The 53,474-nt window shown below is 50.7% G+C and overlaps 2 protein-coding genes across 3 annotated transcripts; both read right to left on the bottom strand.

Moving 5' to 3' along the window:
* Positions 1–7,012: 7,012 nt before the first annotated feature.
* Positions 7,013–25,259, bottom strand: UEVLD (UEV and lactate/malate dehyrogenase domains). The gene is made up of 12 exons (XM_066583624.1): positions 25,120–25,259; positions 19,482–19,566; positions 18,525–18,590; positions 17,007–17,170; positions 14,210–14,345; positions 14,030–14,130; positions 13,196–13,304; positions 12,688–12,858; positions 11,930–12,103; positions 11,449–11,536; positions 11,058–11,181; positions 7,013–8,484 (listed from the first exon to the last, which is right to left on the bottom strand). Exons 1-12 carry the CDS (start codon positions 25,159–25,161, stop codon positions 8,317–8,319), a joined length of 1,428 nt encoding a protein of 475 aa, XP_066439721.1. The 5' UTR covers positions 25,162–25,259; the 3' UTR covers positions 7,013–8,316.
* Positions 25,260–30,736: 5,477 nt separating this feature from the next.
* Positions 30,737–41,577, bottom strand: SPTY2D1 (SPT2 chromatin protein domain containing 1). 2 transcript variants are annotated; one of them, XM_066583621.1, is made up of 6 exons: positions 41,372–41,577; positions 37,302–37,416; positions 34,172–35,764; positions 32,136–32,289; positions 31,637–31,714; positions 30,737–31,436 (listed from the first exon to the last, which is right to left on the bottom strand). In XM_066583621.1, the coding sequence occupies exons 1-6, from the start codon at positions 41,426–41,428 to the stop codon at positions 31,328–31,330; spliced, it is 2,106 nt and encodes a 701-aa protein (XP_066439718.1). In that variant the 5' UTR covers positions 41,429–41,577; the 3' UTR covers positions 30,737–31,327. The 2 variants fall into 2 exon arrangements, with proteins under 2 accessions (XP_066439718.1, XP_066439719.1); XM_066583622.1 differs by lacking the exon at positions 37,302–37,416 and having other exon boundaries at positions 41,372–41,572.
* Positions 41,578–53,474: the final 11,897 nt, after the last annotated feature.

Below are 53,474 nucleotides of genomic sequence, written 5' to 3'. Positions count from 1 at the left end.
ATGGACCTGCATTCTGTGGCCCCCATAATATATAGACCTACATTCTGTGGCCCCCCATAATATATGGACCTGCATTCTGTGGGCCCCCCATAATATATAGACCTGCATTCTGTGGGCCCCCCATAATATATGGACCTGCATTCTGTGCCCCCCCCATAATATATGGACCTGCATTCTGTGGCCCCCCATTATATATGGACCTGCATTCTGTGGCCCCCATAATATATGGACCTGCATTCTGTGCCCCCCATAATATATAGACCTGCATTCAGTGGCCCCCATAATATATGGACCTGCATTCTGTGGCCCCATAATATATGGACCAGCATTCTGTGGCCCCCCATAATATATAGACCTGCGTTCTGTGGCCCCCCATTATATATGGACCTGCATTCTGTGGCCCCCATAATATATGGACCTGCATTCTGTTGCCCCCCCCCCCCCCATAATATATAGACCTGTATTCTGTGGCCCCCCATAACATATGGACCTGCATTCTGTGGCCCCCCCATAACATATGGACCTGCATTCTGTGGCCCCCTATAATATATAGACCCGCATTCTGTGCCCCCCCCACCTCCCCCCCATAATATATAGACCTGCATTCTTTGGCCCCCTATAATACATGGACCTGCATTCTGTGGCCCCCATAATGTATGGACCTGCATTCTGTGGCCCCCATAATATAGAGACCTACATTCTGTGGCCTCCCATTATATATGGACCTGCATTCTGTGGCCCCCATAATATATGGACCTGCATTCTGTGGCCCCCATAATATATGGACCTGCATTCTGTGCCCCCCCCATAATATATGGACCTGCATTCTGTTGCCCCCCCCCATAATATATAGACCTGCATTCTGTGGCCCGCATAATATATAGACATGCATTCTGTGGCCCCCCATAATATATGGACCTGCATTCTGTGGCCCCCATAATATATAGACCTGCATTCTGTGCCCCCCCCCCATAATATATAGACCTGCATTCTGTGGCCCCCCCATAATATATGGACCTGCATTCTGTGCCCCCCCCATAATATATGGACCTGCATTCGGTGGCCCCCATAATATATAGACGTGCATTCTGTGGCCCCCCATAATATATGGACCTGCATTCTGTGGGCCCCCCATAATATATGGACCTGCATTCTGTGGCCCCCATAATATATAGACCTACATTCTGTGGCCCCCATAATATATGGACCTGCATTCTGTGGCCCCCATTATATATAGACCTACATTCTGTGGCCCCCATTATATATAGACCTGCATTCTGTGGCCCCCATAATATATGGACCTGCATTCTGTGCCCCCCCCCCCCATAATATATAGACCTGCATTCTGTGGCCCCCATAATATATGGACCTGCATTCTGTGGCCCCCCATAATATATGGACCTGCATTCTGTGGCCCCCATAATATATAGACCTGCATTCTGTGGGCCCCCCATAATATATGGACCTGCATTCTGTGGGCCCCCCATAATATATAGACCTGCATTCTGTGGGCCCCCCATAATATATGGACCTGCATTCTGTGCCCCTCCCATAATATATGGACCTGCATTCTGTGGCCCCCCATTATATATGGACCTGCATTCTGTGGCCCCCATAATATATGGACCTGCATTCTGTGGCCCCCATAATATATGGACCTGCATTCTGTGCCCCCCATAATATATAGACCTGCATTCCGTGGCCCCCATAATATATGGACCTGCATTCTGTGGCCCCATAATATATGGACCAGCATTCTGTGGCCCCCCATAATATATAGACCTGCGTTCTGTGGCCCCCCATTATATATGGACCTGCATTCTGTGGCCCCCATAATATATGGACCTGCATTCTGTGGCCCCCATAATATATAGACCTACATTCTGTGGCCCCCCATAATATATGGACCTGCATTCTGTGGGCCCCCCATAATATATAGACCTGCATTCTGTGGGCCCCCCATAATATATGGACCTGCATTCTGTGCCCCCCCCATAATATATGGACCTGCATTCTGTGGCCCCCCATTATATATGGACCTGCATTCTGTGGCCCCCATAATATATGGACCTGCATTCTGTGCCCCCCATAATATATAGACCTGCATTCAGTGGCCCCCATAATATATGGACCTGCATTCTGTGGCCCCATAATATATGGACCAGCATTCTGTGGCCCCCCATAATATATAGACCTGCGTTCTGTGGCCCCCCATTATATATGGACCTGCATTCTGTGGCCCCCATAATATATGGACCTGCATTCTGTGGCCCCCATAATATATAGACCTACATTCTGTGGCCCCCATAATATATAGACCTACATTCTGTGGCCCCCCATAATATATGGACCTGCATTCTGTGGCCCCCATAATATATGGACCTGCATTCTGTGGCCCCCATAATATATAGACCTACATTCTGTGGCCCCCCATAATATATGGACCTGCATTCTGTGCCCCCCCCCCCATAATATATGGACCTGCATTCTGTGGCCCCCCTATAATATATAGACCTACATTCTGTGGCCCCCCATAAGATATGGACCTGCATTCTGTGGCCCCCCCTATAATATATAGACCTACATTCTGTGCCCCCCCATAATATATGGACCTGCATTCTGTGGCCCCCATAATATATGGACCTGCATTCTGTGGGCCCCCATAATATATGGACCTGCATTCTGTGGCCCCCATAATATATAGACCTACATTCTGTGGCCCCCCATAATATATGGACCTGCATTCTGTGGCCCCCATAATATATAGACCTACATTCTGTGGCCCCTCATAATATATGGACCTGCATTCTGTGCCCCCCCCCATAATATATGGACCTGCATTCTGTGGCCCCCCTATAATATATAGACCTACATTCTGTGGCCCCCCATAAGATATGGACCTGCATTCTGTGGCCCCCCATAATATATGGACCTGCATTCTGTGGGCCCCCCTATAATATATAGACCTACATTCTGTGGCCCCCCATAATATATGGACCTGCATTCTGTGGCCCCATAATATATGGACCTGCATTCTGTGGGCCCCCATAATATATGGACCTGCATTCTGTGGGCCCCCCTATAATATATAGACCTACATTCTGTGGCCCCCCATAATATATGGACCTGCATTCTGTGGCCCCATAATATATGGACCTGCATTCTGTGGGCCCCCATAATATATGGACCTGCATTCTGTGGCCCCCATAATATATGGACCTGCATTCTTTGGCCCCATAATATATAGACCTACATTCTGTGGCCCCCCATAATATATGGACCTGCATTCTGTGGCCCCATAATATACGGACCTGCATTCTGTGGGCCCCCATAATATATGGACCTGCATTCTTTGGCCCCATAATATATAGACCTACATTCTCCTCACAAACTATTAGAACAAGGTGTTTTAATGATCATAGATGGTGTACATTCTTGGCAGGCCGCTCGGTCACCAGGAACGCACCGGACCGTTTCATCTGCCGCGTAACCATGAATAATCCGCCAGCTGGACCGTTCACATCCTTGTTATCACTGAAACGCGTCGATGATAACACGCCATTCCTGAAGTATTTTTTAATATCCTTAAATGGAAAAGCTGAAGACCAATAATGTCCCCAGTTACATCTTGGGATGAGGCTGTGCCAGTTGCCGTAGCGATGCGCAGCGCCCCCCCAGTTACATCTTGGGATGAGGCTGTGCCAGTTGCCGTAGCGATGCGCAGCGCCCCCCCCCCAGTTACATCTTGGGATGAGGCTGTGCCAGTTGCCGTAGCGATGCGCAGCGCCCCCCCCAGTTACATCTTGGGATGAGGCTGTGCCGGTTGCCGTAGCGATGCGCAGTGCCCCCCAGTTACATCTTGGGATGAGGCTGTTCCGGTTGCCGTAGCGATGCGCAGCGCCCCCCAGTTACATCTTGGGATGAGGCTGTGCCAGTTGCCGTAGCGATGCGCAGCGCCCCCCAGTTACATCTTGGGATGAGGCTGTGCCGGTTGCCATAGCGATGCGCAGCGCCCCCCAGTTACATCTTGGGATGAGGCTGTGCCGGTTGCCATAGCGATGCGCAGCGCCCCCCAGTTACATCTTGGGATGAGGCTGTGCCGGTTGCCATAGCGAGGCGCAGCGGCCCTTCGGCAACTTATACTGCCGGTATTCCAGCTAATTCAGACAATCGTAAAGACATTTTTAGCGCCACTTTTACTGATGCAGCTCTGAGGACGACGCCAGCAGTGACGTCTCTCCTCGAGAACAGAACCACAATGGCCCGGACTCCTCCGTCGGCCGTCTACATGGAGATCTAAGGCTTCTTTTCCACAGGCCAACAGGCGCTCAAAAGAACGATTACGGACAATTGTTGGCCCCGACAGGACGAGTGAGCGAAAATCGCTTGGTGTCACTCGGTTTTCCACTTGCCTAAAGACCAAGTAACTCTCGGTCCATGTAAGCAGGCGGTCAGTCATCTATGGACAACGGCCTGTTTACACCGAATGAGGACGAGCAACCGCAGCAATCCTGCCATGTGATCATCCTCAACTGTGTAAAAGCACAGCAGAAATAATTGCTGGGACGGCTGTTGGTGCGTAAGGACCTGACAGTTGTCCCGTGTAGGAGGACCCTGAGAGTGCGTTCACACGTCGCTGATTTGCTGCGGATTGTGTCCCAGATTTTGGTTTGGATCTGCGGCAGATTCCGCGCCTTGAATTCAAGTGAAACATCAAAATCTGCTGCGGAGCCGGACAAAAAACAGACAGAATCCACCGCAAATCAGTGAGGTGCGAACGCGCCCCAAGGCCGGATTCACACGTTTTTGCACAGCGGGTGTTGCGTTTCTGGGTGCACAAATCATGCTCAAAAATCTGCACAACCATGCGCTCAGTCGTTGGAACGGCCAATAAGGGCGTCTTCATGCTGGCGCATTTGCGCCCATATTTTGTGCACACATTTAGGTCGCAAATTAAGAAAACCGAACATGCTCTATCATTCTGCGTATTTGTGCACCAAAGGTCCCCGTAGAAGTCAATAGGTGGTGGGAGGGGATGGGGTGGGGGGGGGTGCAGCGATACGCAAGGAGATGCGTGAAACACTGCGCAATTCTGTTGAAAAATGATCCCACCTGGAACTAATGAGCCCCATCAATCGGGGCGTTTGTTTGTTGCGCACAAATGAGCTTGTCCTGTGGACAGAAAAGGCGCACAAAAATCCACTGATATGCACAGAAAAAGACCTCATTCGGTACACAAAAACGCAGCGCTGGGGCGCGAACAATAGTTTCAGGACTTCGAAATGTTCTCTTTCCTTGCGCAAATGTGCTGAAAAAGAAGACATGCTGGGTAGTTATGTCCGCTAAGGAAACGATCATGCAAAATACGCACTTGTGAACAAACCCATTGAAATCACAGGGTTCCATTCACTGCATATTGCGTGCGCCCAAATTTGTACGAGAAAATACGGACATGTGAATCTGGCCTAAGAGTGGAGTCCAGCGCAGAGCAGCGACGAGCCCAGGAGCCGCAGTCTCTCAGGAACGGCGCAGAAGCTTTAAGGGCCCATTCACATGGGTATATGTTTGGTCGGTGTGTATTTCCCGGATGCACCCATGTTGGAAGTTGTCAGCCATTTGCATTGGCGACTGGGAGGATAAATCTGATTTCACGAAGCGCGCAGTCCGCGCCGCCTCCACGTTTAGTTTACTTTCCCAAATTATTCCATTCACTGAATTAAATGATTTTGCGCCTCATTCATCGCCTGCCGCTTCTGGATTCGCAGTGATGAAGTGAATATAAAAATCAGCGTTATCAGAACACAAGATGAGAAAATACATCTGTGAACATTAGCGCTGCGGCGTTCGTGGGGTTGGCGGTTCACAACTGCGTCTGTCAGTCGGAGGACCAGAAAAAACAAAGTGATGGCGGCGCACAGATGTGTCACATGACAGAGCGCAGATTGGATCGGCGTATGTGGGTGCCATTTTACTGGAAAAAAGTGCTGCGCTATTTTTCACAGCATTTACCACAGAATCCATGAGAACGCAGACGTGGATCGGGCCGTGTATATATATAATGTATCAGCAGTGGGAAGACGGCGCTGCAGACGTCCGCATGAATGGAAGCGCGAGCCCGCAGGGTGGAAGTCCGGTTACATCACAAGGAATGAAATCTGTGGTGAAAACCTGTAGTTTTTCCGTGACAGAGCGACTTTGAAAACCCGTGACGCGACGGACTGGAATACGACGCGCCGCGAGTTCATGGAAACCATCCGTTCACGTGGAACACATCCCTGTGGATATATAGCCTCATGGGTTATAATGGAGCCGTGTGCTGCCGGGGGAATTACACGGTCAGCACGCGGCACCACAATTCGTCGCTGCGTCCGCGGCCCGATGTTCTGTAAATTAAAGGGGTTTTGCCGCTTCAGATATTTACTTCCTACAAACAGGACAGGGGATAAATGTGTGAGCGCTGAGGAGTCCGACTGATGGGACCCCAGTAGTACGAGATCTGCGCCCCCCGAATTGCCCTTGTGAAGGGAGCAGCAGCTGCATGTATGACCATGGCTACATTCACTTCCATGGGAGAAAGGGAAAGCAATATTCCTCTGTCCCATAGAAGTGAATGCAGCCATGGTCATACATGCAGCCGCTGCTCCCTTCACACGGGGCATTAAGGGTGCGCAAATCTTGGATTACTGGGAGTCCCAGCAGTTCAACCCCCGGTGATCAGAATGTCTGTAGTGGGAAAACGGATTTAAGATCTATAAAATAAAAATAAATGAATCCCGTTATTTGTACAGCGCCGACTTATTCCGCAGCGCCTTCAGGTCATTTATTACCCCCACCGAGCTGCGTGCTCATTTTACCGACCTTGGAAGGCTGAGTCAGCTACCTGAACCAAGCGGGAATTGAACCTGCAACCTTCAGGTCGTAAGTGTTGTAGAATGAAACATTGTGCTACTTTGTAATATGATGAAAGCCGACACTTGTGGAAATCCGAGAGGAACGAGAAACACAAAGAATATTCAAATGTCTGAAACCCTTTTATTACAGAAAATGTTAGACAGTTAAAGGGGTCCTCTGGGGTTTACAGACAAGGCGTAATCCAGCACGTACATCAGCCGACTGCTGGGGGCGCCAGCAGAGGGACCGAGCACAAAGCTCTTCACCCCAGGCCCCGCCTTCTGGGCGGAGTTGTGTATCTTGGCATAGCCCCTCTAAAAAGGTTTTAATATACTGTACCCCATATGAGATCTCTGGTGCCTGCTGGAGCCCATACTGCGCCAACACTGCGGACTGTGCTGTCACATATGGCGAAAAAAATCTGCCACGGACAAATCTGCGCCAAAATCTGCACGTCTTGCATGCAGATTTTGTGCTTTAAAAATGTAAAATATGCAGATTTTGGCGCAGGTTTGTCCACGGTGGATTTTCCTGCCACGTGTGACGACGCCCTTAGGTCATTTTATGACTCCGTGGATTTGGCACTAAGCTTTGGCGCAGATTCTCACGAGAGCGAGGCTTTACGGAACCCCGTCCACACGTAGCGGAGGACATCTGCAGAGCTGCTGCTGGTTTGACCATTTGCAGTGATATAGTAACAAATCTGCAAGCGACACATTCGTACCAAAGCCTGCGGCGCTAAAACTGCCGGATTTGAGCGCCCGGCGCGTTTCAGAGTAATGCAAGTCCGTAGACGCGGGAGCTGCAGTTATATAATGTAGTGACTCATACGGACACAACTCCATTTATAATGCACCCTGTAAGGCTAACTTCACACGGCGAGCACGATATCGGGCCGCGAATCACGGAATAATACCGCGCCCGCCACCATGTGAATTCCCAGCAGATACACGGCACTATTTATGTCGAACCTCGCATCACTTCGAGGATTTAGCGATCCTCCGCCGCGGCCCAAGAATGTTGCAGCTTCATAATCCGTCTACTGCTGGAATCGCTGATCATGGCGGCGCGGTAGTAAGTCACGCTTTTTTTTTAACCACAGATGTGAATGCCAAATCCTGTACGATTGTCACGGTTGCGACCAACTTCCGTCTACAGACTCCAAATTTTGGCACGAACTCGCAGTCAGATACGTTGCATAAGTCAGGATGGCGCAGAGCGTCCCGCCGCGGCGCAGCTCATCGTCCGCCTCTAGCATTAGTGTCCATGTAAAGACCAAAGTATTCCACTTCTCTCAGGAAGGTCAAGCAGAAAATCAAAATAGTGGAGATGGGCCATAACAGCAGATTAACCCCGTCCCGCCCTCACGTGCCCAGAGCATTCCAGAGAGCGACTCTGCGCTGCAGAGATTACGCCCGGCGCCGCTCACAGGCTCAGCTGCTGCTGCAGGTTGTAGATGGAGGCGGCACTTTTATGGAGCGCGTCGGAGACGTGTTCTTCATCTTGTAGGAGCTGGGGGTTCCCCAGCACCCCGCTGTCGCCCAGCACGCACGGCACGCTCAGGAACACCTCCTTCTGGATGTTGAAGAATCCCTGAAGAAAGAACGCAGAAGACGGGGAGTTACTGGAGGCGTCCGGCCGGTCGCTGACTGCTGCAGACAACATGGCTGTATAGGGGTTCATTGTATTACGGCGGGCGCCGGCGGAGGAGCAGGTCTGCAACTTCACATCTACTTTGTTTTTTTTTTACATTTTTATGATCTGATTGCTGTCAGTGAACGGGAGCTTGTTACATCCGAAGGCTGAAAACCTTTCCTAAGCAGACAAAGCTGCGGGACTCCTTCCAAGCAAATCTGATACACTGAGGCCTGCGTCACACGAACGTATCTGAGCAGCGTTTTGTGCGCACTACGCAGCGAGTAGAACCCATTGATCTCAATGGGTTCGTTTACATAAGCCTATTTTGCGCGTGCAAAAAAAAAAATACACAGAATGCCCTATTTTCCTGCACATTTGCGCACGAAAATAGCACATATTGCGCAAAAAGTACAGCGGATACGTGAAAATAGGCAGTGCCCGTTGCGTGAATAGACAGCGCAAATGTGCATATGCCTATGTGAAATTAGCTTTAAAGTGACCCTCCGGGCCTGGACAAACAAAGATGGCGGCACCGCTTCTCTGAGAGCTTGGTGCACACTGTGTATTTGTATACATCGGTAGTCTAAGACACTCCACATGGATCTGATTGGCAAGCACTAGTCATGTGGGTGGCACTGGCCAATGAAAGCAGGAGTGTCTTAGACTAACAATGTATATTATGCACAGTGTACATCAGATAGTCAGAAGAGCGGTGCCGCCATCTTTGTTTGCCCAGGCCCAGAGGGTCGCTTTAAAGGGGTTGTCCAGGGAGGGGAAATATACAGACCAGTGATGTCAGCATCTCCATTTCCAACTGGACCCACGTGGTATGGACCGTCTCCGTGCCGGTGAGGTCACTGGAGGAGGCCGGCGTTCCGTTCATTTTAATAACTAAGCCGGCCCTCTTTTTTGCCATGGCCGACGTGGAGAGGGAAGGGGGCCGGCTTAGCTATAGAAATAAACAGAACAGCCAGCCTCCTCCAATGACATTACAGGCATGGAGCCGGCCGTACCATGTGACCCGGGCTCGGGACTCCGCAAGAAGTGGAGGTATCAACCCCGCAGGACCTTGCAAGGGGTGAACAACGGATAAGAGCATCGGGTCTCTTTCCTGTAACAAATCTTGTATTTGGCCAATTCTGGGTCAGGACAGCTATTTAGCCTTTGGGTTCACATTCACTGACAGCTAGCAGAGAGCATGAAAACTGGGAGGAGCTTTTCATTATACATTGATTAAATTACATCCTTGAAGCTACTAATTCCTGCAGAGTACAAGGGGTTAATCTCCTGCTGAGGTTTTCCACATTTGGCTAAGGGGCTGGGCATTGTCAAGGGGTGTGGCTTAACATTATTTTTCTCATACTGCAGATAAGGCAAAGGGGGAGAGGCTCCTGCTGCAGCCAGAACAGTGCGGAGGGGGACGTGGCGGGGCTCCTGCTGCAGCCAGGACAGTGCGGAGGGGGACGTGGCGGGGCTCCTGCTGCAGCCAGGACAGTGCGGAGGGGGACGTGGCGGGGCTCCTGCTGCAGCCAGGACAGTGCGGAGGGAGACGTGGCGGGGCTCCGGCTGCAGCCAGGACAGTGCGGAGGGGGACGTGGCGGGGCTCCGGCTGCAGCCAGGACAGTGCGGAGGGGGACGTGGCGGGGCTCCGGCTGCAGCCAGGACAGTGCGGAGGGGGACGTGGCGGGGCTCCGGCTGCAGCCAGGACAGTGCGGAGGGGGACGTGGTGGGGTTCTTGGCTGCAGCTAGGACAGTGCGGAGGGGGGACGTGGCGGGGTTCTTGCTGCAGCCAGGACAGTGCGGAGGGGGGATGTGGCGGGGCTCCTTCTGCAGCCAGGACAGTGCGGAGGGGGAATGTGGCGGGGCTCCTACTGCAGCCAGGACAGTGCGGAGGGGGGAATGTGGCGGGGCTCCTACTGCAGCCAGGACAGTGCGGAGGGGGGAATGTGGCGGGGCTCCTGCTGCAGCCAGGACAGTGCGGAGGAGGGATGTGGCGGGGCTCCTGCTGCAGCCAGGACAGCGCTGACGCTCAAAAATAGTGGGTAGAATGACGCGATTTGGCCGTGTGGAACTAACCTTATACTTCTCAGTTTGAAATTGTAATATGAGACCAAATAGGATCAACGGAAAGGCGGAGACTAAAAAGGCTCGGTGATTGGATGGATCCTCTTACAGCCCTGCTGACTTTATCCCCATTTTTTTGCATACTTCCTAGCAACGCTGTCAGGCGCGCGGTCGCCACCGCTCACTCTGCATGGGTGACATCAGACTTAATCGGCAGTCCGACGTCACCTACTGACAGCGAGCGATGGGGACCGCCCACCCGACAGCGCAGGGAACTGAATCTAACGAGCACAACTGGGCGCAATATGGAGACAAAGTCAGCGGGGCGGCGGCAGAGCCACACAACCATGACGGGACCTCCTCTGGAAGAGATGGGGTATCACCTATTTGGTCCCCTTTATATTCTGCTCCATACGGTTTGCATTGACGTTGCGTTTCCGTGTTCTCCGGCGGGAAGTCCGTACCTGAGCAAGGGAGGAAACGGAGTGAATCTTCCTCTTATTCTGTACGATGGTGTCTGTGAGGTCGGCTACAGACAGACCGATAGACCACGACCTCTGACCTTTACCCTTCATGACCTCCAGAGCTCTGCAAGGTTAATGAATGTAAATAAGTACAGTAACACACACATAATGCCCCCATAACAGTGCAGCCACAGGGCCCCAGAACAGTGCAGCCACAGGGCCCCAGAACAGTGCAGCCACAGGGCCCCATGTATGATGTCAAACACCGCGTTCACATGCCCAGCAGGAGTTTCGCCTCTTTCTTATTCGCTCAGTAATGTCTTGCACCTCTAACTGCGAGAGGCTAATTCTGTAGGACAGCACTGTAAACTCTGCTATGGAGACCCCTCACCTGTTTGTCAGCTGTTCCTGGAAAAGTTTGGGATATAATTTAGCAGAAGATTTGTGATTTGCAGAATTGGGATCACTCCAGGCCGCCACTGCAATAAAAAAGTTCACAATATTCAACACACGGGTCCTCCTTATTACATGCTGACATATTTGTTGGAAAACTTAGGGACTGCCTTGCTTTGCACGCTAAAGAAAAGAAAAAAATATCCTTAGGAAAATGCTTGATTTTGTTTTTAAATGTAGTCAGATTGCCCCATTCTACAGTGGTTCATTCCATAATGATGCAGTCAGTGTACTGTGGAATAGACCACTGCAGAAAAATAATAGGGGGTTCTGACTACACTAAAAACAGTTGGGAATGTTAGTCACCTACGTTTTTCTTCTTCCTTGTTTCTACTATTTAGAAATGCAATCTGAGAAACCTCTAATCACCTGATGTTGTTATAAAGCCGAGGGTGACATTGCTAGGCTTCCATCCTCACCTTTATCTGCTCCTTGCTCCCCGATGACCCAACCTGACTGCGGCTCTTCAGACGAATTGGTCAATGTCTGAACAACGTGCTGAAACCTTGCAGAGTCCAAGTTACATCCGATCCCAATGACTTGTCTGTAGGGAAGTCCACTCAGCTTCCAAGCCACGTAGGTCATTATCTCCACTGCAAGCCAAGTAGAAATGTCACCGATACATTATATATGGAGGGAACGATGGGCAAATACACGGGATACTGCAGGAATACCACGACAGGTAGGGCTCCTGCTCACGGACGGATATATGCTGCAGAGTCCACAGCACATACTGCCCATTACTTCCTACGGAGTTCCGCGGCTTCCTACCCACGAGCGGAAATTAATTGCGATTTTTGCTCGTGGAGAAAAAAAAAAGTAACAGCATGCTCTATTTTCGTGCGGATGGCTTCCATTGAAGTCAATAGAAATCGTCCGACCCACGGCCCCTCCGCAATGAATATTGTGGAAAGGTCGCGGATTCCGCGCCATCGCCTAGTGAGGGCGAGGGCAAAAAACTTTTTGGGGAAAAAAAAAAAATCTGTACTTTGCATGCACGATGGCGAGCCGCGGGGTCAATCTGTCGTGCAGAATAGATGACTGAATAACAGATAAGCACGGACACCGCTGCCGTGTGCAGGCGGCCCTACAATGAAATTAAACTGACGTACCTCCTGCAGATGAACCCCCCCCCCCCCCATGAACCAGATCACTCATTATACCATCTCCCGCTTACCAGGCTGGGAGGCGATGACCAACACGCTGTCCGCGCAATGATACGACACAACTGGTATAAATCCGCGCAGCAGATCCACGTTGCTCTGTAGGACCTCCAGATAGGACTTGGCGCTGCTCCACGCATTCACAGTTATGATTACGACCTTGGAGCCAGCAATAGAGGACAGATCTGGAATGAAGGAGACGGGGGGTGATGTGACATCGAAAAACACACCAGAAAACCGTCTTAGACGCGGGGGTGGCGCTCGTAGCGAGGCGCACGGTTTACTCAAACCAATGTGCAAAATGCCGGTCTAAGTAAATTGGCCCCGCTATTAGTCAATCGGCCCCCTCGTGCGTTCCCTCAAGTCACATTATTATGTCTGCATTAAAGGGGTTGCATTATGCAAATACTTAAAGGGGTTTTCAGACCACTGGGACCCCACTGACTCCAAGAAGGGGCGGTCTCTATTCTCAGTGGTGGTCTCAGCACCCTGCCAATCACACTTTCTTACTCCTTCACCCACCTTTACTGACTTCCACATTTGGAATGGAGAAGAGCTCCAGGTCTGTGGCTCCGCCCCCTTTCGATCCTCCATCGCTGATGTCAAGAAGAACCAACTTGTCCGCAGCCCTCTGGAGAAAAAATGCATCATGTCACAAAATTCTGCTGCAGATCTGGGTTCAAAGTGCATCAACGTCCCGACCATCTCTCCATATCATCACGATGTGTGCGGCCATTACAGCCATATCCGACCGGTGACAGAAGAGATCCAAAGCCGTAAAGTTTTCAAAGCAATGGCTGTGATTGGTTTTTCGACTGCTGCTCAGCCAATCAATGCAGCGCTCGATGAACCAATCACAGCTATCACATTGGTTGATCGAGTACTGCATTGATTGGCTGAGCAGTGCTCGAGAACCAATCAGAGCCATCGCTTCCTGGAGGTGGGATTAATGAATCCTGTAACCAGGAAGTGAACTTCGGTGGGTGGCCGAGGACTGCAAGAAGCGCATCGGAGCTCCAGAAAGCAGCGGGAGGACATGGACCGATTCTCCTAGGTAATGTAATCCTTTTTTTTAATGCAACACAGCTAGGGCTTATTTTCAGGGTAGGACTTATATTTTAAGCCTCCCGAAAATACCAAAAAAATCAGGGTAGGGCTTATTTTTGGGGAATTAGGGTAGTTGATTGACAGTGATCCGCCGCTTGGGATACCTGCCAAACAGTTGATCTTCTGGTTCGCCGTCAGTGCAATGGGATCCATGGAAGCGATGCCTTCCATTACTCTTCTGATGCGGCGTCCGGCGCTGCTGCAGGACGCCCTGTGGACATTCATTTCGGCGTTTAACCTTTTTTTTACCTTTGCAGATATGGACAACAGACACGCCAGGGCCAAGTCGCCTCCTCCAATCACCGTGACTTTACTGTGACTTTTTGCGCTTACGTCTACGCAGGACACACCTGGCGAGGTAATGACATGGTGTTACAGCAGGGGGCACTGTGTGCCGGTCTCTACAGCCGGGGAGCGCTATGTCCTTACCGTCGGTGACCCGTGAGATGAGAGAGAGGAGCTCCTTCTGTCTGGCGGCTTCCGCAGCGGAGAGGGAATACAACGGCAGCTCACCCTCAAACGTGGCCGCCATTTCTTTGATGAGGCCGAGGATCGTGGACTTGGGCTGTAAGAGACTGAACGTTACAAGACGGCAGCGAGCGCTATAATAGCGAATGCCTGATGGTACAGTAATGGCAGTTCCCCCCGGGGATGGGCCATCCGTCTCAGATGAGGCGACCTCTTAATCCTTATACAGGGGGCCACGGAGAAGTATCCCGGCCCCCCACTCTGATGACAGCGGTCTAAGAGAATATCTGTCTTAGTTGCCTGTAGCAACCAATAACAACGCAGCTTTCATTTTGCTTCAGCAGTATAAGGAATGAAAGCTGCGCTGTGATTGGTTGCTACGGGCAACAAAGATTTATTTTTAGGCAGCCCTTATTAGAGTGGGGGGCCGGGATAACTCTCCGTGGCCCCCTGTACAATGATAGTTCTGAAACGTCTAATATATTTGGTAATTTGGTCTCATGATTCTCAATGTCTCTGCATGTTGTCAGTGAATGGAAACAATTTGACAGTGAATCTTGGGTGACCCTTTGTCTCCGCGGACCCCCAGTCGCAGCTTTTAAACTTCCTAGGCACTTATTCAAATTAGCTTTTTGCTCCCAACAAATGGAAAAAAATCCCCAAAAAAGTGTTTGGTATTTATATGTGTAAAAAAAACAATTTTTAACCGTTTCTTCCATTTTTAAACACATTGTCTCCTTCTGTATTTCTTCCCTTCCGCGCACCCGTTAAAAAATACAAGGCGGGTCACGGAGAGGTTCCCCGTTAACCCCTTCACGCTATATGAAGAAACATTATGTCCTGGGCAGCTGGTACTTGCTGAGCCCGTGCCATCTGCAGTGGGAGCTAGCAGCGACCGACAGCCAGCCTCCTGTTGCAACAGCGGGGATCCGTGAGAACACGGATCCCTGCTGTTAACCCCTTACATGCTGCAATCAATGTTGATCATGGCATGGAAAGGGTTTACAGAGAGAGCGTGCTCCCATTGTGACATCATCGGCCTGCTATGATGTCATCACAGAGGGCCAGTTGGTTGCCAAGGAAACTGGACACAATTGCCTGGCATATGATCAATAGCGATAATGCAGAGGTACTCCAGTGGATCATCATAGTGATCATACGATCGCGGGTTCAAGTGCCGTACAGGAACAAAAATGTATTATAAAGGGTCAAAAAAGAGGTAAGAATAATAATGGAAAAGGTAAAAAAATATATATAAATTTTGGTATTGTTGTAATCATACCGAACTGCAGAATTAATGTATCGTCATTTACGCTGCATGATTAACGGCGTAAACAGGAACACAGAAAACAATAGCAGAATTAAGGCGGGTTTTTTTTCTCCTTGCCCGCAAAAAAAAAAAAAATGTATTAAAAGTTACACAATGTGTTATATTTACCCAGAAAATAGTCCCAAAAAACTACATCTCGCCACGTAAAGAACAAGCCCTCATACGGCCGAGTCGGCGAAAAATAAAAAAAGGTATGGCTTTTAAAAATTAAAAATGAAAATCCCCCAAAATTTGTTGTGTCCTTAAAGGGGAACGCCCACGTGCCGTGGAAGCGCAGAGTTACCGCAACAAAAACCATGTCAAGATACGCACCATTGGATTCAGTTGTGGATCAGAAGCGGATTCCAGCCGGCACGGGCGCCTCTCACCTCCGCCGCCCCAACGTCACATGACCGGCGGTGCTCAGAAGCGGTTGCTGGGCGATGATGCGCCGCGCTCTTCGTATTTGAAGGTGGGAGGAGCCCCTTATTCGTAGGCTGAAATCAGCAGCAGATCCACAGGTGAATCCGGGTCAGAATCCGCGCCAAAGGTTTTTGATGCGGAAATGCTGCTGATTTTGTGGCCGTGGAAAACCCACAGTATTTCTGCTACGTTTGAAGGTACGCTAGAAGAAAATATCTTTGTTGCCCGTAGCAACCAATCACAACGCAGCTTTCCTTTTACCTCAGCAGTACAAGAAATGAAAGCTGCGCTGTGATTGGTTGCTACGGGCAACAGACATTTTGCTTCAGACAACTTTCACGCTGTAAATTCATTTAACGGACAACAAAAATAGAACCAAACGGAAACCTTTCCTTCCGCTTCCGTTACCCAGAGACGGAAAGGTAAAAACACGCGGAACGGTCCGGTCTGTTCGCTTTGCATTTTTTAGCGGGAAAAAAGCGTTGCCGTCCGCGCTATTGTTTTTGTTAAAAACAAAACCAAAAGTAACCAGAAGCTTAAAAAATCCCGCGGGCGTCAACAAGGCGTAAACAGAAACGTTTTTTTGTTTTTGTTTTTTCAGCTCTTGAGACGGAAAACAAAACCGCAGATGTGAACGGCAATATTTATCCCAGTGACAACTGGAAACTCCGGTCCGGCGGGTTAATTACGGAGTGAAACGAGTCTGGGCGCCGTCATGTGACCGTATTACTCAGCGTGCGATCAGGACATTGCCAGCAGTTACTTCGTGATCACATGACAATTACTGTACGATCTATAGAAACGCGTGTGGAGCAGTCACCATAGCAACCAGACTCCGCCTCTGAGTGACCAGTTTGGTTGTTATGGTAACGGCTCCATTTTTTCTTTGCATCATTTTTGATGAATCTCTCCGGTTTGTCGCTAACGATCTCTCCGGTGTGACGGTATGTTTATAGTTCAGCTTGTTAGGTGCGAGATATACAAGATGGCGGCTCTCCGTGTTTGCGGCCCGTGTGCGGTACTTACATGGCTCCAGTCCTGAAGGTACGGCAGGTAGATCCGTCCATGACTGTCTATGTGTTTTCCGACCCGGATCCCCATATTTTGTGTCGGTTTTAGAAAGCAAAGCGGAGGGGCGAACGGGTGCGAATCCAGGAGCCACAGACAGACGGGGATGTTGTACGAGGTTCCTGCGAGACACAAAATTACACGAAAATATACTGTGCTGTATACTCTGTACGTCGCCTGTCCCCCAAGTGTCATCACTCCTGCCTACCGAATATCAGTGTCTCACAATCCCGCACCCCGAGTGCCGTCGTGTCACCCTCCCCCCACACCCCGAGTGCCGTCGTGTCATCCCCCCCACCCCGAGTGCCGTCGTGTCATCCCCCCCCCCCCCGAGTGCCGTCGTGTCATCCCCCCCCCCGCACCCCGAGTGCCGTCGTGTCATCCCCCCCCCGCACCCCGAGTGCCGTCGTGTCATCCCCCCCCCGCACCCCGAGTGCCGTCGTGTCATCCCCCTCCCCGCACCCCGAGTGCCGTCGTGTCATCCCCCTCCCCGCACCCCGAGTGCCGTCGTGTCATCCCCCTCCCCGCACCCCGAGTGCCGTCGTGTCATCCCCCTCCCCGCACCCCGAGTGCCGTCGTGTCATCCCCCTCCCCGCACCCCGAGTGCCGTCGTGTCATCCCCCTCCCCGCACCCCGAGTGCCGTCGTGTCATCCCCCTCCCCGCACCCCGAGTGCCGTCGTGTCATCCCCCTCCCCGCACCCCGAGTGCCGTCGTGTCATCCCCCTCCCCGCACCCCGAGTGCCGTCGTGTCATCCCCCTCCCCGCACCCCGAGTGCCGTCGTGTCATCCCCCTCCCCGCACCCCGAGTGCCGTCGTGTCATCCCCCTCCCCGCACCCCGAGTGCCGTCGTGTCATCCCCCTCCCCGCACCCCGAGTGCCGTCGTGTCATCCCCCTCCCCGCACCCCGAGTGCCGTCGTGTCATCCCCCTCCCCGCACCCCGAGTGCCGTCGTGTCATCCCCCTCCCCGCACCCCGAGTGCCGTCGTGTCATCCCCCTCCCCGCACCCCGAGTGCCGTCGTGTCATCCCCCTCCCCGCACCCCGAGTGCCGTCGTGTCATCCCCCTCCCCGCACCCCGAGTGCCGTCGTGTCATCCCCCTCCCCGCACCCCGAGTGCCGTCGTGTCATCCCCCTCCCCGCACCCCGAGTGCCGTCGTGTCATCCCCCTCCCCGCACCCCGAGTGCCGTCGTGTCATCCCCCTCCCCGCACCCCGAGTGCCGTCGTGTCATCCCCCTCCCCGCACCCCGAGTGCCGTCGTGTCTTCCCCCGCCCCCGAGTGTCGTCGTCGTGTCACCCCCCGCACTCCGAGTGTCGTCGTCGTGTCACCCCCCGCACTCCGAGTGTCGTAGTGTCACCTCCACCCCCGCACCCAAAATGTCGATGTGTCATCCCTCGCACCCAAAGTGTCGTTGTGTCATCCTCCTGCCCCCCAAGTGTCGGCCCCCCTATAGACCCCCATCAAACATTCATATTACCCTGGAACTTCATGGGAATGGTTCCTGAGAGATTCAACAAATCCTTCTGAGATCCATCTTTAAATGCTGAAAATGGAAAAAAAGATGTGGTTTGTGATTCATCGTCCTGCTGATAGAGGGCGCCGCCATTAGGGGATCCCGCTGCCACGAAGGGGCTCGTCTGTATATATTCAGAAGGTGGTACGTATCACATCCACATTATGCCAGGAGCCCAGTACCCACAATGCCCATCAGGTACTGGTGCACATTGTCTCCACCGGACCTAGGGGTAGATAGATGTGGTGAGCTGGCTCAGTGACAGGTACTTCCAGTGGAGACCAGATGCCCCAGTACCTGCCCATCACACGGTCCCTGCCAGCTTGTCTTCCGATCTTCCTGCCATCTCTTCCCTACATAAGTGACGCACCCAACCGACGCCATCTTCCATTCCTCCATGACCCCGACTGGTCTTCAGCTGCGTCACGCCATACACAGCGAGCTGCGACATTCGGTGCGATGTGATGCCTTCTATCATCGCCAGCAGTCATGTTATCAGTAATTGGTCCTACAGTCGCTCTTCTGTACAATCAGAACAGGCGGGCGCATTCACGCCCCACATCAATCAGCCTGGGATGCCCATCACCCATCGCTGGTTCTCCTCCCTTGGACCACCTTTGGCCAGTACTACCCACTACACACCACAAGGCCGGCCCTTCTGGAGACGCTCCGATTTAGTCATCTACATATCACAATTAGCCCCTTGTCACAGTCGCTCAGATCCGCGAACTTCTCCACCCTTCTTGCTTCCAACATCAACTTCAAGAACTGACGGACCACTCCCCGCCCGAAATATCTTATAATACGTATATAGACCGCATAATATCTTCCCCGTCAGGCGCCATTGTCACCGCAGTAGATAGGAGGCCCCTGTAGCGCTCACTTAGCTTCATAGTATATAATGCTATTGAGGCGACTTACTGTAGGTGTCCATGGAATACAGGAAGTTGGGGAAGGCGCGGTGGACATCTTTTAACTCTTCGATAGTCAGGTCTCGAAATTTATACTATGAGAGTAAAGCAGAGATACAACTTGATAACATCTCTATCACGTATCCAGAGAGCGAACTCATATTTACCTCACTGACGATTACAGGTACGAGAAAATATAACGGAAGTATCGGTACGTTACTAGTTATGTGTCCGTACGGTATATCAGCTATATGATGACTCAGTACTAATTTTATAATGCAAGTATTAGTAATAGGTATATGATATCAGTACAGCGCTGGTTCTGCGAGGTCAGTATCCCTATAGTACTAAGTCTGTGGGGTCAGTATCACTATAGTACTAAGTCTGTGGGGTCAGTATCACTATAGTACTAGTTCTGCGAGGTCAGTATCTCTATAATACTAGTTCTGCGAGGTCAGTATCACTATAGTACTAGTTCTACGAGGTCAGTATCTCTATAGTACTAGTTCTGCGAGGTCAGTATCACTATAGTACTAGTTCTACGAGGTCAGTATCTCTATAGTACTAGTTCTGCGAGGTCAGTATCACTATAGTACTAGTTCTGCGAGGTCAGTATCACTATAGTACTAGTTCTGCGAGGTCAGTATCACTATAGTACTAGTTCTGCGAGGTCAGTATCACTATAGTACTAGTTCTGCGAGGTCAGTATCACTATAGTACTAGTTCTACGAGGTCAGTATCACTATAGTACTAGTTCTGCGAGGCCAGTATCACTATAGTACTAGTTCTGCGAGGCCAGTATCACTATAGTACTAGTTCTGCGAGGCCAGTATCACTATAGTACTAGTTCTGCGAGGTCAGTATCACTATAGTACTAGTTCTGCGAGGTCAGTATCACTATAGTACTAGTTCTGCGAGGTCAGTATCACTATAGTACTAGTTCTGCGAGGTCAGTATCACTATAGTACTAGTTCTGCGAGGTCAGTATCACTATAGTACTAGTTCTGCGAGGTCAGTATCACTATAGTACTAGTTCTGCGAGGTCAGTATCTCTATAGTACTAGTTCTGCGAGGTCAGTATCTCTATAGTACTAGTTCTGCGAGGTCAGTATCTCTATAGTACTAGTTCTGCGAGGTCAGTATCTCTATAGTACTAGTTCTGCGAGGTCAGTATCTCTATAGTACTAGTTCTGCGAGGTCAGTATCTCTATAGTACTAGTTCTGCGAGGTCAGTATCTCTATAGTACTAGTTCTGCGAGGTCAGTATCTCTATAGTACTAGTTCTGCGAGGTCAGTATCTCTATAGTACTAGTTCTGCGAGGTCAGTATCTCTATAGTACTAGTTCTGCGAGGTCAGTATCTCTATAGTACTAGTTCTGCGAGGTCAGTATCTCTATAGTACTAGTTCTGCGAGGTCAGTATCTCTATAGTACTAGTTCTGCGAGGTCAGTATCTCTATAGTACTAGTTCTGCGAGGTCAGTATCTCTATAGTACTAGTTCTGCGAGGTCAGTATCACTATAGTATTAGTTCTGCGAGGTCAGTATCACTATAGTACTGGTTCTGCGAGGTCAGTATCACTATAGTACTGGTTCTGCGAGGTCAGTATCACTATAGTACTAGTTCTGCGGGGTCAGTATCACTATAGTACTAGTTCTGCGGGGTCAGTATCACTATAGTACTAGTTCTGCGGGGTCAGTATCACTATAGTACTAGTTCTGCGGGGTCAGTATCACTATAGTACTAGTTCTGTGAGGCCAGTATCACTATAGTACTAAGTCTGCGGGGTCAGTATCACTATAGTACTAGTTCTGCGAGGTCAGTATCACTATAGTACTAGTTCTGCGAGGTCAGTATCTCTATAGTACTAGTTCTGCGAGGTCAGTATCTCTATAGTACTAGTTCTGCGAGGTCAGTATCACTATAGTATTAGTTCTGCGAGGTCAGTATCACTATAGTACTAGTTCTGCGAGGTCAGTATCACTATAGTACTAGTTCTGCGAGGTCAGTATCACTATAGTACTAGTTCTGCGGGGTCAGTATCACTATAGTACTAGTTCTGCGGGGTCAGTATCACTATAGTACTAGTTCTGCGGGGTCAGTATCACTATAGTACTAGTTCTGTGAGGCCAGTATCACTATAGTACTAAGTCTGCGGGGTCAGTATCACTATAGTACTAGTTCTGCGAGGTCAGTATCACTATAGTACTAGTTCTACGGGGTCAGTATCACTATAGTACTAGTTCTACGGGGTCAGTATCACTATAGTACTAGTTCTATGCTGGTATCAGAAAGGTAGTTGCTTAGCGTTCTGTTTTTAAAACCTAGATTGTAATATTATAGCTGTACCAGTTATATGGTGCTAATACTAGTTATGTCAGATTGGTAAAGGTTTAGTACTAGTTACGGGCTGTGTAAAACCCTCCAGCACCCAGAAGAAGTTGTTGTTTTGCTGTAAAACCCAGCAGGCAGATCTGTAATGATGAGAGTTGTGGTGATTAGATGGACGGTCTTGTCACCGGAGGCCCTAAAAGTGATTTCCCCCCTTGGCCTATAAGAGGCTCTCGGAGGCTCCTTGTGTGTAGTGACCTCTTCTTCAGCTGGTAGCCTGTTGACCACTAGACGCCTCTACGACGCAGAGAAGAGATTTCACCCCGTTACCAGATGGGGGCGCATTATTGGGGTGTGAAAAGGCTGGATGGTCGTATCGATGAATTGTCCCCACCGGGCCCACCTGACCAGACTGTTAGGAGGTGTTGGGACCAGTGGATAGGGGCACACAAGGTGACCGGGCTCAGGACCCCCTACAGACCACCAGTAGAGAGGAGCGTCTGACCAGACTGTTAGGAGGTGTTGGGACCAGTGGATGGGGGCACACAAGGTGACCGGGCTCAGGACGCCCCCTACAGACCACCAGTAGAGAGGAGCGTCTGACCAGATTGTTAGGAGGTGTTGGGACCAGTGGATGTGTGAGGGCACACAAGGTGACCGGGCTCGGGACGCCCCCTACAGACCACCAGTAGAGAGGACTGTCTGACCAGATTGTTAGGGGGTGTTGGGACCAGTGGATGTGTGAGGGCACACAAGGTGACCGGGCTCAGGACGCCCCCTACAGACCACCAATAGAGAGGACTGTCTGACCAGATTGTTAGGGGGTGTTGGGACCAGTGGATGAGGGCACACAAGGTGACCGGGCCCAGGACGCCCCCTACAGACCACCAGCAGAGAGGAGCGTCTGATTGTCCGACAAGCCCCAGCAACTCCAACTCTTTAATTGTCCACCATCGTTACAGCCCTGTGTCTGTCGGAACCATTTCCAGGCGGTTGGCTGAAGGACATGTGGTTTCACGGCCCCCATTACGTGTATGGCCTCCGACAGACAGCGTCACCCCCGTTTGCAGGGTGTCGTGGACGATGAAACTGGACGGAGGGGAACCGGGTTGTCTTCAGTGATTAATCCAGGTTCAGTTTGTGCGCTGATAACAGCCGTGTTCGTGGCTGGAGACCTGGGGGTGGGTGCGAGGACACCTCAATCCTGCCTTTGCTGTGGAGCGGCACACTGCCCCCTGCTGGTGTGATGGTCTGGGGGCCATCACATACGACAGTCGGTCCCCCCTAGTGGTGGTACGAGGGACAATGACAGCTCAGCGATATGTTCAGGACATCCTGCAGCCACATGTGTTCCTCTCATGGCGGCTTCCAGCGGGATAATGCTCGGCCGCACACACGGAAGCCCCCACAACATTGCCACACTGCCTGGCTGCCTGTATCACATCTAGAGGAGGTACAACAGGGTACTAGAGCCTCCATGCCCATTCATATCACATCTTGTATCCAAGCCTGAGGTGGTACAACAGGGTACTAGAGCCTCCATGCCCGCCTGTACCACATCTTGTATCCAAGCTAGAGCCTCCATGCCCATCTGTATCACATCTTGTATCCAAGCTACAGCTGGTACAACAGGGTGCTAGAGCCTCCCTACAAGATATCAGTTTTCCAGAATAAATGACCCTTTCGCTCTGATATTGCACTCACTTAGGGTTCTCTCACAGGAGCGCAGTCTACCGCGTATTATGCGCATGAGTTTTGTGTGCGTAATACGCAGTACCGAACTCACAGTTACTTTCAGTTGTACCATTCACACAGCGGGCACAACTGAAAGTGAATATGGGTTAGTATCAGTCCACCAATAGACCGCTAGTACTAGTCGTGAGGTTAGTGTCAGTCCACTAATATACCGCTAGCACTAGTCGTGAGGTAAGTATCAGTCCACTAATAGACCACTAGCACTAGTCGTGAGGTTAGGATCAGTCCACTAATATACCACTAGTACTAGTCGTGACGTTAGTATCAATCCACTAATATATCACTAGTACTAGTTGTGAGGTTAGTATCAGTCCACTAATATACCGCTAGTACTAGTCGTGAGGTTAGTATCAGTCCACTAATATACCGCTAGTACTAGTTAGTATCAGTCCACTAATAGACCACTAGCACTAGTTGTGAGGTTAGTATCAGTCCACTATTAGACCGCTAGCACTAGTCGTGAGGTTAGTATCAGTTACTAATATACCGCTAGTACTAGTCGTGAGGTTAGGATCAGTCCACTAATATACCGCTAATACTAGTCGTGAGGTTAGGATCAGTCCACTAATATACCGCTAGTACTAGTCGTGAGGTTAGTATCAGTTACTAATATACCGCTAGTACTAGTCGTGAGGTTAGGATCAGTCCACTAATATACCGCTAATACTAGTCGTGAGGTTAGGATCAGTCCACTAATATACCGCTAGTACTAGTCGTGAGGTTAGTATCAGTTACTAATATACCGCTAGTACTAGTCGTGAGGTTAGGATCAGTCCACTAATATAGCGCTAGTACTAGTCGTGAGGTCAGTATCAGTCCACTAATATAGCGCTAGTACTAGTCGTGAGGTTAGTATCAGTCCACTAATATAGCGCTAGTACTAGTCGTGAGGTTAGTATCAGTCCACTAATATAGCGCTAGTACTAGTCGTGAGGTTAGTATCAGTTACTAATATACCGCTAGTACTAGTCGTGAGGATAGTGTCAGTCCACTAATATACTGCTAATACTAGTCGTGAGGTTAGTATCAGTCCACTAGTATACCGCTAGTACTAGTCGTGAGGTTAGTGTCAGTCCACTAATATACTGCTAATACTAGTCGTGAGGTTAGTATCAGTCCACTAATATACTGCTAATACTAGTCGTGAGGTTAGTATCAGTCCACTAATATACTGCTAATACTAGTCGTGAGGTTAGTGTCAGTCCACTAATATACTGCTAATACTAGTCGTGAGGTTAGTGTCAGTCCACTAATATAGCGCTAGTACTAGTCGCAAGGTTCGTATCAGTCCACTAATATAGCGCTAGTACTAGTCGCGAGGTTAGTATCAGTCCACTAATATAGCGCTAGTACTTGTTGAGAGGTTAGTATCAAATTGGCACTTGTTAGTTATAGGAAGCTAGTCATGTGATGCGAGTTTCAGTCCAGCACTAGTTAGTTATACAGAGTTGTACTAGTCATGAGATGCAGGTATCAGTCCAGTAAAGTTCTATGATGCTGGTACTAGTTAGTAAAGTGGCGCACCAGTAGTCAGGTGTCCAGCACTAGTATAGCCCCTCTCACCTTCCCCAGCCGCTGCCTCATCAGCTCCACACTGAACTCCATCCTGAATCCCCGGCTTCTCTTCCTGCTTCCTCTGCTGAGCCCGGGACAGAGAGTGGGGAGGAGCTGCCGCCATCACTGGGAGCCCAGAGTGCAGTCCTCCTCCCCCTCCCCTCTGCTGTCAGGAAACTTCCTGCATACACTGCACCAGAGAGCTGTCCTCAGAGCTCCCCACAGATGACAGCTGGTGGCCGGGACCTGCAGCTTTTCACGCATACACCGTTAGGTTCTATTCACATCAGCGCTAGCGATTCCGTTATGGAAGCAGGAAAATGGGATCCCCTGAATGAACACATCCGTCTTATAAGGCAACGAAACTGCGTCGAATGGACCCCACTGACTATAATGGCATCTGTTCAGTTCCTGCGTGCACGACTTTTTCATCTGGCATTTCATGGCGATTCTGCGCCGGAGGCCCTCCGATCCGGATGTGAGTAGAGCCAGGTGCCACAGCCCCTTGTGATACCACACTGTGAGCTGGCTAAACCGCGGCGTTCAGAGCAAAGTCAAAAGTTTCTTGTGTCCCCTTTCCTTCACAGAAGAGGCCATAACCGCGCCACAAGCAGAGGAGCCACAGCATCTAATGACCTTATGTAGAAGGACCATCAGCGGTACGAACTGACAAAACCCTTAACTGGAGGACGCAGCGCAGTTGAGGATTTTATCAATCAGTACGGATTTTGTTGCGTTTTTAACTGAGGAATGCGTTCTGCGGAACAGATCGCGGGATTTATTCTGTTTTTTCCCCACAGACTACATTTCCTGAATATGTGAATATTAATGAGCCGCTACGGACTCCCCTCTGCTGCATCGGACTCCCCTCTGCCGCACCGGACTCCCCTCTGTCGCACCGGACTCCCCCCTGCCGCACCGGACTGCCCTCTGCCGCACTGGACTCCCCCCTGCCGCACCGGACTCCCCCCTGCCGCACCGGACTCCCCTCTGTCGCACCGGACTCCCCCCTGCCGCACCGGACTGCCCTCTGCCGCACTGGACTCCCCCCTGCCGCACCGGACTCCCCCCTGCCGCACCGGACTCCCCTCTACCACTACGGACTCCCCTCTGCAGCTACAGACATAGGGGGACTTGTGATTGCTTATGTTGGGCTGCTATGACAATCAAAGAGCACCTTGGGATCTCATCATGGGGGAAGTCTAATCGGGGCATTTAAGGTAGTTACCAGTGGCGATCAGTGTCAGCGCTGACCATGGCTGTTGAGGGTGGTACCCGCCCTGTATGGGGCAGGACGCCTTCTGATCTTGCCCCATAAGCACCCTGATGTCGGAGTGAGTACATGTACGCCTTAAAAGCATCAAGAGGTTAAAGTCCTTTTACATGGGCTAATTGGGCCCAAAAATTCCTACAAACACTCGTTTGACCAACAATTGGGCCGTCTAAAAGGTACCAACAATCAACCAACCAATGAATAAAAGCTACTCTGTTGGGAAATCATTCAGATTCATTAAAGAGCTCACTAATCGCGGTATATCTCCAGGTGCAAACAGGCAGCGGTACCGCCAGCTTGTAGGGACTAAGGATCGGAATGGCGATTGTTCGTTCTTGTAAGCAGAGTCTCAGCTCGTGTAGAAGAAAATTAAGTGAGCCAATGGACATGCATGTTGAGCAGAATTCGTTACATCAAGCCCTTGGCCCGCGTAACGACCCTCATCAATATAGCGAGTATCAATACTTTCTACAACAAGTACCAGAGAATTCCTGCAGCCACCTGTAATCTGTGCAGACGTCCGTTACCCGCCATGTGACTGCCTTCTGCCCGGTCTGAGAGGCGCATGTAATGCCAGAATCGCGTGCCGATTCATCCTTACTTGGACAGGGGGTCCGGAGTGATGTCATCTGGTTGGAGAATTTTACTATGATGTCGCTGAGATAAGGTATAGCCAATACCGCCTTGGTGTGGAGAATAGCCATCATGAACGCCAGAACTTGGGTGAATATTCAGGAGTGCAGAGAACTATATAGTGTAGCCCAAAGAAATGATCTGCCGAACACAGGCCGCTGAGATGTGGGCGAGCCAAGTTTCCCTAAATAGGGCGTCATCTTGGATGGACTGGGTGGGGACTGCTCTTCAGGCAGATTTAGAGGACTAGAACTGCAAAGTCTGACGACAGGGATGCCACGAGGGTCTCGGTTCAGATGAGGGCCTTTCTTTCTGTTCCTGTGCAGTTTTCCTACTATCTGAGCTCCTGGCGTTGGAGCCGCAAAGAAAACGAAAATGGGATCCTTGCTTCTGTGGAGCTCCAGCACGTCTGGATCTATTCTGCGGCGGGAACTCTTACCACCAGCAGCTTTCAAAATTCTCTCATCCGAAAAGTCTTGCACCAACCAAAGGAAGGCCTGCTAAGGACCGCCTAGAGGACGCATCTCGGACCCATGATTTTAACCACAGGGTCCAGTGTGTGGCTACTGAAACCTCCCAGCCCGTGCTGTCCGATGTCAGAGAATACCTCGGTGTAGTCATTTAGCCTCTTCAGTAGAGGCCTTACTGACCGAGGTAGAGATGAAAAATAGCCTGTGCGCCGACCCCACTGCCTCAAAGGAAGTTTTGACTAGTGATTCCATTTTCTTGTCACAGACATCTTGATATGACGAAGCGTCCACCATAGAGAGGGTGGTGTTTTTTGCCAAACAGGACACTGGGGGATCCACTGCTGGTGAAGATGACCACTTTTTGACTAAAGTCTCTGGAGAATGCTTGGAGCGTCTGAAGGAAAAGGTTGCCATTGACGTAGTAGGTGTCTGATCCGATACCTGTAGGGTCTCTTTCACGGCATCTATCAGGCTGTCCATCATAATGTAGAGTTTAGAGGCCGGTTCTTCATCCCAATCGGTTTGAGAGTGGGACTCAAGAGTTCTCTGAGCGACTATTGTCCCTGGAGGGGGGTTTGGGTATTTCAGTTAGGGCTGGATGAGAAGCCGATGCAGGAGCCCTGGACGCCTGCCTTGAGTGAGGTGGCCTAGTCCTCTTGTGTGGTCTATCACGGGAAGAGTCCTGCGTAAAGGAGTCGCCTCTGTCAGACACGTTTTGCAACAGTTGACAGGTAGAACGGTGCTGCTTTTCTAGAATCATGTTAGATGCCCTTGTAAGGTTTGAGATCGCCTGTGACAGAGTGTGCCCATGCCAGTTCAGAGGTCTGGGTAAGGAAGGGGGAGGTTGGGCAGGAGGGGTGCGAAGAGTTTGCTCTACGACCACCTGTGGCAGTGGAATATGACTCAAACTAGCTACTTGTAAATTTAGTGCTGCAGCGAGGGCACGCATAGTATGAGGCTCTGGCCGGCCAGTCTGGATTCTTCCATGCTGGAGTCGGACATGGCACTGCAACAGCATTTCATAGACTACAGTATATGCCGCCTACAGATGTGGCAAACCCGGCAGAGCCCACCCAATCTGTAGCAGATTTGGGGAGGGTTGTACCCAAGGATCTTTAATAGATGGTCTAGAACCTTCTAAGAAGCCCTGGAATCCCATAGAAGGTACCACAGGTCCCAGCAATTGCACATTAAGAAACTGAGGCTGAGGGACAGTTAGAGAGGATGGGGGGGGGGGGGGGGGCCTTGTTGAGCAGCAACCCACTTGCAAATGATAGCTCAGGAAGGAAGGTGCACTTGTGTCAGGATTGGTGGAGAAGCCCTCCCTCCGCATCGTGTGCATAAAATACCGCACCCCGGGGAGTGGCCGACTGGGCCAGAAAGCCTTGGGCTAAAGTTTATAGTGTGAATCGGCAAACTGCCAGCGAGGGCAGAAGAGGCTGGTGGCGTGCAAAAAAAGCACATCATGAGTTGCATCGCCCAACGGAATCACCCGTCGGCAGCACAACAGAGTGTGAAGGAAAGTATGGACCGACTCGTGTGCTCGACGCTCTGCAGCTGCGGAGTGAAAGCCCACGAAGATGAGCGGCGGCCCAGATCTGCCAAATAATCCCGGGGCCACCCAGAAAAGGAGGCCTGCACTAGTAGTAGGGGGCTAGAGGAATCCCCTTTACCCACCACCGACCCAGAGTAACCTGCAGAAGAGGATGCCGGTAAAGATATTGGCTGGGGACCCCACTCTGATGCAGGGGATTCACCTGGCAGTGCGTTTTCCCCGAGGATGAGGTTTGCAGTTCCCAGGAGGGCGATGGGGATCCTCACCTCTATGCAGGATACTTACCCCTCATGTGGAAAAGGAAATTAATTCCATAGCTCCAGCGGAGTGCGCCCCTGTCATTGCCTGTCTCTTAGAGGTAAGGGCTTTTACCCACTAGCATTTTTTTTTGAATGCTGTGATTTTTTTTTCTCCAATGGGACTTTCTAATGTTAAAATCTCTTCGCACAAAAATCGCAAAGTTGTTCGATGTGATTTTCACATTAGAATCCCATTGACATTTAAGAAAACGCAGCGATATCACTGAGTTAAAAAACGAAAGTGGGTAAAAGCCCTAAGAGAGTGCTCCAGTGTGAGGGGGACACTAGCTGGCGGGTCCCATCCAAGTGAACGCTTGGACATGCCCCCTTTTCTTCTGAGAACAGGGCGGGTAATAGAAAGGTTAACTCCATATTGTTTGCCCTCCTCGGTGGGGTAACAGGGAGAGTCCTGCCTCCGTGTTTACTGAATCCAAGAGATACAAGACGACCGGTGACAACTAGGGCTGCCTCCTACGGACAACTAAGCTAAAACTGGTTAGCTTGGTGCCTGCAGGAGGGGTGTAGCTAGTAGGAGGAGCTAACACTTTTCTGCTTCGTGTCTGCCGTCTAGTGGCAGCAGCTATGTCCCACGGGTCTTTGCTGTGTTCAATGGTATGGACAAGACAATAAATGGCTTCCCAGCATTGTAAAAGGGCTGTAATATATATGTGCACACGTAATATATATGTGACTCCACCACCAGCAGAATAGTGAGTGCAGCTCTGGAGTATAATACAGTATGTCACTCAGGAGCAGTACAGAATAAGTAATGTACACAGTGACTGTACACCAGCAGAATAGTGAGTGCAGCTCTGGAGTATAATACTGGATGTAACTCAGGATCAGTACAGGATAAGTAATGTATGTACACAGTGACCACCAGCAGAATAGCGAGTGCAGCTCTGGAGTATAATACAGGATCAGTACAGGATAAGTAATGTATATACACAGTGTCTCCACCAGCAGAATAGCGAGAAAAAGCTCTGGGGTATAATACAGGATGTAACTCAGGATCAGTACAGGATAAGTAACGTATGTACACAGTGACTCCACCAGCAGAATAGCGAGTGCAGCTCTGGAGTATAATACAGGATGTAATTCAGGATCAGTACAGGATAAGTAATGTATATACACAGTGTCTCCACCAGCAGAATAGTGAGTGCAGCTCTGGAGTATAATACAGGATGTAACTCAGGATCAGTACAGGATAAGTAATGTATGTACACAGTGACTCCACCAGCAGAATAGTGAGTGCAGCTCTGGAGTATACTTATCCTGTATTAATGCATTTATAAAATGGTTGCACTATATATGCTGTAGGACAGTGTTAGGAAGGTGGATCTACCCCTTTGTTGGTCGTGATGAAGACAGATAGATAAATGCTGGTAAACAGGAATCGCTGTACATTGCTTTATTATCATTTTTATAGTAAAGCAGGTTGTATTTCAGGTTTGGTGATCCCGCAGGTTCTCAGTCAGACTGGTAACATGTGATAAGTGCACTTACGGATTGTAAACAACCCAGTTATAAAACTACTACATATAACTCCGTACGATATACCGTATAGCTCCAGTCTACTATATACCAATATTAGTCAACAAAATAAATCTGAGAAGTCGGGATATTGAGCGGCCGAGTTTATAAATCCTCTTATTATACAAATAATTTATTGATCGGCAGTTCTCGGAACAAGATCCATATTTAATAGGCTTAGAAAAGAAAAGAGAACCCCAACTCCTCGCCGCGTCGCGGGTGATCAGCGCATCCAGTTTTGATACGGTAGCAAAAAAGTTGAAAAAAACTGAAACTAACATAATTAAGATATTCATATGTAGATTTGTTAAAAGGATCTTCAGTTCATTATATATATTTTTTGCAGCTAGTTGGATCAACTCCCTTTGTGTTCAGGTTCCAGTCTACCCCTGGTGGTGGCGCAGAGCACTGCACCGGGCTGATGTCACGTGGTCCGGGTCAGGTTCACCAGCTGCTATCGCTTCTTCAGTTTTTTGTTGGCTTTTTCCAAATTTGCCTTCCTCTTTAGTTCCTCCTCTTCACGCCTCAACTCTTCCAGGTCTTCCTGTATACCTAACCGCAGGCTGAGAGAAAAGAAGAGACGTTAACCCCTTGATATTGCCCCTCCCCCTCCCACACCATTCATTTTTGGCTTCTCTCCACTTTCAAAAAAATCCTAATTTTTAATGTATTCGTCTACATGGCTGTCTGAGGGCTGGTTGTACCCTTCAGTGGTTCTATGGAATGTACCATATAATGTCCCTAAAGCGTGTAAAGCACATACCTGCGGGCTTCCTCCTTCTGCTGCTCTCTGAAGCTGCTCTCCATGTACCGCAGGGCGTAGTCGCTCTCATCTTTATACCTGGAAATAGTCAAGATTGAAAATCAGAAGACAAAACTTTTGGGGTGATTCAAAAACTACAACATCTAAAGTCCTGCAGCGGTAGTGACGGAGCTCTATTCTATGTGGCCTCCTTATAAGACAGTCCCAGGTTTAGGGCCAATATGGCGGTTTTGGGTGTGATGCGGGTCACGCAGCTGAGGACTGTAGTGTCATCAGGTCCCAATGGACGTGAAGGAGGTCGAGCCGTGGCTCACAAGCTGCCGTGACCCAACGATTACAAGAAACCCAACAGGTTCCGATACCCGGCGACTTGTCAGCAGCTACGCAAGTGCATCCACATCGCTGCTCCGCCATCTTTGGCTGCGACACAAGTCTTGTTGCGAGGTCACGGTGCAGCCATAGCCTTCTGCACGTTCCCGCAGACCGCGGCCCCACTTACTGATTTTTGTCATAACCGAAGATCTCCCGGATGTGCTTGGAGATCTCATCCTGAGGTTCTCCTCCGTCATCGATGAAATCTTCCATTTCTGAGTCGTATTCGTCATCATCCAGTCTTCGCTTGTAGGCGCTGGTTATGGGGGGCAGAGGGGGACCTGCAAGCAGAAGACGACACTGAGCTCTCAATAGTACATGGAGATTAACTCCTCGCTTGCTGGGGCCCTTTATTTGGAGCCCTTTTGTTTTTCTGATTTTCCTCCACGCCATCGTCCATCGACATATAGGCATGAGGGATTGTTTTGCGCAGTAGGACTTAACCTTTCACATAAGGTAGTTGAAAATTTATTTTCCAAGTTTCTTACTTAATCAAAGGGCCAACAACCACTTATCCGTCATTCCGTGTGTGATATGAGAGTTACATGCAGCTCCTGACAGCACCTGGGATGTCAGTTACCGGCTCTTAGCTCTGCCCCCTGATCACATGACAGTGATGTCATCACAGGTCCTTGATCCTCCTTGTGCACTGAATGAGGGATTATGGGCGGACTACATCCTCCACAAATTCCTGTGGCCTCAGTTGCTATGGATACAGCAGTACTCAGTCTGGAAGTTTGCAGCTGCACCCCTGTGTGGAGACTCCAATAAATAACACCTTACAAATGTCCACATACATAGCTTGTGTGCTGACAGGACCTGTGATGTCACAGTCATGCGATTAGTCACATGGTCTCTGAGCTGAACGAGGGATAATGGGCGGACTACATGCCCCCTACTCCCGCACAGCCTCAGTTGCTATGGATACAGCAGTACTCAGCCTGGCAGTTTGTAGCTGGTTGTGAGACAGCTGCACCCCTGTGTGGAGACTCCACTAAATGACACCTAACAAATGTCCACATACATAGCTGGCGGTACATATTGACCAACAACATTGTAGCATAGTCCTTCGCCACTATCTTCACATCTCATGAACATGATATCAGGTCATCTGAAGTGCTAATGCCACCAACACCAGTCCAGCCTTCATCTAATCGTCAACCGCTGTCCAGTGTGGGAACTAACTGTCGCTGTTGTGCAACCATGAGAGAAATATAGGAACAATTGTAGTTCTAGGCGTAATCCCACCCAAAGAGGCACGAGACAGGTTTTCGAGCTAGACTCCTGTTCTTACTAAAAAAGTAATCCAGTATATAGACGCGTTTCGGGGCCATTGAGCCCCTTCCTCAGTATTTTAGCTGGGGATACACAGCCATGGATATATCACCAGCTTTCCCTTCTGTGGGCTCCAATTTGCAGTCTTCCCTAAGCTGGTGGGTGTAGATACTGCTTCACCATCCCCAACTCTCACATACAGAGAAGCAGTCGCATGGAGGATGTTATACAGCAGTACCGTGATATAAACACTAAAATCTGCCACTGTGTCTCCTCCTCCCCTCCACAGAATTCTAAGGGCAGCACGAGTCCCTACCTGCCTCCGCTTGCCATTCTGTCTTATCTATTACTAGGGCATCACCTTACAACAATTAGTGGACAGGAAATTCTCTCTTTCCTGTTGTCCTATAGTCATCTATTACTAGACACAGGCATCACTTGATAAGACTGAGAACGACAAGTGGGAGGAGGGTGGGGACTCATGCTGCCCTTAGAACTCAATGTACAGTAGGGAGAGGTGTGTGTGTGTGTGTGTGTGTGTGTTTGTGTGGGGAAGAGACATGGATGCAGATTTTAGTAAGTGTTCTCTCACCTAAGTGCTAGAACCACACATACACTTCTCAGCACTGCAGTATAATGTCCTCCATGCTGCCAGCTCTCTGTATGAGGTAGTGGCAGCACTTCAGTGACTTTTTTCAGCACAAGATCGTCATTTTAAACTTGCACTCTTGCTCATTATCACAGCCATAAGTCTGTTGTAAGAAAAAAACGGTACCCACATTATATAAAGCTGGATTGACCCCCGATCCCACTACTACATACCCTGAATCTGCAAGACGCAACTGTACGTCCCGTAGTGTTAAGGGGTTAAATTTCAACTGTGATTACCTGGAGGGCGAGCCATCGGTCGGTACCCGGGTGGAGGCCCAGGCCTCATTCCATTCACTTGTCCCGTTCTGACACCATTTACTTGTCCTGGTCTCATGCTAGTCACTTGTCCCGGTCTGACACCATTTACTTGTCCTGGTCTCATGCTAGTCACTTGTCCCGGTCTGACGCCATTTACTGGTCCATTACTAGATTTAGATCCAAAGTTTTTTGATGAAATAGTTTCAGACACCACAGTACATTTGGGCTTTGACCCGGATCCCATTGTCGAATGGTTGCCCGGCCTTCCTGGGCCAGAATTAGCTGCAAGTTTAGAAGAACTCAAGGTTGGCCCTCCATTTGGTCGCACCGATGATCCTTCTCTGCCAGATGGGATGCTTTTAGGCTTACTAGCCGACAACGGATTCCCAGTGGCTGGTCGATTAGATATGCTGGATGGACGTGCAGGACCTGAGCTGCTAGTCAAGTTTCCAGAGCTGCTTGGACGTGATGAGCTAGAGCTGCTGTGAGGTTTGACTGACCCAGACTTGCTAGAGGGACGAGTGGAGCTTCCAGAGGGGTGGACAGAGCTGCCAGAAGGTTTGGAAGAACCAGAGTTACTGGTTGGTCGGGATGAAGGTGTAACGGCTGCGCCTGATGGCCGTCCAGAACTACACGTGGATGCTCCAGAAGGCCGCGAAGAGCTAGATACACCAGATGGTCGCGTGGTACTTGGCTTGGTGCTGACCAATTGCTTTCCAGAAGCTCCAGATGACTTCATAGAACTAAAGCTTGTGCTGCTGGGTCGGGAGCTTCCTTGAAGTTTTCCATTCACGTCCGGTCTGGAAGAAGGTGGTTTAGCACCAAGTTCTTTGCTAGATGAAGGTTTGGAATTTCCATGAGACGGAACCTTAGAAGTTTTACTGTGGGAGACGGACGAGTGTTTCTCCGACTTGTGCTTCAGATCAGAGTGTTTTTTTACCGGCCCATTCTCTCCACTTTGGGCTTTGTCATGAGGTCTACTTTTTGAGGTGGAGCTGCTGCTCTTTATCTTCTTGTCTTCGGAATTACTTCCTTTAGAGGAGGAATGTTTTTCTGAAGAGCTTTTACTAACTTTTACAATTTGGCCGTTGGGTTTGGAAGGTTTGTGGTTTTTCCGCTCCAAGAACTCGATTTCTTTCAGTTCTTCGGCAGTTCTTGGTCGCTCGTCGTTCTTTTTCACAGGTTTTAAAATTTCCACTGGTTCGTATTGTTTCTTTTCCGCAAGCCGCAGCAGGTCATTGAAGTTCATGGCTGCAGGCGGTGCCTTCTTCACATTGGAAAGCTTTGGTTTTTTTGAGGGTGGCGGCGGCGGTGGGGGTTCCTCGATCTCTTCCTGCTCAGACTCGCTCTGGGAATATTCGTACATTTCTTCTTCGGTCAGGTACTCTCTGTTCTCGTTGTCGTCGTTTTGGTCCATGCTTGACCGTTTCCGGGGTTTCTCTTCCATTGGAATCCCATTGTAGCCCCTGAAGTTGTCCTTCGTCCTGGAAGCCATTGCCCTTGCTTTCTTGTCATGTTTCAGCTCCTTACGTTTCGCCAATAGGTCCTCTTTTTTTCGCTTTTCTCTCAGTTCTGTAATGCAAAAAACAAGTGAGGTAAATGCAGGACAGGCTCCGGGACTCTGGGACCACGGATGGCATTAACTGGTTCAGGGCGGGGGCATTTTGTGTTTTGAGGACCAGACATTGTTTAGCCATTTTGTATTAATGCTATCCTCCAGTCTCAGGACAAAATACTGAGGAGATGGTTGTATTAGCTGCCGTTCTTCTCTGCTGTCCCTCCGATCTCCCGGTTCCGGGTCCCATGTTCAGTTGTCCAAGATGGCCAACAATCTTCAGACTACCTAATCTCCCGAAGGTTGTTGGTAGCGTTAGACTATTAATGCATTATACTGGCTCTCTGATTAACCAGGGCTGCTCACGTGATCAGTGATGCAAAGTGTGTGCATTAGGGGTCTTTCACACGGGCATCAGCATTTTTACGGTTGCCCAATCGCCCGGCGCATATAAGCCGAGGCCGCAATGCCGTTGGGCGAGGTGAGACAGGCTAAACTGTCTCCCCCTTGCCGACTCTCGGCAAGGGGAGGAGGGGGGAGCTAGTGTGGTAAGCTACCCTCCCCTCTCTGCCTCTTGTCGGCAGCCAGCAATGGGAGGGGACAGAGTGGGAGCTCAGCAACTAGCCCCGCCCCCTCCCATTGCAAACAGTCGGCAAGGGGCGGAGAGTTTAGCAGTCTCGCTGCTAAACTTCCTCCCATCTCCGGCCGCTGTCATTGGCTCCCATAGCAGTCTATACAGCGGCCAACGTATTCTGGTCAAAAAGATAGTTCCAGGACTATCTTTTCTGCCCGGCGCTATATATGGAATCCAATGCATCAGATGGTAGCGTATATCGGTCGGACGTGAAAATGGCGGCCGATATACGTTCGTGTGAAAGAGCCCTGAGGAAGTAAACCGCAGTGGCCATCTTGGACAAATGAAAACAGGACGCGGGACGGCAGGTTTTTTGTATGTGAAATAGCCCAATGAATGAAGCCAAACCATGCGAGAATACACAGCAGCAATACACACCGGAGGCAGAAGTCTGCGCCGAAACGTGCGATTTTCTGTTGAAATCCGTGTTGGTAAAACTGAGAACAGAATAGACTAGAAGCCACTTATTGGGCTCATCTACTTCCATTCATTTTCATAAATCACCCATTTTAGGATAATTGGGTCACAGCCGGCGTTATGGCAATGATTGGCGCGGCATCTTATGGCAACCTGTTTTAAAAAGTTTTATTGCCATTTTCTGTTTCTCTAAAGATCAAAAAAGACAATTGGGGAGCTCCCAATGAGCGAGTCGTCGGGCCTCAGAGGAGGCTTCCTGCATTATCGCTTGCAGAACAGAAGCCGTTCCAGACGAGGCGACTCAAGGACTCGCGTGACGTCATCTTCGTCCTCGCTGAGAAGGTCAGCAATCTAAAGTAAACATCTCTGCTGGAACCTCCTCGATAAGACCTCTAAGGCAGCGATGCCAGGATGGTGGGCACATGGAAGCAGCCTGAAGGTGGCAGGGAATAGAAGCCCCCAGTGGGATCAACTCATTTGGGAGAACCACAAGAAGCCGTTACCTTTCTGCCGTATTTCGTCTTCCTTGCGTCGGAGGAACGCCTGGACGGCAGCCGACTGCACCCCTTTGACTTTGGGATCTTTCTTGGGGGGTCCCACAGCCAAGCTGTACCGCTTCTGTAAGAGGGGAGACGGGCATTATAATAACCAGCGGGATAGACGGGGTCTCCTGTAACTCAGCGCCCCACAAAGTCTGCCAACCCAGTAGCCAAGAGCTCTCGGCCGCGCCCACGGATCCGTCATACGCAAATCAGTCGCAGATTTTACAGAATATATACGCGGAAAATCAGATGCTGAAGCTTTAAGTTGTGACGCGGATCAGCGCCATTGTAACTCCGTGGAGGGAACCAATGTGACCCCCCGGTACAGGAGGCATCGGAGCTTTCCATCACCGATCATAGAACATACGTGTCCTTTTACATAAGACGATTCTTGAAGGCATTGTGCCGCAGACTTCTCCCCCCTCCACAGGGTAGGTGATAAGTCTGATCAAAGGGGTCTCACTGCTCAGACCCCAACTGATCCCTCTTCTCGTCACTGCACCCCCACACTGACGTCAGGCTGAATGGAGCGGCGGTCACGCCATCTTTAATGTAACGAGACGGTCAGCACAAGAGTGCCACTTCCATCAGCCCCATTGAAGTGAATAGAGAGACACCGCACACGTATGACCGCCGCACACGTATGACCGCCGCTCCGTTCAATCTGACATCAGTGCGGGGAGTGCAGCAAGTCCGCAGTGACAAAAGAAAGCGTCACGGGACCCCCGTTGTTGGGATCAGTGGGGGTCTCGCTGCAGGACCCTACTGATCAGATTGATGACCTGTGCATTCTGGTTGCACGTCTCCCCCCCCCCCCCGTACAGGATATTTGTCGGCTCAGTGGCTCACATGTTTACTGACATCCCGACAATATGATCTGGTCTGTATGCAAAGCTGCATGACGGCGGTGAAGGGGGTGGGGGGTCTTCAACAATATGCCAAGTGCTGCTGTAAGAAAGCATCAGTGTGAGGGGGGTGGGGCGGGGGCATAGGGGGGCAGGGATGTTGGTGCACATGGTGTCCCAGCGAGGAAAGGGTTACCAGTTAAAACAAGTCGCCCGTTCATTACTCTGCAGATTTCACGGGGTGTAATACCCCTCATAGACTTCCAGCAAGACCCGCGCCCGAGTCCAGGAAGTGCGACTGTTGCTGTAGCATCACAGGATGGCGCTACTGAGAGCCGCACCGCTGCTGCAGCGTGAAAGTGGTGGTAAACCGCGAGCCATCTGGCTGCAGCGTCAGAAGGGGTGGAGTTAACGGTCAGCGGGGAAAGACACGACTGGCGGCAGCGGCACCTCGGGGGGCTATAAATGATGCCTCTGGGCGCTGTGGGGGTTGTGGCCATGTAATAGGACAGACCCGGACGCAGCGTGCGGCATCTGCTGCCATGATGAAAGTGTCACCGGCGCTGGCACAGAACACCCGGCAATTATGGCTGCCGCAGATGGCGCTGAGCCGGACCGCAGAGACGCCACAAGGTGCATCACGTTTACGGCAGCGAACCCCGCGGCGGTCCGGGAGCCCAGGATAAAGAGTAAATGCACTTTACAAGTGTTCCAAGCGCCCGTACCGCTGCGCCAATCCACGATCACCGCAGATCAGCCGCACGGAGGATGCAATGGTGGCTGCTCATTAATATGCGGAATCTGCCGTTACGGTACGTTCGCACGCTGCAGGCGCCGTGGATTGTCCGCAGTACATCCTTGCAGGCTTCGGGGTGGAGCGCCGGGGGTCCGTCCTGCAGCCAGAGAAGGGGGAACACAAAAGCATCAATGGGTTTAACATCCGCCCCGCAGGCCGCGACGCTGCGCGATGGGAGGGGCGGGCCGCAGCGACAGGCATGGCCGACTTATCTAGGAGGATCACTCGCTCCTCGGACTTCAGGAAAGGTGTGAAATGTACTACAAAAATATGCATGGAGGCCGACCCCCCCGGACCGCAGGACGGAGCCGCGACCCTCTACAGAGGGGCTCCTGTAGTCCGTGAATCCCCATAGGTCTCATGGAACAGGAATTATCCCTATGACAAACCTTCCAGGGTTCGGCCCCATCCCCTGAGGTTCTGCCCGTCTGTGGAAGCGTCGCTCACTGATGAGGAGTTACCTGGAGCGCTCGCGGGATGACGGCACCCAGAGAGTAGCGCAGCACGTACCCCCCCACCCCCACCCCCAGATTAAAAACCCGCAGTGAAACCCCCAGAGCCCCCATGATCAGCGCACGGCCGACGCCTTCCAGGGTTTAAACTATTTCATCTGTTTTACCCAAACGCTTCACAGATTGACCGCCGGCGGCCGGGGGAGGGGCGCTGCAGGGTGGTGGACGCAGCTCTCCGGTAATGACGGACACGGGTGCCGTTGGTGGTTACATTTTGCTTTTCAGAGATGGAGGAACGGACGCCATGTAAAACAGAAGACCCCTTTCACCCCCATGATGAAGGCGGAGTCACATCCTGCGGCTCCTCCTCCGCGCGGATGACAGGAGCATAAAACCTCCAACACTGTGGATGAGCTGTCATGGGGGGGGGGGGGGTTACCACCGCCGGATTCCATCTTGGCGCGTCTATCACAGCTATTGAGAACAGTGTTGTGAAGGAACGGCGCGGTCAGCGGCGCCATCCTGTACGCCAAATTAACGGACTCCGCGGTGACGTCCGTCTCACTGGTAACGGCGAGCAGTTTTATTAGGAGATTTCATAACACCATTTTCGGCGCGGGGGACGCAATCCGCAGCGAGCAGCTCTCCGGAGCGCGACGGAAAACCGCAAACAGGTGTATGGCTGCCATTTCTAGGTTGCACAAAAGTGGCCGATGAAACGGAAACTGAAAGTCGCGCCGCGAGTCACAAATAAATCATGCGCCATTTTTAGTGACAAGAGATACTGTCACAGCGCTTCAACACGGAACGAGTTATGGTTCGCGCCGGCGAATAATGTCAGAGTCCGCTCGTGCGGATAAAACGTTCACCATACGAGCGAGCTTAAAGCCAGCGATCCTTCGCCATCGGTCCGCCGCAGATCCGGCAATTCTGTTTAAATGATACATTGTTCCATGTAAGAGCGCCTAAACCCCAAAAGCAATGGCCGCCGGCGGTACGACGGCTGCGGGGGAGGGGCGGGTGGTACAACGTGCGGGCGGCTTGGAGCGCCACAAGAGATGGAAGCTCCTTCTTTCGCTTTCCAACCAGCTGCTTGATACGGTTTGATCCGCCCGGAGCGGCCGCGACATTTTCCTGAGACTCTCGGACCGGCATCGCACTGGTGTCCGGCGATCGCATCGTGCGTGGTCAGAAGATCGCGGCGCCAGAAAGTCGCGCTCAGTTTCAGGGATGTTTTTGGCTCCTGCAGGAAATACGCGATTCCAGAAAAATAACCCCCCTCAGCGCTCCGCGCCCGGCCGGCAGCGGCTTGTAGCGCACAGCACACGCACCCTTTCATCTCCAGAACCCCCAGCGATGACTACTCCCCCCCAGCCGGCTGCTAACAGGTTGTGGAGTCAGCAGCGGCCGCCCCTCCCCCGCACTACAACCTCCAGCAGGCCTCCCAGCATGCTCTGCTCCCACACATGTAACAGCCGTGGTCATTGTATCCAGGGTGTCTGACAGAGCCGCCGCGGCGCTCGCCAACCGTCCTGCCAGCGGAGCATATAACGTGCCGCCATGGCGTTACCGCTGCGCACCGCAGGTCTACAGCCGCGGACAACTCTGCGGGATTTAAAAATGGCGGTACAATATGGCCAAGAGGGCTGCATGTGGGCCACCGCCATCTGCTGCAGCTTTACTTCAGCGCAAGTGTTTAGTGGCGCACTCTATAGATACGGCGCCCCCCGCAGGCGCACTCTATAGATACGGCGCCCCCCGCAGGCGCGATTACCCACCGCTGCCATGTAAGATCTCCCGTCACGTGACAAGAAATAAAAATTAAAAAAGTCCCCCCCCAAAAAGTGGCCATAAAGCAACTCCAGTCCACTTCCAGCCGCCCCTCCCCCATGCTGACACTCAGCTGTTGCCCGGCGGACTGCAGCGCCCTCTACCCACCGCGACGTCATTGCTCTGCCGGGAAGCCGCCTCCTTGATGACGTTCAGGTAGTCCATGTTGGCCCCTCAGGGTTCGCGGTCTCCGGGGCTCTCCCGGTCCGGTGACGACCAGCAGCCGCTGTCCGGGGCGGGACGACGGGGTCCGCTCCGAGGAGTGACGCACAGCACTGCCAGAAACTACTAACGGCCGCCCCTACGCTGCCGTCAGACGATTACGTCACTTCCGCCCGCACTGAAGCCGTGCAGAGCAGGTCTTGCCAGCACTACTGATCACGTGATCCTGTCTGGCGGAAGTGGCTCTGCCAAGAGGGAAAAAACATAAAAACGTGACTGTGGCATCATATCTGCATTTGGAGTACGGGGACTGGTGTGTACGGGCCCCATATGTAAGAAAATATGGTGGATTTATGAAAACTAAAGAAAATTACAAGTTTAGGGGGTTGCCCATAGCAACCAATCAAATTGCGACTTTCATTTTCCATAAGGTGATTGAAAATGGAATCTGATTGGTTGTTTTATGTGACTAAACTATTTCCCTCCACTGCGCTATCTGGTTGCTACGGGCAACGTCTGCAAGGAGTTTCATCAATTTTCAAAGTTGTGTTTTCCACATTAGGCCTGAAGTCATCGTTTGTTCACCTTGTGGGGTGATAAGCCAACATGGCCGCCCCTACAGCTCCCATGTGGACTGTACCGGTGAACATGGCGCTGATGTCACCTGCGCGATATTGGTTCCGGAGTTTCCAGCGTACTTCCCCATCGGGCGATGCGACTGAAGTAACGATCAGCGCCCAGCGTCTGTGCCTATTCTAATTAACCACTTAAGGACCGCCCCTTTTTCGGTTTATTTTTGTTTTATCCTCACTTTCAAAAATACCCACCCCTTATCTCTCCAGCGCGGTGGGAGGGGCTTGTGGTCTGCGGGGCGAGTTGTATTTTCAGCGGTGCTCCATAATCAACCTTATAATGTACTGGAGCACTTTTTAAAGTTCCTAACTGGAGTGAAATGACCCCCCCCCCCCCAATTCCTCCATCTTTGGGGTCTTGTTTCTGCGGCGCACACCCGGCGGTCGTTACGGCGATGCTACACGGTTACAGAGGTTTTTCTCTTCACTACTTTAAAAAAATAAAAGGTCTTTGGATAAAGGTCTTTGGACGCCGTATTCTGACGTCCTGCAGCTTCTGTTGATTCCGGATGCCGTTTCAATCACTTTTTATTACCTCGTTCCTTGGAGACGGAGCGACCGCGGAGGCGCAGTGCTGGCGTTGTGTGTTAGTTCTCCTGACGACGTTCGCCGTACGAGATGAAGAACGCGTTACTGGGATAGGATCGGGGTTTTTCGGAAGCATTTTTTCTTTTGTTTTGATTCTTTTATTATAAATATCGGAAAGGGGGTAAACTGATTACCATTTTTTGTAATAATAAAAAAATTTGGAACTCATGTTTGCATTTTTTTCCAGCCCCTGCGGCGTGCGATCGTTGCATCACTCATACGGTATAATATAACGGCCCAGTATTGCACAGTGGATGCCAGTTGGTTGCCATGGCAACTGTAGTGTTCAGTCTATCCGGGTCCAAAGTCCGATCAGGTGGGAAAGTATGTTGGATAATCCTTTTAGGGACCGTTCACATGGAACGGAATTACACCGCAGAATGCACCACAAGCCGCAAGATGGTGGCGCCATGGAGAGCTACAGGTGTATTCTTGTGTCCCAAATAGATATATACACACACACATATATATATACACTTCACCCAAATGGAGATGCCCTCTTCTGCTCCCTTCTATCCCTCCGCACACACTTGCTGGGCCCCCCGACTCACGTATCATCCCGACCTGTTGTCCAGCCGTCACCTCTGCCATCTCAATCCACCTGTGTCTGATTCACTCCTTTGCAGCAGTAACACAAATGCTCACACAGTTCTCTGAAGCTGACAGCCCCCCCCCCCTCCGGAATTCATCCTATCCCTGCGGCAGGTGAAGAACCGTGAACCCTTTCTAGTACAAGAACTGCACAACAGCCAATTTTGACTATCAACTTGTAGTATCAGCTTAATATAGTTGCCCCCCTTACAGACTGCAGATCCACACGACACAAACAGCGGGGACATCTATTCATTCATACACAGACTGATAAGCTTATCATATGAGGTAGAGACTGGGACTGTACTTGCACAGGACTGCCGACAGCGAACGAAACACAGGTAAGAAAACCTCTTACCGCAGTTTGACATGTTTCCTCCAGTATCGATCATCCGATGACGATCCTTGGAACACAACGCTTGCCCGATTTCCACTGGCATACTGTTTGTATCATCACATGACTTCATCCGAAACTCTCCTTCAACTATTCACCATTTCACCTCTCAACAGTCACACCAGCGTCTGGATTCATCCCCGCACGCTTCGACATTTTCTGACACCCCCTGACGGTGTCCTTTCCTTCTCTCTTCTACAATTTGCCCGTCCGCCTTCCTCTGGAAGCCCCCCCCCCCCCAGCTTCCGAGCGAGTTTCCCATAACTCACTCTTCCATGAACCCCACCAAGTTTAAACCACACGGGTCTCGGCGTCGCCGCTCTGCACCCCGTATTTTCAGGTGCCTGTTTGGGTTGTGATCAGGAGGGCAAGTTCAAGCGCCGGCACACTACTTCTATAAGGCCATACAGGTCCAGGCGTCCCGTATAGCGTGTCTTAGAGGAGCGGGCGCTCGGGGACCCTTTTCTTTGGTCAGTCACAACTTTCCACCATAACCAAACGATAAAAGCAACAAACAGAATGGCCGACAATTCCACAGCTTCCCGTAATAGGAACAGTCCGGTCATACATGGAGGATAACCACTAGGTGCGTCTACCCCCCGCCCTCCCCCCTCTCTATGGGACAAAGTACCTTCACCGGTCGGGAACGAGCCGTTCAAACAACTTATTTCCCTTTTGTGACACGTTCACATTGCAAACACAACTGTAGCAACACTCCACCATTCACCAATCATATACACAAGATCACAGGACTTACATTGACACAACATGAGTATACCGGCGTCTGGTCCTCGGGCGAGGCACAAACACGGCAGTAGTGCCCTTTACCGTCACTGACATAGCATAGGGAGGGACAGATACAAGCGTGATAATAAGCTTCTTACCTGCGGATCCAATTGATCTGTCAGTCCCGAGGCAGGAGCGCGGCTTAAGTGTCTGGTGGGTAACAAAAAGTTATTCTGCCTCGTCCTGGGTTTTTGGGCACAAGGTTCTGTCAGCACAATGGAGCGCTAAGGGTATATTCTTGTGTCTGAAATCATGGGGAGTACGAGCTGCTCGGAGAGTCACAGGTCACGCAGCGTTTGTGTAACACACATATGATTCTCTTTATTTGTTAACAAGAAGAAGTATTTATAGTCCTTTTAGACAAAAAAACATTGAAAGCAACACTAAAGATCACCTGAGTTCGCGTATGCATAACTTGTTAAACTTAGCATGCGCACCAACGTCTCTGGGTAGATCTGTTCTCTAGTCCCGCGCTGTTTACTAACTCTCTGAGGTCATTAACTGGTAATCTATAAGTATTCCTCAGCTTAGTTAAGGTTTACATAGTTAAATATATGTATAGAAGATCAAATGACACCTCCGAGTCCTACATTACCCACACTGAGCCAAAGACTGCCAATATAGTGACACTCAGTACCCAGGAGGGCCATATAGACCATAATGCCATACTGTACACAAGAGCCTGGTGAACGCCATACTTTGCCCACGTAATGCCATACTGTGTCCACATAAAATGTAATGGTGCCAAACATTTCCAAGGTTGTTTAAGAAGTGCACACAGTCCCATTTAGTGGTAACATGATGCCTCCAGTCACCAGTGACCCCCATCGCCATAGCGGTCCCCATCACACAGCCCACAGCTTCCCATCTCCTCCTCCTTCCTGCAGTGATGCTGCCTTCTGCTGGCACCATTAACTACATACTAATTTTACTATTAGTCCTGAAGAATGGGGAGGGAGGACAGCCGACAGTGCCTGAAATCTGGGACAGTCCCCCGGGATCCATACGCACAGCGATGGACCCCACTCTCTATACGGTAGCTGCAGTGGTTCAGTCTTTCTGGATGAGGCCTTTCTATGGTCAACAACCAAAATTCCAAGTGAATCGCGATTAAGGGCTTTGACAGACAAGCGTGTTTCGCAATACACTTGCTTCTGCGCAATAGTTTTTTGCAGAGAATGAGTATTTTGCGTGCGTGCTTGCGTAAATACTGTGTGTATTTGTTCACACGGGCTGGGGAATCACCCTGCCCTGATTTAAATGGCTAATTAGCCTAACGAGGGGCCGGTGATCGTGGGTATATGCAGCGTTTAGCGCCTCCCACAGAACTCTATGAGGCTCTTTTGGTGTGCAAATACGCAGAAAATAGCGCAGCTCCTATAGCGCAGACGCAAACAGAAGTGAGAGTGAATCCGCTGAAATCAATGGCTTCTATTCTGTGCGTTTTGCGGGTGGGATTTTCCCACAAAAACAAGCAAAAACACGCTCGCCTGTCGAAGCCCTGCTGTACACACCCACACAATTTATATGCGTCGCTGGGCGCTAACAAGGTATATAATGGTCATTATCTCATAATAACCCCGTGCTTGTACATCCCGCAGGGCGGAGTCAGTACCACCACCGCCATCTTATGGTTCACTGGTGCCGTTTACGTCCGTGGGGGAGCGGAGGAGAATTTTTTCATTTTTTCATTCTGATACCACTTTCTTTGTCCCCAGAGACAAGATATCTGATGCATAACGGCCCTTCATCATGCGGCTGCCAGTCATGCTGGGACTTGTAGTGTCTCTGGTTGGAGCCCCTGATGTAAGACTAACGTCAGTAGGCCGTAACTTTCTCTAATACGCTCCTCCTGATCCCTTCCGTGTATAGAGATCGCAGTGTTATCATTTATTGTGACAGCAGAGGGCGCTCACGCAGCAAACACAAGTAATCCGGCCTGCTGGCTGCTATGTTTACACGCTGACCACCGCTTTATTCCCCCCATCTAGTAGCGTTGGGCTACTTTGGCCTTCAGAACCGCAGTCATTCGTCGTGGCGTAGATTCCATGAAATGGTTCTGCAGGAATATCGGCCCCTGCGAACAGGAAGCTTTTTGTAGCCGCTGCAGATCAGATGGAGGTGCTGACATGTTCTGACCGGCTGACAGGAAGGGGTCAGCGATTCATGCTGCTTGCACCAAATTCTGACCTCCCATCAGCAACAGAAATCTGGACCCATCTGACCAGGAGATGTTTTTCCTGCTGCTCAGTGATACAAGTTTTGCGCTCTTTTGCTCCGCTCTTAGACACAATGGCGCCTGAACTGGTCGTCTGCTGTTATAGCCCATCCGTGCGGAGGAACGTCGAGTTGTGCGTTCGGACACGTTAGTTGGAGCTCCAGCGTTGTATTCAGCTGACTGTGCAGCCTGTTGGTCAGAACGATTCCTGACATCCTCCTCCGACCCCTTTCAGGGATGAGTTGTTTCCGTCCGCAGGATCCCCTTTCGCTGGATGTTTTCCTCGATCGCGCCATTCTCTGTATACTCTCCACACCGTTACTCCCCTCCCGCTGTGCACTGCTCCCCTGCTCGCTGTCGTTCCGGTCTGTGTATACTTGGCTTTTTTTTACCCCTGTGACCACTGCAGCCATGTGGAGGACTGGGTGACGTCACCTGTCAGATGCCGCTGTGCGGGACCGCTGAAACGGCACTTGTGTTTCTTTTTCTTTAAATGGCTGTCGGGTTACACAAATGGCGCAGCAGTGCGATGTTACTTGCAAAAGTCAAGACGTGAAGTTCTGCCTCTCAACAGGAGCAGGAAGACGAAATCTCTACCCGCGCAGATTCGTCTTACAACGGAATCAAAGGACGCCGCATGGACCCCATTAACTATAACTATAATGGGGTCCAGCCCACTTCCTTTCTGCCCTCTGCATATTCCCGGACACAGTAGCGTATCATGCTGCGCTGGGATGGATCTGAATTGGAGGCACCAAATGGAACCTCCGGCGCAAATGTGGAGAAAACCTTAAAGCGGTGTGAGACGGTGACCGGCAAGGTGCTGGAGGGCAGGTATGTGTCGCCTAGGATGCTCTCCTATGAGGCCTTGGGGAGCGCTTGGGCAGATACGTGCCACCGAGCAGCCTGGGCTCGGTGGAGGAAGCCGGCAGTATGGTGTCAGTAACATTAAGTTACTGACACGGTGTAGTAGGTAAGTGGCTCCAAGCCACATAATCCATGCCGGCTTTTCCTGGAGTGGTCAAAGCGAAGGGTGGGATGGCCACTCCCACGTACCAGGTGGGGCTGGTACCAGGCCATATAAAGCCTGGGCCTACAGGGCCAGAGGGAGAGCTGAGACCTTTGCAGGTCTGAGAGTCCTGGCTGGCTGTGTGCAGGAGCTATTTGTTACCAGTGTGTAGACAGGGACGCTACATGTATAGTAAGTGCTCAGACGAGCAGGATTTATGTTATGTTTGCCTGGTGTTAAGGCCTGTATTTTGCTTTTGTTTGCTTGGAAATAAACCCAGGCAAAGCCTGGACTAAAGACTTTATCGCAAGTGTCACTGTCTCTGACTGCTTATGCCCAGGTTGCTACCGATCCCAAACGCTAATCCCTCACAGCGGTTACTCCGGACAACGCGCTTCTATGGCACTGCTGCCATTAGTTGTAGCAGATGATGTCACAGGATCTCAGGTGACCGCTGCAGCCAATGAGAGGCATCAGCGTATCCTGAGCGCCATGATGCCAGTTCAGGAACGTGACGCTGATGCCCCTGATTGGCTGTAGCGGTCACCTGAGTTCCTATGACATCATCTGCAGCACTGGATCCTGGCGGCTGCGGAGGGGTAAGTATGTTTCAGTTTATTGTTTTAATGCCAGCAGCAACTGGACAACCCCTTTAATTGCTTGCCAAAGTAAATCACAGAGCAGAAACTCAGCTCTGCTACATCTACATATTCCCGCACTACATCATTACCTCTATAGTCATCCCTCTGCCCCGTAACCTAACAGAGGGGCTACAGATGACTGCAGGGTCAGACTACACAGGGTTAATTTGTAGTCTGTTACCATGGAAACACATAGGTCTGCACAGACGCTGTATACACAAAACGGTAGGAGGTTTTTATCCAACACTATTGGCAATTTTTCATTTTATTTTCGATGCATTGGAGCGATACAAGACGGGAGCAAATGTGTTCACACTCCGTGAGAAGCGACTGCATTCTGCACCGCAGTGGTCCCGGGCCGTCCTATACTTGGTGGTTGCAGAATAGAGAGTGGCACATGTGGGGGCTCACTGTGGTCTGCCCCGGGGTGTAATGAGGAAGATAGAAGCTGATTCAGCAGGGGGAGGGGTGACATTAGATGGGTTGTGCCCTCGCCATACGCGCCCTTGTCACCCGCAGACGGTTTCCCAATGACACAGCTGCTGATGCCGAGTTGTCCGACTCAGCAGCACATGATCCTCGGTGCTGGAAAACCACAACACAATCATCACCCGTTCTGCAAACTGCGCTGCCCGCACAGGACAATGGGGGTCACTGTAGGTCAGCGACCCAGAAATACCCTCCGCTCTCAATATTCAGTGCGGCCGATGACCTGCAGAACATCTTAACTTGTGAAACTAAACCCGGCCCTTTATGGGTCATTTTGCCCCCTGATCTGACCTGAGCTCACTGCTGGTTCTTAAAGGGGCATATACAAGCTTAAAGGGGTGTTCCAGCTTTTTACTGTTCATGATGGGTCATCAATAGTTGCTCGGTGGGGGTCAGTCACTCGGGATCCCCACTGATCCTCCAGGCCTGCTGTCAGTGCAGCGGGGCCGGATGTTGTCATTGGTGGTCAGGGCCAAAAATGTAAAAGTAAGCTTCACTCCCCTTGAAATCTATGAATGCGCTGCCTTCTATTACACTTCCAGCTCCTCATTGCAATCAACCCAGAAGTGTAGCAGGAGGCAGGGCTTGGATTGGCTTAAACAGGAATGAAGCCATCTATTGCTATTTGGCCCTGACCCCTGATGACGACATCCGGCTCCAACGCACTGACAGCAGGCCGGAGGATCAGTGGAGATCTCGAGCGACGGACTATCACCCATCAACTATTGATAACCTGCTTTGAGGATAGTTCATCAGTAGTAAAAGCCAAAAGTCACCCTCTAATTTGCTTGTGCTTGAAGGGGTTGTCCATTTCTTCACTATTGATGATCTGTCCTCAGGACCTGTCATTATGTATGAAGCCGGAAGCTGACATCTCCATCCATACACATTGCAGGGCCCGGGTTTGTATTGTATTGGATGCAATGGAACAGTGACTGCAATACCAACCCTGGCCACTGCAGTGTGTACGGAGCTGTGAGCTTCCAGCTCCGTACAGATTGACAGTAGCCCAGCAACTAATTGGGGGGATCCAGAGTGGTGGACCTTCACCAGCTAACTATTGATGACCAATCCTGAGGACAGATCATCAATAATGAAGAAGTGGATAATCCCTTTAAATATCTTCTCTGGTTAGAAAACCCTTTTGAAACACCCAATTAGGGATATCTGTTCTGGATTAAAGGGATATTCCTATAAAATGAAGTTATCCCCCATCTAATTGGTGGGGGCCCAAATTCTGGGTTCCAGCCATTCACAAAAACAGGAGTCCCATGTACCCTTGAAGACTGTAGTGGTGGTCACACGTGGGCTGCCAGAGATAGTGAAGTTCTAGACACCCGTTGGGCCGTGTGCCCATGCCGCAGATCACTTGATAAATGAGTAAACGCTCGTTTGTCGGCCGATCACATATGATAGGAGGTTCAAAAAAATGATTCTTGTCAGCGGCATATCGCCATGTGAGCGGCGGCTGTACTGCCCACAGTGTTTGGTATAGTCTATGAGGGATGAACGACTTATGAACAATCGTCCTTCCCCCAAAGAGTATAAATCAGTGTGTACAGGGGCCGCTAGGTGTGCGCCATTCTTGGTGGTCGGCGTTCATCAGAGACTGAAATTAAAAGCGACTAGAAAGAGTGTCTGTTGGGAGGACCCGGGTGAAGAGTGAAGTCATGTGACCTGTGCGGCCATGACATCACCTAGCTGGGATTCCCTACTTAATATAAACGGATTGTCCCAACAACCAATGGGACGATTGATCCATGAATTATGGGTGGAGCCACCTAGCCTCCCCCTCCAGGACCCGATCTGACTCATGGAGGATGAACCTGGATTTAGAGCCCCCATCCCCAAGTAACAGTTTGTACAAAAGAGGCAACGCTGCAGGTGAACGGCGCTGTGTGTAATGTATGGATGGCGCCAGTCCTCCAGAGCATTGGCGGTCCCAAGCGGGGGTCTTCCTTCTATGTCATTGATAAGGCACATGGGCGGTGCAAGTCGTCACAAAATCACCCCAGTAACTCATTAAATCCTCATCATTTATTATAGAAAATTATTGTGAAAAATCTATGAAAGTCACTGAAGATTCCTCTTGGTGGCCATCGGCGTGCCGATCCTGACATCTCGCTTCCTCCCCGCACGTCACTTGCAGGTTCATCTCTGACAGTCGGCTTTATGACTCTCATAGTTCTGCTTCTACAGCTACATGAATTAGTACAAAGGTCAAGATATTCCTACGCTGTCATGAGAACGCCCAGAGGACCCCTCCGCCCCCCGAACCAGGAACCCCGGGACTCCATGAATGCAAACGGCTCCTCTTAGTGTTTCTGTTCTTTTGTAAGACACAGCCTGAGAGAAAAGAGCTGTAAACTATAATAACCTGCACTGACCATTTATTATAGACCCCACCCCCTTTATTAGACTCCTGGCCCTCTTACGATTGGCACTTCCCCCCGTGACCCCGGAGTGCGGCATAAAGTCACATAACAAGCTTCAGTGTGAACCCCCATTAGATGGGAAAATCCAGTGATCGCAGCGACTTCCAACGAGTCCCAGTCATCGGTGCTAGACTAGCCGGGGTCTCATCGCCAACCCCAGAGGGTTTCTCATATAACTGTGTGGCGAGTATACCAAGAATGGCGCGATCGAGGAAAAAATTCATCGAAAGGGGATCCTGTGGACGGAAACAACTCATCTCTGAAAGGGGTCGGAGGAGGATGTCAGGAATCGCTCTGACCAACAGGCTGCACAGTCAGCTGAATACAACGCTGGGGCTCCAACTAACGTGTCCGAACGCACAACTCGCCGTTCCTCCGCACGGATGGTATATAACAGCGGGCGCCCAGCTCCAGCGCCATTGTGTCTAAGAGAAACAGAAAGACTCCAGCGGGCAAAAGAGCGCAAAACTTGTATCACTGAGCAGCAGGAGAAACATCTCCTGGTCAGATGGATGCAGATTACTGTTGCTGATGGGAGGTCAGAATTTGGCGCAAGCAGCATGAATCGCTGACCCCTTCCTGTCAGCCGGTCAGAACATGTCAGCACCGCCATCTAATCTGCGGCACCTACAAGAAGCTTCCTGTCCACGGGGGCCGATATTTCTGCAGAACCATTTCATCACTAAGTGCAATCTACGCCACGACGAACTGCTGCGGGTCTGAAGGGCAAAGGAGTCCAACACTACTAGATGGGGCTGATAAAGGGGCGGTCAGTATTCATTACACCTGGATACAGTATATAGTATAACGCTCTCTGGAAGCACAAAATGCTGAAATGCATGAAACGTATAAGTGTGAAGCGTCTGCACTCTGCTGCGGTCGGTCGTCACCTCTAATCTACCAGATGCAGAGAGTTGCTGCGGTTTGCAGGTATCTGCAGACCTTCTCCTGCTCCTTCGTTTCCTGCAGATACTCTCTTCGCTTTAACCTCCGAGACGCCACAACTAGTGGTGATTACAGCGCCATGTCCCCCAGGCTGCGGGTTGGGACCCCCATCTGTAATGAAATGAGATGACAAACTCCTGGCGTTCGGTCTCTCGTGAGGTCCACCATAGCTGAATGGAAAGTTGGCAAACTTTTCTGGCCCCTTAATGCACAGGCCACGCCCCCAAAACCGCAATTGTCCCTAAATTATCAGTAGTGCAAAGTATTCACAAAAACAATACCAAAAGGCGAAGACAGTCAGAACACCTAGAACCCTGTGCCTGAGAGGTTTGGACACAAGTCGCCTCGAACCCCTGTCCGTGCGCTGTCCGATATACGGAGCGCCCGCATGTTCTCCTCCATGATACGAACATCCGTCTGCCATCTGTCCTGATAGTTTGTTACAATGTATCAGCCTCCCAGAGGATTGTGTAGACTGGATACATTGTAGCAGTCTGTCAGCTAGGAGTATACTAGGTCAGGACTGGTTTTAGCCTGCGGTCGTACACAGGAGTGTTTCCATTCACTGACAGCAAGCAGATGATATTCTGCTCAGCAGTTGGATTCAGTAGATATTCCATTATTGCTAAGGAGCTTATTGCAGAACCCAGACCATCCTGACAGACATCGGGGGGCGCCGGCTCTCTGTGTCAGCGTGTGACGTCCGGTCCCAGAGAGTGAAAGTGCTGCAGAGGAATAGAAGCGATATCTAACAATGGCCAAAGCCCCGGGGACGCCGGCGTGTGGTTGAGCGGCGGATGTCCCCGGCTTCTTCACTGAACGCCTTTTCCCTTTGATAGCTGCTGGTGTGACAACCTCTCATATGTCTTCATGATCGGTCGGCGACTATCGCAGCTCTGTGCTGTGCAACCACCAAGGAAACTGGTCAGCAAGAGAGGAGGAGACATTGCAGATGGCCTGTGGATTCCACTGCAACGCAGGAGTATGAAACACAAAACGGACTGCGCATGTGTGCCGGCGCACCGCCTGGGACCTCCGCACACATCCGCAGTACAGACAAAAGAGCACTTGGACAGGTACGCAGGGTCCTCGGCCGCGGGCACGGTCGGATTCTGCTGCCGCATGCAAAATCTGAGACGACCGTGGACATGAAGGCTAATGCATCCCACCTTCACTGATACATTGTAACAAACTATAAGGACAGGAGTGCACACGGGCAACAGAAATCTGCATCCATCTGACCAGGAGATGTTTCTCCGCTGCTCAGTGATACAAGTTTTGCGCTCTTTTGCCCGCTGGAGTCTTTCTGTTTCTCTTAGAC

Source organism: Eleutherodactylus coqui, chromosome 11 (genome assembly GCF_035609145.1).
Source record: "Eleutherodactylus coqui strain aEleCoq1 chromosome 11, aEleCoq1.hap1, whole genome shotgun sequence".
Lineage (NCBI taxonomy): Eukaryota > Metazoa > Chordata > Amphibia > Anura > Eleutherodactylidae > Eleutherodactylus > Eleutherodactylus coqui.
The sequence above is the reverse complement of the archived record's forward strand: the minus strand, read 5'-3'. Positions and strand labels throughout refer to the sequence as shown.

What these genes read in the sequence shown, in the direction of transcription:
- UEVLD (XM_066583624.1), bottom strand. Translation starts at nt 25,161, where the DNA reads ATGGAGTTCAGTGTGGAGCTGATGAGGCAGCGGCTGGGGAAG. An exon ending in CATCTCACGGGTCACCGACG is followed by an intron (nt 14,131 to 14,209) that starts GTAAGGACATAG and finishes TTACCTCGCCAG; the next exon opens with GTGTGTCCTGCGTAGACGTA. An exon ending in GGTCATCGCCTCCCAGCCTG is followed by an intron (nt 12,104 to 12,687) that starts GTAAGCGGGAGA and finishes CTTGGCTTGCAG; the next exon opens with TGGAGATAATGACCTACGTG.
- SPTY2D1 (XM_066583621.1), bottom strand. Translation starts at nt 41,428, where the DNA reads ATGGACTACCTGAACGTCATCAAGGAGGCGGCTTCCCGGCAGAGCAAT. An exon ending in AGACGAAATACGGCAGAAAG is followed by an intron (nt 35,765 to 37,301) that starts GTAACGGCTTCT and finishes TTTGCATTACAG; the next exon opens with AACTGAGAGAAAAGCGAAAA. An exon ending in CAGAAGGAGGAAGCCCGCAG is followed by an intron (nt 31,437 to 31,636) that starts GTATGTGCTTTA and finishes CTTTTCTCTCAG; the next exon opens with CCTGCGGTTAGGTATACAGG.